Source organism: Ischnura elegans, chromosome 2, assembly GCF_921293095.1.
Source record: "Ischnura elegans chromosome 2, ioIscEleg1.1, whole genome shotgun sequence".
Lineage (NCBI taxonomy): Eukaryota > Metazoa > Arthropoda > Insecta > Odonata > Coenagrionidae > Ischnura > Ischnura elegans.
This window is the reverse complement of record NC_060247.1, coordinates 28,918,580-28,979,848: the sequence shown is the minus strand read 5'-3', so window position 1 is coordinate 28,979,848 and position 61,269 is coordinate 28,918,580. Positions and strand designations below refer to the sequence as shown.

Sequence of the window (61,269 nt, the reverse complement as noted above, 5' to 3'; positions counted from 1 at the left end):
GATAGTGGAAGCGTAAAGAATTAAAACCACTGCGGCTGCTCTGGCTACGGAAAAGGTAAACTTACACGCGCGTTTCAATGTAAGCTAGGAACCAAAATTTCATCAGGAATAAAAAGAATTATGAAATAACAAATGAAAATCTCCGTTAAATACTTCTTATTAAATGCGGCATAATTAATCGAAAATTAAAACTTCATTTGAAAAAAAAATCCAATAAAACTTATCTTCGTGTTTTAGGAACTTTGATGTGAGATAATATTTTCTTCGACAACGAAGTATCGTCAATTCGCCCAGTTCGAGCAATTGTATTCCTGAATTCGAGAAATTATTGTGAAGGAGGTGTAGAAGGGAGTGGAGAAGGTGTTAAGGAAGATGATAAATTTTATATGGCGAGATGAGAGGGAATCAAAAACGTTATCGCAGTCAATGAACATGTATAATCTCATACGTGAACATATATGTATAGTCACAATATCTGAGCGAGTGGTCTATTTTGAAACTCCCGCGCCGCGCCGAGTGAACGACAGTAATTAAACTTTAACAACAGTTCTTTACTCTTCTATAACTTCAAAAAGAGCAAAATTTTATCAGACCTTCATATCATCCGAAAAATAGTATCTCTATCGCCGATTTGTACTGGCAGCATTGCGTTATAAGCATCAATAACCAATTTGCCCCCAATTTTGTGAAGGTAGGCAATACTCGCGCGAGATTAAGTTCATTGTTTACGGAGCCGCTACAGCAGCTTCAGCTCTGTTATTGCGCGTGAACACCTGTTGCTACTGCCTGCGTATATCTATAGATGTAGGGATAAGGGGATTTCAGGGAACTTTTTGTGGGTTGTGGTGTTGACCACATCCTTTTCCTCTCCGATTAAATTCACGTATCTGTCTCGTCATAGGTGGCAGCAAAATGATAACGCTCATCTCAATTTTATTCTGTTGCTCTCTCTCTGCAGTACAAGTCGGAGGCATGGCTGGAAATCAAATATACTACGGTAGATTTCCAAATGAATTCTTCTTCGGCACGGCGACTGCGGCTTATCAAATAGAAGGAGCATGGAATGAAGATGGTATGTTGGCAAATACATATTCTCATTACTTCTGAATTTGGTTGTCGATAAAGGTTCTTCGTGCGTTCCGGCAGCTCTTGCGTTATTCTGGCCGAAACGGTGAAGAAGTACACAGATTGAATGAACTTAGTGGTTTCAGGGGCCATTTATCTTCCACATCGAACGGTATTAACATTTCCAGATGACAACTCACGTTTGTAGTTACTTCGTTGCAACTAGTGCACACAAATTGCCTTTGTTTATCTATTCGCATTTCGTATTTCCATTATTTACTAGTGATGGCACTTTCATTGATGTCACTAGTGTCCCTCCCGTGGCCAATGATCTCATTTGTATAGCGTCGGCGGTGAATTTGATACTTAATCGTGCTATCGTATTTCGTGGTAAAAATTTGACAGATGGTAAATTGCCCCAAACATAGATATGTCTGTTTATAACAGGTTCGTAGTTCTATTTACGACGCAGTTGAGTTTTCCTCTGTGTTATATTGTGATAGTTCAGGAATGTCAGAAAAACTAATCAACATTAAACGTAATAAATACTTGCTTAGACTGTGGTAATACAATAGATGCTGAGTATCTTATTACTTATCTGGAAGTAAAATCAACTGATTTTGGCGTTACTTGATGGAACGATGAAATGCTCACGGTGAAATAAAACCCAGTACTATTCCACAAACTTTTATTATTAGCTGTCAACTAGTTTCGACGTTTATACTGTCATTATGAAGACTAACAGTTAGTCTTGATAATGAAGGAAAAAAGTTGAAACTAGTTCACAGCTAATAATAAAAGGTTTGTGGAATAGTACTAAGTTTTGTTTCACCATGAATATCTGGAAGTAATTTCCACAATTCCTTCCCTAGAAAAAAAATAGTGAATTGATGTCAATAATTTTGTTGTCAACAGCTGTACATCAATTTGGTTTAGCTTCTCTGTATCTTTTTTGTTGTTACGTATAGAATTGATAGGATATATTATTATTAAACCAGCAACATTTGCTTTAACCATTGAAGCTTAATATTTTGAAGATACAGACCTCATCCATTGATATGTATCATATGATCTTGATTTTCCACTGTTGGCGGAGCACAACTTTTGATGACTGAGTCATTTTCGATGACATTTTGTAATTTAAATTACAAGTGGATAAATGATCTAATAATCTACATGAGATATTCTGTATTAAAAATATTATTGTAAAACTACCCAGGGGTGCAGCTTGGGCTAAGGCTAGTAGGGTTTCAGGGTAGGGTAGGGCTAGTAGGGTTTCAGGCGCAACTAATACTGGGAGGCCTGGGAATGTGTTATACCTACCAGGATAAGCGGGAGGTACAAGGGCCCTCCCCCAGAAAAATTTTCAGATGAATGGTTCAAAATGGTGAGTTTTACGGCCTTCTGAGGGATATTTTATTATTCCTATCACTATTCCTTCAGCAATATTAATCCAATTAAGTGAAACAGATTTAACTTAAAAATATCTCTGAGCCGTGGGGGGGGGAGGTTAATCCCCCAAATCCTCCCCCCTTGCTACACCACTGAATCAAGTATCTACAAACGATTCTCATTTTTGGGTTACTCTTACACCAGTTAAAATAACTTAAGTTTAGACAAAATGTTGGAATAGAACGTTTATTCGTGTCGATCACTTCCACTCTCCCAGCCTTTTTTGCTGTCCATTACTTGTATAAAGCTGCAGCTATGATATTTCAATTTTCAGGCATTAAGTACAGCTCATTGTCAGCATTAGCCTGTATCAAAAATTTGAAAATATAACCTCATTATCTCTGATGTAAAATTTTTATATTTGAGACACATTAAAATGCAGATCAGAAGTACACCCTTCATATTCTGAAAATTTCTACATGATTGGTATGTAAGTTTTAAAATAATTCACAGCTGTTACTTTTAATAAGTACTCTATCACATTTATAATAGCACCACTCCAGTGGTGCAAGGTCATGATCTTGTCGCTGGATATGGTCTATTGAGAGTATGTATGTTGAAAAACAAATTCTCTCTGATTTATGGTTTTTATAGCCAAAATCGTTGAGTGGAAATATTTCACTGACAGTGAGTGAATCAAAGTCTGAAAAATATCATAAATATTATTTTATTACATTTTAATTAATCTTGGAAAAAAATTAACAGTTAACATTTAAAGTTACCTCATGAAAAATTTCTTAAGTTCCTGGCTGAATAAAGTTAAAACTAAAAAATGAAATGTGAATGAAATTGACTTCTGTTGGTTTTAGGTTCTCATTAAGCAAGTTCCCACACAGCACAAAGTGAATAATATGCACATAATATTCAAATATTATGCGAATATTATGCCACCACAATGGTATAAAACGCGCATATTATGTACATAATATGTGCATATAAATGGTATAATGTCCTCATAAATTGCGGTATTATGCGCATAATATGCGGAATATATGCAGTGATGGAATGGCATAATATGCACATAATATTCAAATATTATGCGAATATTATGCCACCACAATGGAATAAAACGCGCATATTATGTACATAATATGTGCATATAAATGGTATAATGTCCTCATAAATTGCGGTATTATGCGCATAATATGCGGAATATATGCAGTGATGGAATGGCATAATATTTGCATATATACGGAATATATGCACCTTTTATGTACATAAAAGGTGCATATAAATGGTATAATGTCCTCATATATTCCGTATATATGCAAATATTATGCCATTCCATCAGTGCATATATTCCGCATATTATGCGCATATATCGCAATTTATGAGGACATTATACCATTTATATGCACATATTATGTACATAATATGCACAAGTTATACCATTGATGTGGCTATATATATGCACATATTATACTCATATATGCCATTTATATGCACCTTTTATGTACATATTATGCACAATTTATACCATGGATGTGGCCTAAAATATATGCGCATATTATGCCCATATATACCATTTATATGCTCCTTTTATGTACATATTATGCACGATTTATACCATTGATGTGGCTATATATATGCACATATTATACCCATATATATATGCACCTTTTATCTACATATTATGCACAATTTATACCATGGATGTGGCCTAAAAAATATATGCGCATATTATACCATTTATATGCTCCTTTTATGCACGATTTATACCATTGATGTGGCTAAATATACGCACATATTATACCCATATATACCATTAGTATGCACCTTTAGGTACATGTTATGCACATTTTATACCATATCTACGAACCTTTTATGCATATTTTATACCGTTGATGCGTGATAACATGCAGTTGCATAATATTCGAAAATTACATGAATAAAAATTGATTTCTGGAAACGAGGAGAAATTTAATGAATAGACACAGCATAGGTACATTGCACTAAAACAAGGCACAATCCTTCATCGTTGTATCACAAATATACAAATATTCAGTTAGGAGTCCTATATCATCGCAAATTTGGTTTAAATATCATGTGAATGACATCTAAAGACAAACATTCGCCCTTCCATAATCGTTACTCATGAAATTGCGATTAGAAAGTACAAAGTATGTCACACGAATTCACAATCACAACACTCGCGATGATTCCTTCCATGACATCCGCATGGTTGAACATCTACGGTCTTTTCTTAGCGAATGTATTAAAAATGGTCCAAAATGTGATTCCAAGCCACAAAGAGGTCTTCTAATCGCATAATTATCTCTGTGTTAGTCATAGAGTTGTGGCGAGCAATCACGCAAACGGTGTAAGCAAGCCGTTCTTGAAAATGCACTCCGAAACAATAAAGATAATATTGTCATTAATAATCACAAACTAAAATAATTATATGCATATATGATCAAGTACGTGATATCTTCAGGGCGAAAGTGCAGCTCACAACCTGGTTCAGTACTTAAGTGCCAAAACTTCGTCTTTCCTTGGAATAGCCTCCCTTCACTTTTCAAGCTGGGACTCTGACTGAAAAAGTACCGTCATAAGATATAAATTTAGGTAATTAAAAAAATTAATTAAAGTACTGGGAATAACACTCAAAATTAGGAGCTGATAATTTCAGATTTGCTTTCTACCCTATGACAAACGACAACGACTCACGTACGTGTACTTACTTTGATTTTAAATAAAGTCCTGTTCTTCATACCATGAAGCTTATTATTCCTTATCGTATATGCGTTACCAGAATAGTACTGTGACATAAAATAGTTCCGTAAACCCATCTTTTCCTCTTTAATATTAGATTTTTCAATAGACGTTCAATTCTCCCAACTACGGCAATATGGCTGCGGCAACAACTAACAACAATGAACAACAACACAACGGCTGACAACGGCCATGCACAACGGCAATATGGCTACCAAGCTGCGTACCTCGCCAGACCGGAATATACCGGTGTGTAAAATAAAAAAATAATAATAATTGTGGAGTATTCTGCGAACGATACGAAATTGTTAGTGATATATTAAAACATAAGTTTTCACATTTTTTGATACAGAGGATGTATGATCATCGATTTTTACGGATACAATCACAGTTTACGGCGGCATAATATTTAAATATAATGTGCATATTATTCGCATATTATGTGCATAATCGACGGAATATTATTTGCATATTATGCCTATCCATTTATGCAACTTTTATACTGAATAGGATTTTTGAGTTTGCTGGGTGGCCGTTAATTAATGATTCTTATAAGAATCATAATTAATGATAAAATGTTACTAACAACGAAATAATATACATACAATGTCAATATTATTAATAGTTTACGGCGGCATAATATTTAAATATAATGTGCATATTATTCGCATATTATGTGCATAATCGACGGAATATTATTTGCATATTATGCCTATCCATTTATGCAACTTTTATACTGAATAGGATTTTTGAGTTTGCTGGGTGGCTGTTGATTTATGATTCTTATATGAATCATAATTAACGATGGGATGTTACTAACAATGTAATAATATACATATTATGTCAATATTATAGTAATAGTTTACGGCGGCATAATATTTAAATATTATGTGCATATTATTCGCATAATATGTGCATAATCGACGGAATATTATTTGCATATTATACCTATCCATTTATGCAACTTTTATACGGTATAAATTTTGAGTGTGCTGTGTGGGTTACTATGGTAAAAGTAAATCATGTATTTACGAATGTGTTATGAAAGACTCGTGTCGATGCTTTATTTGTGGTTCTAGTTTCTCCTAGAATCAATGGATTCAGAATGCAAAACAGTGAACATTCTATGATGGTATCTGCACTTATCTTATCTCTCCAATTGGATGCTGAGTAAATGAGAACTTTATTGTCATTGCTTGCAATGGCATTCTGATATTTCAATGAGTAACACTTATGTATTATTAAAATATACCATACCAAAACCAAGGTAAATACAGAAATAATTTCTAAGAAACTGCATCATAGTAAGTGAATAAACAGCTTAAGTATTGTTGAATTATTTTGTATATCAGTCAATATGAAGTTTTTACGTCATTAGAGATGGAGTTTGGATATTTGTAGAATTGTAGGAGGAAGATAACCGCCAATGCAGTGTTCACAACCACAGTTGTTAGAAATATTTAGTTACCTAACTATTTATAAAATCATGGAGTATTAAGTCTTTCCATACAAATAATTTCTATAATTTATCTTTTGTGAAACACGTATGACCTAATAAGCCCTGATCAGCCTCCACCAAAAGTTTAATCTTATGCTGAATGAAGTTTTCTGTCATAATCATTTAAGGAATCATTGATGAGCCATGGGATTACCAAGTGATAGAAGCAAAAAAGTAAAGTGGCTGTATAGTATTGAAGAAGTTTTCTTTGAACCTGAGAAAAATTATATTACAATAAGACATGCAACTAAAATGAAAATTAAATTTCTTTTTAAAGCAAATAATAGTAACTGCACCTAACAAGGGACTGCTATAATCATGCGTGATTGATTCCCCTTTTCTATACTGCAATAATGTCGCAACGTAAATGACCATGGCTTGTCCCCCTCAATCAGTTATCATCCTGGGTGTGCCCTTGAACGCCATGATTAAAAGTTAAAAAGTCATTTATTTCAACAACTAATAATTAAGTTAAAAAAATAAATACCTATTCAGATATTGAAACCATTAATTATAATAAAATTTTCTCAAGCCCGATCTTTGCTCCATGACAGGTAAGGGTGAAAATATCTGGGATAGGTTTACCCATCAGACCCCTGAAAATATTGTAGATGGCACAAACGGTGACATAGCTGCAGATTCATATCATAAGTATCCAGAGGACATCAAAGCCCTCAAAGAGCTTGGGGTAAGTATCTATTGTTGTTTGCTTCACAAATGATGGAATGCTTTTTTCAATTTTGGAATGGACAATTTCATGGTCTTTTAGCAAGGACGTCTTGTTTGTGTTCGGAAAGGAACATAAGTGTTTGCAAGTTAACATGTAGTACCATGAGCCTTGGTATAATTGCTATTGATAACCTTGATAGCACAGTGGCCCGGAAATCTAAAGGTCCGTGGTTCAATTTTCAGTCCAGGGTAATTTTTTCTCTTGGCAATTCATGTACGTTAGGAATTAACATTTTGCTAACTCTTGCTTGAGGGTTGAGCTGTTACTATGTATTACCATGCACGGCGCACCCTCCTCTTAGACAAGCACATTGTATTTTGGGCTATGAATTCAGAAAATGTAAATTTAAAATAATCAGTATTGGGAATTGCATGTATCATTAGATGAAACAACAACTGCATTTAAATTATGATGATGGAACAGTATTCTACGGTTTTCAAGGTACCATGAACTTGCTTCTACAATTTGTGGCCATCAACCTCAGCAATTAACCTGCACCCTATGCGCATAAGATAAATGGTAGCTACTTCACCATCATATCCAAAGTATACTTCTTAGTTTTATAGTTGCCATATTGCTCCACAATTATCCATAAATAGGGACATGCAAAAGGTGGGGTTATTTTATAGCCAAAAGTGGTGTTATTTTTCTACAAAAGCGATGTTATTTTTCCCTGAAATCGGTGTTATTTTAACGGCAAAATAATTGATGTTGATTGAGAGCCATCCTTCCAGTGGCCCACCCATTTCCCTAAATTTAGGATATTATTGACCGGGAATAATTTAGGCAATAATATTCATGGAGTATTGACTGAATTCACCTATTATACATATTTTATCCTTTGCTAATCCATATATCTAGCTTACGTAGAGAGAAATTACTTTTAAATGTTTGTAATTTCAAATGAAATATTGCATTTGTGATCAAGTTGTCATCTTTTACATTTGTTCTCTTATCTGTTAACACAGTGCTATAGCAGGAAAGAAATCTTTCTCAGTCGATGTTTGCAGAAGGGATCCAAATTGCTTAAAGGCACTTAGATGCAAACGATATCTCAGACATTTAATTACATCCTCTGAACCCCGGGAATTTTGCTTTTGTAGTAATTTCTGTATTCTCCCAACCCCAGCATCAACTTCTCTGTCTCCATTGATTCCAGGCCATGAATGTTTTGTTTTTAAGTCAGGGTTCATGTCTGTAGAGGGAACTTCTAGGGGATCAAAAACTGAGATCTTTTCAAATACCTATTTTTCTGCTTAGGTCTTCTACCATAAGAGAACTAAGTTTGGTTGATGCCTTTTCAGCCATCTGCATAGGTATTGACTTTACAGCAGCTGCTTTAGAGGTTGTCATGCTTTGCAGATGTAATAAGTGGTTTTATCTAAAAAAGTACTCTTATGAATATTCTCGAGGCTCATTTTTAACTTCCTTAACCCTTTCAAAACGGCGAATTTCTCTCCTTAGCATGAATGTAGGACTGAGCTCCATGAGGTTCTTCGGTTCCCTCTGTATGGAGCATTTATGCTGGACATCTCTTAAGAAAGGTCTTGCGGATAATCACACACTCTCAACACCAACCTTTACTGATCCTTCCTAGTGGGCATTTCGCATTATCTTGGGCTCCGAGGGTAGTTGGTCTCCCTCCTTTCCCACTTTATAACCCTACCAGCGGCATTGGTTCGCTATCAACTCATGCTTTGTTTATGTGAATTAGCAATATGGATGATTGTTACTTGCACGTAAATTGCAGTCTTCCAATTGAATTCCTCGATTTATTCTGAGAATTTTAAAATTTTGAATGAAGCTCTACCGTCAGCATTAACCAATTTAATTCATTAACCAATTAAATTCATGATTTTATACTGAAATCGAGGTTTAAGTTAATATTTATGGTAGAATTTCGTTTAAAAATTGCAAACGCTGCCAAAAGGCAAAGAATTCAATTCTTAGTTTATATTTTTTGAGAAAGAACCATATATATTTATTTCGCAAACTAACTGAATTAACAATTGTATGACTGCGGTCCCTTGCCACAAAGAGATGAGGGTCTAGGTTCCTTAACCCTTTCAAAACGGCGAATTTCTCTCCTTAGCATGAATGTAGGACTGAGCTCCATGAGGTTCTTCGGTTCCCTCTGTATGGAGCATTTATGCTGGACATCTCTTAAGAAAGGTCTTGCGGATAATCACACACTCTCAACACCAACCTTTACTGATCAAGAAGGAATAAGAGATGAGGGTCTAGGTTCATGCTTCTGGATTTCGGAGGTTACAGATTTTGCCAGTTTTATGGTGCTGGCCTGTGTTGGGTTCCGAAACTAAGACTTAGCGAACCCACGAATGTCATATTAGGAGGAGAGCAAGGAAACGTATTTTCGGCATTGGGCCTGCGTAGGAAAATCTCAGACAAAAAATTTCGCCTTTCGTCTCCCGGGCCAAGAAACGTCCTCCCACATATTTTCGTCATTAGCAGCGAAAGGGTTAACTCTCTATCGAATGTGAGCATTTAGATAGCTTGAACCCTCCAGTAATTTTATTTAGTCAACCATCAGTTTCCATGGCATTTTGGCTTTGTAGACATCGTGAATGCGGTTTAGACATCCTCCGGACAAACAAGTCGCCTTTTTTCCTCGAGTGTGTTTCTTTGTGGAAATCATGAATTTTCTCCTATTCATGGGCGATTTTCACCAACTCACACGCGATTTTCTTCATTTTTTTCCTTCTGCTCTGCATGAAATTGTTTTTCGAGGCGTATATTTAAGCCGTAATTATTTCACGGCATTGGCCGCTCACCGACGCGACTAATTTCCGCGGGCCGCCGTTCCCGCCACAGCGCCGTGAAATCCAGAGAGTCGTCTTGTCGGAAAGTGGCCTGAATTTTACGGCGCTGTACCGGGAACGGCAGCCGGCGATAAGTCGTTTCGGCTGAAAGCTGCCACAATGTAGCTCCGTGTATATTTCACGGAATAGACGGCGCACAGCCACTTTTTGCCGCTTTCAGACTTTTGCTTTGCTCCGGCCGTCGTCAACGGCACGGCACTGTGCTTTCATTTAACCATTGGTCTCAATGCAAGTCTTCAAGCGAGTCGAATTGCGCAGTTGACGGCACGGCGTTGTTGACGATCAGCAAGGCAAGGTTCAATCCGGCCCAGCGGTGCGCCGTTTATGGCGTGAAATACACACCGTGCTACCTTGAGGCTACTTTCCAACGCGACGACTTTTCGACAGCCGCCGTTCACGGCACGGTTCCGTGAAATTCAGGCCACTTTCAAACGAGACATCTCTCTCACTTTCAAACGAGACATCTCTCGGCGCTGTGCCGTGAACGGCGGCCCATGGAAATTCTTCGCATCGGAAATCGGCCAATGCAATGAAAAAATTAAGGCTTAAATGTACGCCTCGAAAATCAATTTCGTGGGAGAAGCATGAGGAGAAGAAAAATATGGTGAAAATCGCGTCTGAGTTAGTGAAAATCGCCCATGAATTGGAGAAAATCGCAATTAACACGAAATTCGCGTATTCGCGGGAAAACCCCGGAAATCGCGTATTTCGCGGGAAAACCCCGGAATTCGCGTTAAAATTCGCGTTATCGCATTTGCGACTTTTGCATGTCCCTATCCATAAAGCATACCTACTCTTTAAACCCTGCTATACAAGGTTACATTTTTGATGCACATCTGTCACTAATTAACCTTCTCCAATTGCTCATTCATCCCCATCAGTCTTAGGCATCAAAAAATTTCTATTCATATATATATATCTCTCCCATTTACCAGTGCTTACACTTGCTTCTTCTTTTTGTTGCTCCATCATTGAAATCAATTCCAGTAATAAGTACAGATATCCAGTAATTAAGTACATTCAATTGCTAACTAGAGGCTGATCAATATACTGGGGGGAATGGGGAATACAACCAACTCTTTGTGGCAGACAATTTCTCAAGATAAAATCAAAATTTTTGGAGAGTACCACTTTGAAAAAGTATTTTTAAATTATTTAAAAATCTTTTTAATCGAAAAACTAGCCTAAACTACTGTTTTTGAGTCTTGAAAATCCAAAATTATCCGAACATCCCTTCAGCTGGGGGGGACCCAGAATCCCATTCGTTCCTACCTAGGTCGACATCACTGCAAAAACCACAGTCTCAATTATTCAGCCTGATTAAATCGAAACTAGAAACTTGAACATAGTGGAAAGGCTTCAAATTTGCAATAATAACGCTGTTGAGGTAGCAATTTAATGCTTCAACTGTTTCTATAAATAACTGCTGTTGTTTTTCTTCTGAGTTACTTAACTAAATAAAATGGAAATTAGGGATGGACGGATCCAGGATTTTTTTCGGATTCGGATCAGAACCTTAATTGATTATCAGAGCCGGATCTTTTGGATCGGATATTTTCGGATCCAAATGCATTTTCAAATTCCTGACCCTGAGATTTCCCCGATGATTATTCAATCTTTTGGAAAGAGTCACACTATGTGCCAGTCATATTTTGCCTTTTTCATTTTCCATGGCTGAAATTCTCCTATGTAACCTCTGCGAGAGCTTTTAAACAAAATGGTTCATGAGTAGGACAAGAATCACATGTGATGGCGCATTCGAAGAGAGAATCGGAACCCTTCCCATCCTTATGGGGCGTTGCATTCACTGAAGCTACCATTTAAAATTTCGGATCCAGGTCTGATGTCTTCCGCGACTTTGGATCGTATGTATCCGATGAAGGGCAATATCCGTGGATATTTGGATCTGAGTTATCCGATCCGACCATCCCTAATGGAAATCTCAATACATACTTGAATAGGTAGGAAGTCCTTTTTGATCCCAAAATCTACTCTTTGTGACTTCCACGATTTATTTAAATAATTATGACCAGTTTTGGCCATTAAGCCAAAACCGGTCTTATAATCTTGACAGCCGAAATTGATCATAATGTTTCAAATTAATTGTGGAAGTCAAAAAGTGTTATGATTGCAAATTCATCCTCATAGTGAGGGAATAGAGAATGGGAAGAGACATTATCCATTCATCGTGATTTTTACTGGAATATTTTCCTTTTTTTCCTGTTTCGTGCTTGTTTGTAGTGTGGAAGGGTAGGAAGGAGAGAAAGGGGGTGTTTTTGGCAGGAATGCTAAATGAGACACGATAGACTGATCCACACAAGGTTAACACAGCAATGTATGCTTGTATTTTTCATGCTATAAATAAAAAATGTGCCCTATGTTATTAATTAATTAACGTTTATAATTACGTGAAATATTGTAATATTTCCTTATAATTTATTCGAACATGAAGCATTTTGCTGTTGCATATGTATGTAATTACTGGATTACAAGAGATAGTTTCAAGAGCTCTTGGGTGATGTTGCTATCATTATTATGTAATAACTATTAATTTTTTCAGGTGAAGTTCTACCGCTTTTCAATATCCTGGAGCCGTATCCTTCCTAAAGGTGATGCTAGCCAAAAGAATCCTAAAGGAATTGAGTACTACAACACTCTCATCAATGAACTTATATCAAATGGAATTGAGCCAATGGTAATTATTATTGATATTATGTAAACTTTTCTATTTTATAGTCTAATTTAGAGAATATACATATACAAGTGTTTAAGAGTACCCAGTTACTTATCAGCTTCATGTTGCTGGCTTCATTATTGTTTTAAATTACTGGGTGCACCACTCACCCTCCACCACCAGGTTATGCAGCAGTTTATGTGCGGAAAAAGTGCATAGCAGATTGCTTTGTTCCTTATACAACAGAGAAATAGGTCCTTTTATAAAGGAATAAATATTTTTTTAGCATTAACCCTTTCGATACAAATGACAAAAATATGTGGCAGGACATTTCTTGACCGAAGAGACAAAAGGCAAATATTTTCATCGGAGATCTTCCTATGCTGACGAACAAATGCCAAAAATATACGTTTCCTGCTCTCCCCCTTTTATGACAGGCACGGGTTTGCGAAGTCTTCGTTTTGGAACCAATACAGCGGGACTTATGCTGTACTCTCCAAATCTGGCAGTAGGTACCCTGACCCCACGTCTTGTATTACCCCTCCTTGTGGTCTTACAATTGTTCATTATGTCAGTTTGCGTTATAAATATTTCTTCCTTTCTCAAAAAATATAAAGTAATAATTGTTTTCTTTGTCTTTTGAGCTGTGTTTACAATTTTTAAACGAAATTTTACCATAAATATTAACATATCTGTATTTCAGTATAAACATCAACATGGAAATTTTAGATGTGATAAAACTGTTAATATTGATGGCAGAGCTTTGTTCAAAATTTGGAAATTCTCATAATAAAACGAGGAGCTCAATTCGAAGTCTGCAATTTACATCCAAGCAACAATTATCCATATAGCTATTTGACCGCAAGCCAATGCCGCTGGTAGGGTGATAAACCCCAAAAGGATAGAGCCCAACTACCCTCGGAGACCGAGATAATGCAGAGTTTGAGCTAAGAAGGGTTGAAAAAGGTTTGTGCTGAGAATATGTGATAATCCGCAGTACCCTTCTTAACAAATGTCCTGAAAAAATGCTCTGTACCCACTGGGGACGGAAGAGTCTATTGGGGCTTAGTCCAGCAGTCATACTAAGGAGAGTACATACTCAACTGTCTCGAAAGTGTTAAATCTCTATATAAAACACATTTGGCAAGGCATGATAAAACAACTGGTGATTCAAAAAATATGATTAAATTCTTTCCCAGTATATATTATTTGCATGAAGTCTTTTTGGGATTTCCTCAGGTTTAAATCATTGTACAGGGATTAAATCACAGGATATGATGGGATAGTCCAATTAAACTCCGACTCCAACAACTTCTGGGACAAGTTTGCTGAGGAGGCCATTGAAATCAGGGGTAATAAGAATACTTTTTTTGGAGACAGGGCATAAACTTAGCAATGCATGGAATCCCATTTTAAAGAAAATAAAAAACATGATTGAAGCTCTCCTTTTTATCCAAATGACTTAGATCTTTCTGGACAATTAGGAATAATGTCATTGTTGTGACTTTTTTATTATTATATTTCAATGATCTTTTGTTCAGTAAAACTTATTAGTTCACCCTTGATGACGAAGGATATCTAATTACCTCAGCATCTTAATTCAATGTACAAAGCATTCACTCAATATCTACGTTCATGCCATCAATCTAAAATATTCTAGTTATTTTCCAAATTTATTTTTACCTTTGATTAGGGTGGGCTTAAGGTCTACACTTAGGGAGGGAACATTCATTATTTATGTGCCTATGTTGTATGCAATACCTTGCAGTGATAATGTATCTTAGGAGGTGATATGCATAAACAAGTGGCTTTTAGGCACTCATAAACTATTTAAAAATATTTTTTGCTAAGCTGGTGAAATTAAAACCAACGCTGAAGAGCCACCATAAAAATTATCATCTTTTCACTTTTTCCAGAAAATACATGGTGTGGCCAATGGCCACCCTCTCTAAATCATATAAATGGTAGATGCATTACTAGGGCAAAATATTGGTCTCATCATCAAAAAATTTTCTTGAGAAGTCGTGTTATATATATCACTGAACGGGGATTAAACCACAAGATAAAATGGGAAAGTACCAAATTAATCTGTCTTGCTCTGGGCCGTTAGCATCACACGCATCATGATTCACATTGTGCATGCATGATCCTAAATGACCAGCTGAACAAATGTAATTAACTGGCTCCTCAGGTGAAAATAAAAACCAAATACTTGATATAAGCAGTTTCATGTCAGAGATATTGAGAACAACTGCTTCAATGACAAAGTGTATGAAAGAGTGTGTCTGTTTGTACATATATACGACCAAAGATTGTGTCACCATTAGGTTGAATCAATGATGAGACAACAGAACATTCGATTTTCATTTTCTTTGATTAAATTATTTAAGTACGTTCATGAGAATATAAATTCATTAGCATGGCATTGGATCAAACTGTTGGTGTCCTGATAATCATCTAGAAGTGATTTAGGAGCTAAATTGTTGTAAGAAACTCCAACGAGTGGGCAATTAATGTCAAAAGCCAACTGACAAATTTCTTGCATATGTTTTCTTGATGATTAACAATGTGTGAACTCGGGGTCTTGTTCACCCTGCCGTTAAGGCATTTTGAGTGTTGTGTGAACTAGTAAAAATATATTGTATAGCAATCTCTTTAACACTAGGAGGACGCGAGTTTCACGCTACCTAGAAGGACGGCTAGGGGTCATTTGACCCCTAGAATGTATTTTGGAATAAAACGCCTAATTTTCAACCAATATTCAGTTTAAACGTATTAATTGTTGAATCAGTTCATTAAAAACACTATTTAACATTATTAAATATTATTTCCATCGTCAAAAGTTAATAACAATTATTTTAAAGAATCATGAATTAAACCGTATGTAGTAGTCGATTGTAAATCTAATAATGAAAATACATACACTCAATACAAAAGTTGTGTTACTGTTTAAACAATAGGGGTACTGGGTTTACAAAATTTGCATAAAAATTTTTAAAACTTATTACTTTGTTGTAAATCTCAGACAGACAGTATTTTTTCAGCGCTGTTTCCACAAAATATTTTTTTGCGCTGAATGCGTTCATTGGATGATTTATTCATCAGCATCTAAATCTACACATTAACCCGCAAGCCGCTCAAAAGCGTGTGGCAGGGGGTGTTAGGACACCAGCCATTTGCACATGAAAAGGAATTTGGAAAATGGAAAGGAAATTGGTGCAATGATTCAATTTGATGGTATTTGGCACCTTTTTCTTTTTTGTGCCCATGGAGATATGGCTGTTGGATTTGGAGACTTGTAAATAAATTGATTCATGCTATCCATCATATCTACTCCCGCTTTGTTTTTATTATGAAATAGGATGGTCTCTGGTATTCTTTTATTCGTTTCGGAAATAGTTTCGTCTGAGATCATGCTGCTGAGTGAAAGTACATTATTGTTCTAGTTTGCCTGATTCTACGTAAGAGTATGGCCTAAGGTATTTTTGAACACTCGCGTTGAATGGATTACATGGCTATTTTAGGGGTCATGGATATTTGTGCGTCACGCCTGTTTTTTTCAGATCGTCCATGCAAGAGAAGTTTTCCATTTTTTTATGACTTCCTGCCAGCTGGATGGATGGAAAATAATTGTTACAAGTTACATTTATTCCTGAATTTTTGTGTGTTACGGTCACTTTAGTAACTATTCATTTCCCCAACGCTTGATTTGATGGCCAATCATCATCTTTGCCACAATATGGAAATTCATTTAGGCTGCATTTTCATTTCACATCTGTCCAAACCCAGTACTCGATTCCAAATTTGTCCGGTTTATTTAGAATTTACCTCATAAAAGGACAGCTGCATTTTGTTAGATAGAGCTGTGCATTTGCTACCACGCCAAAGTCGCCATCGGATTCACTATCTTGGACTTCGTCACTTCCATCACACGCAGATGCTGATAGATTGGTCAGAATGTCCTTGAACTGATGTTTACGATTCACTTCCAGACTGATCATCAATATTCCCTAAGTACAGCTATTTGAATCGCGACGATTCTCTTCTCTTGATATATTTATCGACTTCTTACTTTCTTCCTCAACTTGCTGCTGATATGCATGCAAAAAAATCTACAAACGAAAGCGCATAATGGTAGAATCTTCTCTAGTTGCATTGGAGGTATAGAGAGCTGGAGAGCATTAGAAATTCATACTAAGGACAAAATTTTCAGAAGTAACGCTAATTGCCGTTCGAAAGGCAGGGACTCAACCGCCAACCGTATCCTGATTCGTATCTTCCAGGAACTTGCAGTAATGCTTCTTTTCCAACCTACGTTCCTCCGCTCTCTCAAAAAGAGACAGGATTTTTCCCCAGGACGCAGCGTGCAGTCAACCCGCACCAAACCCCGACGGGGTCTGGCGGCACTAATGCTGGACACACGGCAAAGGGGCTAAGTCAAGTGACAGTGCCATCAGGCCAGAAAAATGAATGTTATTCGTAAACCTGATGAGTCGATATTGAAAATAATGTCTCTAAGAGCTCTGAATCTTGGACGACGGAAAACAATTCTTGGGATACGTGACGATTTTCCGGTGTGGGTAATACAATAATCATTGAACAATAAATAAAAGAAAATTAAAATATCATAATAACATGAATTTACGAAAATCAAGGATTGAAAAGGTTTTATTTCCCTTTGCTGCCCAAAGAATATCGAAAGATTGTGCACAACAAGTCGCTATGCCTAGGTTTTCGAATACAGATAGGAGCCCTTGGGACGAAACTGGCATTGAACCGGGTACTTCCAGATTCAAAATGAAGCAAATCATCTACCATACTAGCCTCTTGCTGATTATATGATATACATGGCACTAAAGTGCCCACGGGCAAGAAAATAGCGCGAAAACCAGTTTTGGGTCAAATGACCCCTAGCCGTCCTTCTAGGTATAAAGCGTCATAAAAATTTAAAACAAAACATTATTGTTGAATTTTCATTAATTTATCAAAATATAGACCAAAATGAACAAAGTCAAAAAGTTTCAAAATTTAAAAAAATATTTTAATAAGAGAAAAATAAATTTGAATTCTGAAAATGGGTCAAATGACCCCTGCCGTCCTTCTAGTGTTAACTAACCATTAAGATTATATAATATATGTCATTCACTGAAAACAGGTATTTTAAGTGTAATAACACTGAAATCCAACAAGAAAACAAGTAGGGTGGGAATAAATGGCAAAATAAGGTTTATAGCGGCTGGTTTTGCACATGGGGAAATCCTGCTGGCCAAGTACTCCTCAGACATGGCATGGAAAATGTTAGAAAAAGGTCTTGAGCATTAATAGCATATTAATTGCCATTATGTCAAATTATGATGCTCATTTTAAATGTTGAAAATGTTATTATGTGTAACTATAGGTGATGGTGAAGTACATATAAAATTACGAAAAGGAATACACAGCTGCCAATTTTACGATCGGAAAGACTGTTAAGAACAACATTCCCCTTGTCTCTTCATATTACCATGCTACATTGAAAATTAAACTTAACCCTCTAATTTCAGGTGACTTTATTTCACTGGGACCTTCCTCAACCTCTTCAAGACATTGGTGGATGGGCTAATGAAGTTGTTGCATACCACTTTGCTGATTATGCTCGTGTGGCCTTCGCAGAATATGGAGATAGAGTATGGCTATTTTATTCATGGAGGCACAATATTCTGAAGTACTGTATGCATAATAACCTTTTACATTCATTGAGAAACTCTTTTAAATTACAAAAATGAATTATGTTATAACTAAGGCTGTGCGAGCAACTCCAAATTTGAGTTGAGTTGTAGCTCCTACTAGAATAATTTAGTCCCTTTGTGAAGCCATCAAGTAGAAATATACATGGGAAGTACAGACACTGTTAAGTGGCAAAATAAGTTCTCCAGGTAGGATCTGCAGTGTCTCCTTCGTGTGTGCTCCACATTTTATACAATAGATAAAAAGGCTAGGTGCCACACATCAAAATCCTGCGTTGGAAAAATGACTCATGATCAAAGTAGTCCAAGTAGAATTAAAATTTGATGCTTTTCTTGTGTACTTCTTCATGGAAGGCTACTCATGTTCTCCAGCAAGTGATTGGTCTGTATATAGCTGCCAGTGTTATGAAACTTGATGCGAATTCTACCCATTTGACCAATGCTATGTTAGCTAAACTCGCTTGTATTTTTAGTCAGTCTACTCTATTCTGATTGGCAGGGTAGCCCTCACCTATGTATTTGTTTTTCGTGTAAACCAAAGGGTTTTCATATTGACTGTATCAGTATTGTATAAATCAGTCAACCTCACTCACTTGACGTCAGCCACAAGGATGAAAATCAACGTGAGTTTCAAAAAGTAGGCAACTGTGACACCAATCACCTGGTGGGAAAACAGAAAAGCATTCCTTGAAGTTCTGGAATTCTTACTGCACATTTTCAGCCATAGGAATGAAGAAGCTGGCAATTAGGCAATCGTACTCTGCCTGTGTTCTTATAGATTCAGTTCACATCTATGGTGATGTCACTGTGTCGTAAGTAATCACTGTGCATCATAAAGTTCCTTGTATGATTTTCCACAAGAAATTGGTAATTTCTAGTCTTTATGATGACCTTATAATTTGTTTCAAAGAATCATATGTATTTTTAGGTCAAGTGGTGGTTGACCCTTAATGAACCATGGGTGCATGGAAACTTTGGGTATGGAGTGGGATCTTATGCACCTGGAGTGAAGTTAAATGGAATTGCCAACTACTTGGCTGGGCACACAATGCTCAAAGCCCATACTTTGGCTTACGAAGTGTACCAACAGGACTTTAAGGCATCACAGAAAGGTATTTTATTAATAATTATGCTGAAAAAGACTAAAAATTTTATGCCATATATAGAATGGTGTGTGTTGTTACAGGCAGTCTCCGACTCTCCCAAACAATACGTCCCTGAAAAAGTGTACTACAGTCAAATGTATGAAAGTTGAAACATTGAGTCCCATACTAATTAGGGATTACATTCCAAAAGAGCGAAATATAGATACTAAAACTTAATTTTTGGCAGATTTTATTCTCATTAACTAACACTTAATAATAAATTGATAAAATTCCTCACATTGCAGACAGGCCACCGAGAGTTGTCCGTTGACAGCTAGAAGGGGTAGGGGGCAAGGTTGCTAGGTATAATAATAATAATAATAATAATAATAATAATAAATTTATTTCACCATTGGCAAATTACACATCTGCAAGGCTAAAGTCAATATGAAGTTTACAAATAATTACATACAAACATACATACATGATTGAAAATTGCCAGGTTCTTGGGAATTCTCAAGATAATCATTTCACTATGATATATACAAACATTAGAAACAGAGCCGAGAGGGTTATATAATACTAACAGAAAGTATGGAAAAATATAGGCATTCAAGTTGCCATCTATAAAATTTCCTTATAACGCATCCTCCAGATATTCATTAATACTGTAGTAGCATTTTTCAGCTAGGAGGATTTTTATTCTCTTTTTAAATTTGGAAGGTGATTTGCTATTTTTTATTTCTTCGGGAATTTTATTATAAAGGATCGAGGCAGAGTGGTAGGGACCTTTTAGGCAGAGAGAGCTGGAATACTGGTTTGAATGGATGTTATTTCTAGAACGGGTGAGGTGATCATGGTAGGTAGAATTTTGAAGAAAATGGGAAGGGTTTGCTTTAACAAAACAGGCACATGTAAGGATGTACAAATAAAATGGAAACGCCCACATCACATGTAAACAAATGGGTTCCATGAAGAAAGCAGCCAGAAGGGACGAAGAGCGTGAAGGATCCAAAGGAAGTATCCTTTATTTTGGCGATTTGCAGAAAGGGCTTGTTTTGGTGGATCAGGCTTGTTTCAGTGCTTCATGTGCATGTGACAATGTTGTATGACTAGGCGAGGGTGTGAGGTGCATTTGGGGGACAGCGATTGGTTGCAAACCATGCTGGCACAGGGTTCTCTGTCCCTCCTTTTAAAGTGCCATCGGACAACTCTCGCCGGCTGGACTGTAAGTAATATCTTTTGAAGATAAGCTGAAAATATGAATAAAAGTTAATAAACAAGAATCCCGTTGAGTACTTAGTGAAACTTCCTCTCGGTATTTAAGTTGATATTCCACTTGTAATGTCCATAATAAATAAAAAAGACATATCAAGAAGCATAACAAAATACAATTGTTGAACCCTCACTCTTGATACCTTTAAATTTTTACACCGAAAGCCCTCGGTGGGTGACATCTTGTCACAACGTACTTATCTCAGTATTGAGTGTCTTTCGCATGTTAGTCAAAAAAGACAAAAGACATGCAGGATTCAGATGATATTTCGTGCAATATCATCGCAGAAGGTGTAAATGTTGCACATGAATTAAACAGCACTCAAACGGAAAAACACTATTAGAAAGAACCACTTTTATTTATTAATTTAATGGAAAGCTATGTGATGGCATCTTGTCAACTTTTTGAAAAATCTCACCATTGAAGGCTGAACTACAGCTTTCTTCTTCTCTTGACAAAGAAGCCTTTAGTAGGCAGGGTCTCTCTCAAAAAAATTACCTTGGTTAAAGTCAACACTACCCTCATTTGTAATTTCTGCATATACTGCCATATGATACAGTTAAATGTTGGGATGCGCAGTAAACATTGTGGGAATTTCAAAAAATTACTTACAGACAAATGTTTCATAGTCTGAATTTAGCATATGAAAGTCAAGTACAAGGTGTCAATTTGGAACGTTTGAAAGTGTGAATAGGATAGTTTCCTTCATCAAAGAAAACGAAAGGCATTGATTGCCATTGGTTACCCACCGTTAGTGCATTCATTATATACAAATTATTTGGTTATAGAAATTCCAGTTTAGACGAATGTTAATGGTCAATTTTAACCCTTTATAACCCAATGTTGCTTCTAAGCAATATCAAAAATGGTTAAACTTTCAGCTCTATTCAGGAAATATCTTAACTACTCATTATTATGTAGTGTAAATTTTAATGACGAAAAGGTTAGCTGCCACGATAATTATCATTGAGTGTAAAATTTTCAAGTTTTCAAAATGAAAAATCTTGAAATTTGATTTCTCCCAGAATCAGTTCTGGGTTATAAAGGGTTAACCTCATTTGAAAAGTGGCATCACCCATGCAATGCCACTCCACGTGACATCACTGGGACCTAGATTCTATATGAGTAGATAGGAGTTTTACTTCGTCTGAGATTACCAATGCATGGATGAGGCACAGAGCTCAGGGAAACGTCTCTTAATAATCACCTATTAAAATTGCCTATGGTTAGAAAGTTTCCTTTGTTTGATAGGGTATTAATAATCCGTATTTAAGTCAAGCGCTACCTGTTAGCAGGGTACTCTGCTACCTGCTAGCAGCCTGCATTGTAGCGGTGCTCATATCCTTGCCCAAAGGCCACCTCAAACGGTGGCAGTGGAAATCAGAGTGATGTCACGCTGACTTTTCTAAGCATTCATACTTAGCTATCGCATTTTTGTGTGCTTGAAAATTTTCACATTTTATTTAATCGCAAAAAATAGGTATCATCGCTTAAAAATCTAAAAGCGTGAAATGCGTACTCCAGGAGTAATAATCTTTCGATTTAGGCAATCAAAAAAATAATAGGAAGCCACCCTATTTTATGAAAGTCGAGTGTGCAAAAGTCAAGGACCGCCTGTATTGAAGATGAAGAGGCCAATGATTTACTTCAAATTACTGCCAAACTTAATCATAAATGGGCTTGGTTTCTGAATTTCAATCATTGGCATGGATTGGCTGCAACTTTGTGAAAATATGGGCTTTGTTTTAAACAGGCATATTATGAACGGAAAGGGGAAAATGGGATTAATTGAAGTCAGTCTCATGTACAGCAAGATTGTTATCAACAACGATAAGTGAAATTCACAAATTTTTTTGCAAAGCCAAAAAAAAATAAACAGATATTAAAGCCTTTTCTTTGCAGAGATTGGCATATTTTAAGTCAATTTCTAGTAATGTCTAATTTCTGTTAAAAATTACATATTTGCGCGAAGAATATTATGGCATGACAATTATTTATTCACAATCTTATGGAATGTAAATATTCTGTGCAATGAGTATGTAAACTTGCTGATATGCCATTTTTTCATCTCAGCTCAAGCTAACATTATTAAAATGTATAAATATGTAATTCGTTATATTTTAAAGTGAATGGGCAATTTATAACAGATTTTAACTAATGAATCACTTGTTATCTCCAGTAAATGTTCGAAAATATACACTTTTAAGTCTGAAAAACTGGAAATCTTCAATGCAAACGAAGCTGCTATTAAGAATGGCAGTGTAAAAGTTGGAAAAGATCTCTACAGGAAATATAGTCATGATAGTCTGACTTATGACACATTCTATGTCACAAATTTTGAACAATGACCAGTGTGTCAGTGCATAAATGTGCCCTCGTCCCTCCTATGAATATGTTGCAAAGTATATATATATATGTATATATACAATCATAATTACATATAATAGAAATTGAAACAAAGGGATAGAAACATAAATACAGGTCGATGACACTGTGGCGTGGAGATGGAATGAAGGCCGAAAACACATGGAATAAAGTTCACCTGAACCGGGAATTGAACCACGGACCTTCTGCTTTCAGGGCAGATGCTCAGACCACCGAGCTATCCAGGCTAATCTAATTTCCAGTGTTTTCGGCGGGGGTTTATACACCCAAATCCCCCTAGGTTTAGCCCCATGAGTTGGCCAAGAGATGGCTCTGGGCAGAGGTCCCGCCACGAACGAAGAATTCAATGCACACAGAAGAAGAAATGGAATTAAAGATGGTCACAATCACACACACAGTAGGATAGATATAGCATGTGCGTTTCGGGGAACGCTGTAGCTCTCTCCCTTTTCATAAAAAATATCCTGTTCCAGTATATAAACTCTCCCTTCTTTTCCGAGTACATATATACGTATCTGGACTTAGTCTTAAGAGTATTACATATACATGCCCTCTTGCTCTATCATAATTCTTGCATATGTCTTAATTTGTGCATACATATTGATACCTCAATGTAGCCAACAACTATGAGTTTTCTGCTTGAGGCTTTTGCAGCGGTGGGTTGCATCTCTCTCCATTGCTTTTCGGGTTAGCTGCGTTGGAATTGAGTTCTGATGACATTTCGTGGCTGGTCACATAAGTGTGAGTGACACACCTATGAGTTTCTTTCAGGTCAAATTCGACTCTCGAATGGTAGAAAAAATTATTGCACTGAACAAGAAAGAGTGAATAATTTTCAAGCTACAATTTCTCAGCATTCAGAATCACATTTTAATGTTAAGCAAATGTTTTTGTTTGCTTAGCTTAGCTTCCAGGTTGTCCTCCACATCGATTCATCTTCGTGCGATAGTTTTACTGGTTTCAGGTTTGAAGACACCTTCAAACCTGAAGATGCCTGCTGCAGTGCTGGAAAAACTGTCGTACGGAGATGAATCGTTGCAGAGGACAACTTAGAAGCCAAGCTGTGCTGGCTGAACCACCCCGCAGAAGCCTCCATCAACAAATGTTTGTGTTGATTTTTAAAATCAACTATGGGTTAATTTTTTCAGGGAAAGTGGGGATCACTCTCGACTCCTTCTGGATGGCTCCCAAAACAGGTTCAGGAGCTGACCAAGATGCTGCAAATCGAGCAATGCAATTTCAGGTGAAATTTCTTTGTGAAACCCGTCAACTATGTGGTAGACATTTATTTTGAAAAAATTTTAAGTCCTGTTATCATTAAGCCATTCTAGTCATAGGCAGATTTAGGGAGGGCACGTTCCCTCCCCCCCCCCCCCCCCCAAGGCCCTTGAAAATTAGAAAAGATTTTTATTACGGTTATTATGACGTTCCTTATATTTTGTGCAAAAATGAGGCCTCAATCATTTACCTAGTTTAATATTAATAACTTTCATATCAAAATTAAAGGGAATGTTTTCGACAGTAATTGTTGTGTTTTGTTTTTTATCTCAAATATGTATGAGAAGACTTGTCAGATCCTTGTGCCCTCCTCCCATGGGAACTGAGCCAATGGGGACCCATTGGCTCAGTTATATTTTTGTGAGTCTGTCCTTCCTAAAACTTTTGTGCAGCATTTTAAATAATAAAATCTATTTAATATTCCAAAAAAATAAACATAGATGTGATGGCCCTTCACTTTGCAGAGGTTATCAAATTGTAAGCAAGTTTCTATCTGCATACCAATGAGGAGAATATAAGGGAGGGGGCCAGGGCCCCTGAAAGTAAAAAAAAAGTAATTAATATGAATAAATATATATGTATGTATATAATATATATATATATGTAAACAGATTGCATGTGAGAAAATAGTGATACAAAGTTAATAGGTACCTTTTTTAAACAATAGCACTTTAAGAATGAACATATCAATATATCAATTATTTATTTTTATTTAGGTACTTTCTGAATTTAGCTACCAAAAACTAATGTATATAATGTTTATTGTGATTACTAATAGATTATTGGTATTGTCCCTCCCCCCAAAATATTACCTGTATTTGCCACTGATACCAATGGATTTGATTTTTGCTTCTATCTGCATTCATCCCTTATGGTTCTATAATAATATTTATATTGGCTTGTATATATGTTTTGGCTTTCTCCTCCTGGACGACAGATAATCAAAGCTCTATTATGCATTCATTCATTTTACTGAGTCTACATTTTTGCTGAATTAATAGCATTGAAGTCAATTGTAACCACTTTTTCCTAACTACCAGCTGGGATGGTTTGCTCATCCTATCTTCAGTAAGGAAGGTGATTATCCAGCCATTATGAAACAGAAGATAGCAGAGAGGAGTGAAAATGAAGGATATCCTAGGTCTCGACTCCCTACATTTTCACCAGAGTGGATTAATAGAATCAGAGGCAAGTACATCTCAACACTTTTAGTCCTTGGAACCAGGAATCATTATAATCTCTATGGTGAATCACTGATACATATGATAACTTTCTATTCTGTCTTATCACTATCACTACCATCATTTTATACAATATCTTACTGAAAAATGTTGAATTTATAAAACTAATCTTGCTATTTTACCAAAAAAAAAAACAAGTGAAAGAGTCTTGGGTTTTGAGATGAGGGGAAGAGGATCAGACGGTGGCCATTGACATTCTTTAATCATACCACCAATGTAAGTCAAGATAAATGATGTTTCTTCAGTGGAATTTAGAACCTTATGCACTCTACCAGGTGACACAAGAGCAGTATCCTGCTGGCAAGTCCAGAAAAAAAGTCTCTTAAAAAAATGTCTATGCTCAACGGCCACGCATTCATAAGGCTCAAGCCTCGGAAGTATGGTTGTGTATACACAAAGATGGTGTCATGTGATACATGCATGTTGGGTAGCATAAACGTCCTTTTCCTCCAAAGACAACAAAATGATCAGTTAATTACGAGATCACAAAGTTGATGTATCATTAGAGCAAGTTAGGCTAAGATTGAGGCCTATCCTTCCACCTTATATTTCTTTCTTTCTCTCATTAATTATTTCAATCGGAGTAGGTTTTTCACCAGTTGTTTGTGATAGAGTTTAAAAAATAAAGATATCAGTATTTTTCTGTTCTTCGATCGCTCGCCCACTTTTTGAAAAATCTTTGGCCTTAAACCATATGCAGATGAATTCATTAAATCACAAGCTCAAGCCAAACACTTCTCATCTACTCCTTGGCTTTGTGTATGGACCGTGAATAGTTTGTTGTTTTTCACACTCTTTTGAATGATTCCTTCCATCAATGAAAGTTTCCCACAGTTAGCATACGCTACAGAACTCAACTATCGTCAACAACTCATGAAAAGTGGTTGGGAACTTTTGCCTTTCATAAACGGGGAAGATTCTTGTACATTTAGAATTCTTTGTAACTTATTATTTGCCTTTATTCTCCAAACCTTTCAAATAAGTTGTTTGCCCAAGTGAATGATCCCATTGGCCTGTAGCTTCATCCTATCAATAGTATACTGTGGTGTGATTAAATCTCACAAATTAAGCCTGTCAGCAGGAGAGGGTCATTTCTGCAACTATTGCATTGTTATGTTTCAAGCACTAGGCTCTGTTTAGATCATATTGTGGCCTAATATGGTGGTAAGATTCTCAGAAACTCGGAGTAAATCAGGTTTTGGTGTCCCAATAAAGGGGAATTCCTGCTTTAATAAGTGGTTATTGGTCATGTTTATGGGTAGTTCCTCTGTAGCAGGGAATATATTTAGGAAATGATTATTAAAATTTGTTTTGAATGTGATTTTTGATTGAGAGAGGTCTTTTTTTGGATTAGGAGATCATTAATGAAGCTATAACTGTGATCGTTAATGGACCCAAAATGAAACAGTAAAGATGTTTCCAAGGAAGGAAGTACTGATTCACCTGCAATTGCATGAATTGTGTGAAAATTCCTCAGGAAAACTCCTTACTTTGACCAGGATTTTTGGGGGGTTTTGGTTTTGGGGAGCCCTCTATCCTCCTCCAAAGCATATTCCTAGTTACGCCACTGGCTTATGCTATAATTTACCTTTGTAAATGTGTACACGTAAGTTATGGATGAAGTAACATTATTTTACTAATTTAATTTTAGGTGCTTCAGATTTCCTTGGAATAAACCATTACACTACTTTTCAAGTGAGTGCTGGCTCAGGAAATTCCCCATTGTTCTTAGATGCAGAATTGGACCAATCCTATGATGACTCCTGGCCCAAAACCTCAGCTCCTTGGCTCAGGGTGAGTGTTCATTTGCTTAGGCACCTCATGCAGTGAAACTGATTAAGAGTTAAGCTGTCTTTGCATCAGGAAGCAGAAGAGTGTAGATTCCTAGACCTTCCCGGATCCAGGATTATGCCACTTAATCGAACATCCACAGATGAGTGGTTATTGGAAACGAACACTTAACCCCTCAATGTTATCATATGTATACCAAGTACATGCTATTTAGGTAATTTTCTTATGCCACCATCATGCTGACCAAGTACACTTCCTGAATTTTGGTGTCTTAAAATTTTTCTCCATCAGGTATTGCATTTTTGAATTAAAACTAATTACTCTATTTATGAAAAAATGTTTTCTCTTTCCAATAAAATATTCATAGGGATTTTTTTCTTCGTTTTTTTGTTTCCATGAAATAGGGTGGTTTCCTCTTATTTTATATTGCTTGAATTGAAAGATTATTACTCCTGGAGTACGTATTTCACGCATTTAGATTTTTAAATGACGATATCCATTTTTTGCAACTAAATGAAAAGTGAAAATTTTCAAGCACGGCTAAGTATGAATGCCGGGAAAACTCCGTGTGATGTCATTCTGGTTCTCACTTGCGTTTGAGCGCTGATATGATGCAGGATGCTAGCAGGTAGCAGAGTACCCTACTAGCAGATAGCGCTTGGCATAAATAAGGATTATTAATACCCTATCAAACAAAGAAAACTTTCTGACCTTAGCCAGTTTTAATTGGTGATTATTGAGACATGTTTCCCTGAGCTCTGTGCCTCATGCATGCATTGGTAATCTCAGACAATGTAAAACTCCTATCTACTCGTATAGAAACTAGGTCCCTGTGATGTCACGTGGAGTGGCATCGCATGGGTGCCAATCTGGCCTTTTTCAAATGAGGATAAAATTGACCATTGCCATTCATCTACACTGGGATTTCTAAAACCAAATAATCTGTATATTATGAATACACTAATGGTAGGTAACGAATCACAATCAATGCCTTTCGTTTTCTTTGATGAAGAAACTACCCTATTCTGTTTTAAGCCACTGAGTTGATGAATTTGGTCTTGATTGCACTTTCTTGAAAACTGTTGCCTGTCCTGCTAGTGAGATGTCAAGAAGGGTCAGATCCTTTAGATGAGTTTTGATATTTTTCCTTATTACTTTGTTGCCTTATTTTTGTATTTTCCTTGTATGTCATACGTTGCAGCCCTATGTGTGCCGTAATTCTCCTAGTGCGTACTTCCCGTGTGTGGTTATTTTTATAGTTGGGTATCCCTGTAATGGCTTCAACAAGTATAAAAATATGAACATTTCCATGTGAAGGTTTGATAATTGAAGAATTACTTGAATAATTGAAGAATTACTCGCCAGTGACTCAGATGTAAATGTAAGTTCGGAAAGTGATGGAGAAAATAATACCAATGAATGCTATGAGATTGACGCTCTGCAGCATAATATTTCCATGTAAATTTTTCAAATGACAAGACATAAGCACCTAGGTATATGAGATGATTTAGTATAAATAGAACACAGTCAAAGAAATGAGTGAAGTTATGAATTACAGTGCAACCTCGATATAACGACACCCTACGGTGCACTAATAAACACTCGCTATAGCGAATTGTCGCTTTACCGGAGGTGGAGCAAATAATAGCCAATATACCTGTTGCGAACAGGTATACAGGAACAGGAGTGGTGCGGCGACAGATAAACATCTATCCGATAAACGTAAGCATAAATCCAGACGAAAGGCGATGTTTTTTTGCATCACCAAATGTCCTTACTCAAATAATGACTAACTATTCAATCAATTTATAAGCGCCGCACTGAATAAAAATCATGCAAAGCATTGTTTCGTCAATCATTATATTTATCGAACGACAGTTTACCACATAAATTTGAGACTGTGCACTCCATTAACTTCATTTCTAACTGATCGCTAGCAATTACAGAGGTTAAGGAGTCTTGATGAAAGTCTTCCGGTGGTGAAACCCTCGCTATGGCGAGAGCCAACGCCAAAAGGGTCTCGTAAAAACAAATTTTTTAACACGCTTATTATAGGGTCAATTGACGGTGCATCGGCTATCTCTCGTAATAGCGAGGGTGTCGCTATAGCCCGTACTCGCTTTAACGAGGTTCCACTGTATCATAATAGCAATACAAATGATCATATCGAAATTTTCCAGTATTTAAACCTTTATCACTAAACTGTCAAATATCATGTAATTAATGATCGTAGTTTTTCCCGGCGAATCGAATGAATAAAATACGTCTATGAATACGTCTCGAAGACAAAAGGCTTAACTGAGACTATGGGCAGAACATCAGCCAAATATGGAGACCGCTGATAAATAAAATACAACGGTCGCGGTCACAATTCAGACTCCAAAACCCTTGAGCCAAATTTGAATCGGCTGGTCAGCAATGGGCCTCAACCGTCCGTTGGCTAGCTCGCTATAAATATCCGGCGTAGACCAAGCTCGGCATTCAGTCTCAGCCCTGAAGACGATGAGTGAGGTACTCATTGAAACGTTGGCCTCAAAAAGCCTGACCCGGTGCTTAACCCGAGAAGATTTTATTCATCATGTAATTATTTTTAAAAATGCATGGCATATTTGAGTCTTGCAGCTTAAACTAAATTAAGAAAAACTTTGAAAACTGAAAATGCATTTGATAAACACAGTGCAAACACAATGCATTTAGAGAACATGAAATATACATATAGCAATTAATATTTATTCAAATTTGTGGAAAAACTGTAATATAGTAATGCATTATTTAAGTAGTTTTACAAAATTTTAAATAATACTGATACCTAGTTTATCTTGAAAGTTAGGAATTATTCAATGGTAGCATGCCAAAAATTCGAAATCATTTAAATCTCATGCGGCTATTGGGATGGGATTTAATTTAATATCCATCATGCTTGAGGGGTTAAAACAGGATTACCCATACAAAAAAGTGAGCCATTGAGACACTTTAGTCTGGTTTTCAAGGGTATTATGGAAGGATTTTTATTTATTGCTAGAATTGAAGAAATAAATAAATACATTCTTTGTAAGTCATTGAGGTAGGCTAGTTGCAAAGGTAACCAGTCAAGATACATAGTGAGTTTATCAGGAGAAAACAGACGAATATAGATACATACATATCTCTCTAGATGTTCAGGAAAATAATTTTTTTTCAGCTCTATTGAAAAAATGTTTTTTTTTTCAAATTTTTGAACATTGAGGTTTTCTTCCCGGTTCCCATCTCCATGTGCTATTAACCCCTCCCCATCAGCACTCCTGTCTAACTGTTCACTATAAATAGTTGATACAATACCAAAATTGACATGGCACTAACACACCTCATCATGTCACGAAGATGGAAAATAAATTTCTGAAAACCATTCTTAAATCTGTACCTACTTCTATCGATAAAGTTTCAAATCAGAGGGTAATAAAACAGAAGTTAGTTTGGTGTTAGTTTAATTAAGAAAATGTCTAAGTGGCGGTAGTGATGAAAATCAGTGATGGAGGCAAAAAACCACCAACCTTCTATACTTAACTTGGTGATAGAAATGTTTTTCCCTGTAAGTAGACTTTAATTAAGAGTGAATTTTGAGGGAGATTAAAAGAGAAAAAAAATGGTTACCTCATGATATTCTTTAATAAATGAATTTACAAATAAATCTTTTTCAGTTTCAAAATTTATGACTCAACACATGTAAAGAATAACATTATTCACATTACTTTGCTGGCTTTTTTACCACTTCCAGGGCTTTGTTAGCAGTGAATCATTTTTATATTTTATGCAATTAGGTGGTGCCATGGGGATTGAGATCACTCCTTAATTGGATAAAAAAGGAATATGACAATCCTCCAGTCATTATCACTGAGAATGGCTGTGCTGATAGTGGAGGACTCAATGACACGCAGAGGGCCAACTACTACAGAGTAAGTTCCTTTGTTAGTCCTAAAATAAACTCCAATGCAATAATGTTGATCAATATACAAGGGATTCGGAATCACATGGTGTGTTTTTGGCTACTTATTTCACCATGCTCTCCATAGGGTTTTGATGGCATTAGGATTGGTCCTGTCACAATAATTTTTGTAGGAAATAATTGTGTAAAGTTGTGCAAGCTATTTTCATAGGGTTTTATTAAAGAAGTAAGTATTGAATGGAGCAACCAATTAAATTCCATCGTCGAGAAATCATATAGTTTTATTCATGTATAGGCAATGGATTAATTGTCATAGAATTTTGTCATAACATTACTTTCTCATGTAGATTTCAGTGAGGAAATGACCCACAAAAATCAAATTTTATAGAATATCAGGAGGAAAGGGCCGTATTTTAAGACGTTCCTAGAGGAACGACTCTTCCTGTGTGACGCGTTACTAGGGGGAAATCAACCTCCAAGCGTTTTTTAAACGTACCTCCTTCTTAGTAGAATCAACTCCATCTACAAGCTTACCGAATTTCTCCCTACTATTTTGAGCATGGATCAGACCACCCTTCTAAATTGTAGGAACTGTTTCAAGGCCTAATATGGCGGAATGCGTTGTTAACCTCCGGATTTTGTCATTTTTTTCCGGACACATTTTGCAGTATGCGATCAAAATTCCATAAAAATTACGCTTTTTTAACGTGATGATATTTATTTGTTTCATAATATATGCCTGTTATGAGGAAACGTATAAAAAGAACGAAAAAAGCGTCAAGTCTGTAAGTAAACAACCGTTGTTATGAAATGGATGCTGAATTTTCAAGGTATGTGTTGAAAGAGTCGTATATTTATGTTGGACGAATACACTTAAGGGATAGGTAGAATATCATTGAGTACTACTATTCAGAAAGGAATTTCTCCAGAGGTATCGCTTCACAATATGAACCGTAACAGACGTTATTTTACCCTCTGAATGGAGTGAACATTTAAGCAATCGTGTTCTGACGATTCCGTATATGTTAAAACTGCTAATTGCCTTTAGGTTTTATGCCTCCGGGTCATTCTAGGTATGTGGTATTTTTACGCAAGATTTATATTATCGCTTTGATTATGTAACACAGTATTAAATCTCGTTTGTGGCGATCTACCCGGAGTTGCTCAGGGGACGGTGTTGAGAATAATTAAGGTATGATTTCTCCTTAGTTTGGAAATTGTATGAATGAAAATTTTCCATTTGGAGGGGAAGTGTTATAAGGTATTGAGTTCAAAATATTTGGTAACCGTTACAGAGCATCAGTAATGACCTGGTGGCATTGATACCTCGTTACAAATGTAAACATAAGTTGCCAATTTCAGAGGAAAATACTGCTAGATGTAAGACATCTTTTTATGACAAAGGTTGATTTCCTAGAGTATACGTATTGGGTGGTATCGACTGCACCTATGTTCCGACTGTGAGTTCGGGGGGAGAGTTAAGCTTATTGTACGGAAACCGGAATAGATCATATGGTTTTCATTAAACGTAAAGGTATATAAATGTTTATTTACCAAGTTTATCACAACGTATCTTATGTTGAAATTGGCAGCTTCATCTCAAGGCATATTATGGTTAGAAAATATCAAGCTGAGGCAAACCGTGGTTGCTGAGTAATTCTACTTCTTAATAAATGGGATTCTGCTTATCCCTTTAGTGTATTTTTCTAACTGATACATAAAGCTCTTCCGAAACACACCTCCATTCTGTACTGTTCCATTGTAATGGGTCTTGTTTAGTCTTGAATAAAATTATATTATTCCAATGAAAATCCATATAGGTAGTTCCTTCATTTTCCTTTCCTGCCCAAGACTCCCACTTCCTTTGCATGTCCCTTACAATGTATAAATACAGTTAACAACATGAAGATAGGTAGAGTTATCTCTTGTCACGGGTACTTCATTCTCCTAATTTAATACCCTATCTCATTACGTTAGGCCCTTTCAAAGTACCCATTTCATATTTGTAGGGACATAAATACAATGGTATGCATAAATAATCATTAATAATGCATGGGTGATAATAATAATTATGCCAAAAAATTGGATTTTAGCAATGTAATTTCAAGAAATAAATAAAATTAAACAGTTCTATTTTAAAATTATAAATATTTGAACTAACCTTAGCAGAATCACTTTTAATTAAAAAATGGAGTGGTAATCAGCCAGATAATGAAACATGACTGTCTGATGGAAGGGCTGATAGAAGAAGGAATTACAGAGTAAGGTAATGGAAGGCCTACCCCTGTTATTCATATTCTGAATTGGCTATTAATATCTTACAACATGGAGCAAGTAATCAAGAATGTAAATAAGGAATTCTATGTCAGCAATGGAACACTAGTACATAGGAGAATCAAGTCCGCAGGCATACTCAATCAACCTTCATATTCAGTGACGATTGATATATGTGACTGATACTACTTAAAATATAAAATGGAATTTTTAAAAACTTTGATCCTTTAAAGGCAGTAATGCCTTGAGTAAGCAGTGAAATGACTAATTAGTGGAATTGTTCAAGCATACTACTTGATTAGTACCAAATTATTTTCACTCATGGGTGGTATGAATAAACGTCTTTTACAATTTTACATGAAAGCAACTATAAAATTGATAAAGCAGCAATGATTGACCTGGAGGCAGTAATAACTTACACGTTAACATAAATATTACTCACTTAATTTGCTAAACGAAAGTTTTTCCAACCATTAGTTCGTGTTACCTTCACCAACATGTTAAAATTATCCAAAAAATTGCTTCATTTTGAACCTCATACTGCACGTTTTATGTTGACCACTCACTGTATGAAAAGAATGCATACTACATTACATCTTGCCTTTACCTATGTCATCATTTTACCTGAAAAGATTGAAAGAAAGATATACATATATAGGGATTGGGAAATGCAGCTAAATAACATTATACAGGTTCAATTGAATTTAGCTTTATTAAATGAAAATTAAACACATTTACAAAAACAAGAGAAATTTACTAAGGAAGAACAAAGTTGTTGCCTGGCACTGAAATTAAAATCACAAAACACATTTCCGATAGCAAGAAGACGATGCAAAATCTAATGCAAAAAAGGCAAAATTGCTAGTTGGATGTGCAGAATTAGATGAGGAAGAGATGGGATATGGCTTATGAAAGGCAGGAGTAATGAAGGCGGGGAAAAGCCATGCAGGTGCAGAAGTTCTCATTCCAGTTACAGAGAGGGCACCATCACCACAGGAAATGGTTCAGGTTAAGGCATAGAAGCAGGCAGCAGAGTTATGGCATCTTTCATGACATCGAGGTATCCAGCAGCCCAGGAGAGAGAAGCAGGAGCAGGAGCTGACCAATGTCAAGGAAGAGGAGGAATTCATAGAGGAGTATCTGAAAGCTTGCAAAGAAGTGGCATATAAGCATATGATACATATAAACTCCATGCAATAATACAGGCATAATTAGGTCTCTCAAAGCATGCATTATACCTTAATATCCATATGCAAACACAATGATCATTCACATGCTTTTAATATCTTCATTTGTAATAATTCATTTCAGAGAGCATTGCATGGATTCAATTTTATCACACTGGGTTTCAAAATTGAAAGCCTCCATAAACTGAGCCTAAGGCTAGTACCAGTATTTTAAGTTTGAATTCCCATCACTAATTTGCCTATTCTGCAGAGGCTCAAACTGAAACGTGCATCAAACTTCTAACTACATTTATTTTGTTTTCATTATCCCTAAAATTAGGTAATTGCAATGAATATATTTTCCCTGAATAACCTTTGGCAGATAATCATTTGCTAATGACTTTAAAAACATCAAGATAATGGAGAATTTTAAAATGAAAGCACAAGCAACACCAAGCAAAATATATCATAACAAATCAAACATATCATAACAAATACCACACGCTTCAACTTCGCCTCCTCTGTTTGAAGCTGTATGCCTTGGATACACTTCTTAAATTCCTCCTCCATATGGATGATGTTTCCAGCAGCCTTGGCATTGGCAAGTTCCTGCTCCTTAATAGCACAAGCAATCTCCGCTTCCCTCTTCCGGATCCGCTGGATGGCATCCTACTTTTCATTGTAAGATGCCATGAGTCCCAGCCTAGCCTCCATCTCCTTCTCAATGGCCGCTTCCCTGATTAATTATGCCCTTTTTGTACTGCAAGAAGTCCCTGCAGATTGCATCCTCGGAGTTTATGCTTCCTCTCGATGGTGGTCATTTAACTCAGAGGAAAAATAAGAAAGTATAACGTTGATTAATGAAAATCATGTGACATAATTCCTGGAAATAACATCAAGTAACTCAACTTAACTTCAACCATGATGATTATATTGGATATGCAATGACATTTTATAAAGGTCACAGAAAAATAACCACACAATACACAAAGGCTAGTATGATGCAGGTCAATTTCTCTTTAACGAAGTTGTATTCCTTTAAGCACAATCATGGTACTGTACCTACGCTCTAACACAATCATGGTACTGTACACATTTTATATTTTTTGACTGACAGATGCAACATGATAATATTTTACTTGATAATAATCTCAGTGCAACACTAAGGAATTCCCTTTAATAATGATAGGAACATTCCCGTTTTTTTAATCAACTTGCCTGATATCTCAGAAATGTTGAGAGGAAGCAAACAATCCAAGGTCCCATCCCTACCCACCGGGGAAACGCTAGGGACCGCCAACGCATCAGAGTCCCCAGCATTCGCCGGAGAGTAGGAGACGGACGGCGAGGCTATTTCCATCTCTGGTGGCAAATCTTCCTTACTGGTGGGTGTCATTGGTCCGCCACCACTCTTCATCATCTCCTGCCTTTCATTCGCCAGCTCTTCCCGTTTCCTCATCTTGATATTATCGCAACTCTTCCTCAATTGCTTGGCGGTACGCTGTGAGATAGAAAAATTATCCGTTACATTGAGATTTACGACAAAATATATCACTGGACTTGTAACCAAACCAAAAATAAATATCCATCACTACAGCCACAATTGATAATGCTACACGTACACTACGTATATTCACGAATTTATTTACTTTGCCACTAAATAACAATTACAGCAACTCCGCCACCATTGCGGAGTCGTTTTAATTGTTACCCCTACCCCGCCGCTACAAGCCGAAACCAAAAGCTTCACAATAATAATTCCATTAACATTCCATTAACTTGGAATTATTGTTGTGAAGCTTTTGATTTCGGCGCAGGAAAATAAGATTTACTTGTATCGCATGGCGCGAATCACGTCTAATCTTGTATTGGAAATGAAGGGAAATACGTTTCGTGGAAAATCTCTGGCCGCGACATAATCACGAAGGTTTTTTGCAATCTACCACCAAAGTGCACTTTATGAGGATTTCAGCAAAGAATTTAAAAAAAAAGTTATAGCTTTTCACCGGTTTTTAAACCCCAAAACCAATGAACTAGCTACGAACCTAGAATGAGCTACGTCGATGTTACCAACAGACTTACACGAGTTATGTTAGATTTTTGTTGAAAATGAGCAAGTTGTCTCGCGAACTGCCGAGCATGGATAGTCGCAATCGCAGAATGGCTCTTCATGAAAATGTCTCCGAATGTATTGATAGTTTTAAAATTATGACTTTGATAAATAGTTAGCGATCAGTCAGCAACCATTTTTCATAATTAATTGTTCATTGAAACAAAAATCTTTTCAACTATCAGACAATGCATTTATCACCATCATACTTCCAAACAAACATACTTACCTTCCGAACAAATTCGTTCAAATTAAATTCGTCCTGCACATTCAACTAGGCTCTCGCCTTCTTCGCCTTCCATAATGCATCCGTCTTCTTGCTTTCCAACACCTCCAGACGCTAGTTATGACGCCAATCAACAACTTCGTCTCTTCCCTTGTAAGCCTGTCCATCTTGTTGTCCTCCAGTTTTATTAATAAAAGCGATCTTCTTTTTGTTGATGCGTTCTTGCCGCAATGAACTGTGGGCAGCAAACGTCACACAAAGCATGACGTGGATATGAGAATTTCAGCGATCAACTCAACACCCACTACTTCGAAGAGGAAGAGTTTGGTGTTGCTGTAGGAACGTTCTTGACTGCGAATAGTAGGTGGAGATACAACTCTTTCTCATCCCACTCCGGCGATAAGAGTATTGTTTAAAAATACGGCCCTTGCCTTCTTAACCCTTACGTGCTGGCACCTACAATTAGAAAGCGTCTTCCGTGCTACGAGTAGCATGAGAATATTTTAAACCTCTCTGTGCGGAGGTCTTCTTTAGGGTCCCTGGTATGTTCATCCCTCAGATTTGGGACCCGGCTCAATGGGGCACCCAAAACTACCCCGGCCGCTGGACTGCACCATTTAACCCCATCAGCTATCATAGCATGAATCCATTCATGATGAAACCAGTGTTTTTTTCTACCAAACATTATATTGTGTTTGATTTTCAATAATTTACTCTTCTTAAAGAATTACTAATATTTTTTAAGCATTGTGGAATTTTAAACAGATTTCTAGCATTAATAACTGCAAAATTAAAAATACAAGTCTGTTATTTAAAATGCTAAAATTTTGTTTTAAACTTGCTTATACACATAACAAAATGAATAATTCATTTCGAAGTATTAGAAAAGTTGTAGTATGCAACAAAATAAGTATGTATATTATTCTAAAATCTATTGACAAACTATGCACAGTTTTTCTAATTTAAATTGTAATGGCTAGAATGATCAGATTTTCTAATCGTTGGCGGCAATGTGTGTATTGTATGATCTTAGATTTTCCCGGCGTATCAGTTGCAGAAAAGTTTCTCGGGTTTTCCACCGGTTGATGTCGTCCATGTCTCCCGACGTTTCGATCTGCGACTTGCTGATCATCCTCAGGGGATCTTCCGAAAACCGGTGGAAAACCCGAGAAACTTTTCTGCAAATGTGTGTATTATTTGCTAGATACGGCTATGGCTTTATTATGCAGAATCCGTTAATTAATTACCATGTTGTATAATTCATTGTCTTGAGAATGGAATGTCGTGGAGTCAACTTAATGTAGTGAATAGTAAAAACTTTCTAATTCCACATGAATTCATCTTGTCATCATGTTTCATCATGTTATCTAATGGAACTGTGAGAAATTTTTTTTAAGAGGACCTAATTCTGTCTTGCAAATGCAACCCTCATCTGAGAGCTTTCAAAAGCTTTTTGCTTTTTAGAGCATCACTATTTGATGATGTTGCTGAGATTCCCATTGCTGTTTCCAAATATGTAGATCATTTTAGCAAGAATTTCACTCAGTTTTTGAACTTGTGGTCATTGGAAATGAGCAATTTTCTGTGCTTTTCACTTAGCATAATCAAAGTTTCTCATGAATCGGCATTTTGATATGGCAACTGGCAGCAAAAATCATTTGTGCCATAGGAGAGGAAGGATGGATGGAAACCCAGAATTGGCATTAGCCTGCTCTTAGCAAAAGGCAAAGGAGATCAAAGTTTTAATTGGATAATAGAAGGCAGTGCCCTTAACATAAGAATTCAAGCAGGATTAAATCAATATTTCAAAAATCTCCACAACCTAAATTTGAACCCTGGCCCACGGGGTGGGAAGATAATGCTTCAGCCACTACACCAACATGGTCACCATGTTGCTTGTAATCCTTTTTTTTCTTAGATAAAGTTATGTAGTTTCTTCTGGATCGATGAAAGCAACAAAATAAAACTGATAACTTGTTAATGTATTGGATAATAATGGGGTTCTTCATGCAGACCAAAAATCACTATTGACCTAAATAACAGGATATATGGAAGGAAAGGATGAGTTGTGACAAAAAAATCTTCCTCATTCAGCCATTCTCTTATGAGTTTAAAATAATGCAAAAACTTGCCACCTATTTTTCATGAGTTGGTGATGTCAGTAGAGATCTAGATCATTCACACATAAGGGAGAACCTATCATTGAGACAAGGAATTGCTCGCAAGAATGTACGCTACAATGAATCATGTGAGGGCTACATTCAAAATGGAGGAGTAGTTGAGAAGTGGTGACTGGCTTTGCGTGAGAAAGTCACTTATGAGCCAATGGGTCAATGCTATCAGTTATCAGTCATAAATAGCTTAAGGAGTATGCAAGGGATCAAAAAATGGAAAAAAATATTGGTCTTTTTATTTATAAAACTCTATCACAATTGAAAATAAAGAAATTGATGAATGGCTCCATTACATGTTAGGTTCCCTTAAGAATATTTTGGTAGGAAAAATGGTTGTGTATTGCTTACCTATCCACCCTCATATGAAAAATTCATTGTTTACGTAGTTATTGTAGAAGAATTTCTAGAGTCCCACTAAAAACAAATTTTGGCTCTCATTCCCTTTCATCTCATGTGTGATATATTGCAAGTTATCTGTATGATATAACTGTGGCTTGACCAATGTGATAGCTCGATCTTTTTTCTAACTTTTGCTCAATTTTTACTCGCTCTCATCATAATTCATTAAAAAATTTCCTTTTCAGAGCTATATAAATGAGATGCTGAAAGCTATCAATATGGATGGATGCAATGTTCATGGTTATATGGCATGGACCTTGATAGATGACATGGAATGGATTGATGGATACACGTAAGTCCCAGTGGCGGCTGGTGGTAATTTATCCAGGGTGTGCATTAGAGCAGATACAGGATGATTAATTTATATTTTGATTATTATAATCCATGAGCATTATATTTTGTCGTAATAGAATAGATAGCATGCAAGATATACCACTTTCATACTCCTTTCCTTATTCTTGCTTCTTCACAGCTGGGCCCTGATTTTATCACCGCTACTCAGTTTTTCTATAAACTGTGGATGATTCTTCTGTCATAGTAAAGAACTTCAATTTCTTTTAGGATTCCAAGCAATCTGTTCCAATCCACATTGTCAAATGCCTTCTCTAAGTCCACGAATGCAACGAACATTGGCTTGTTCTTTTCCATTCTCTTCTCTATGAGCAGTCTAAGGGCCAATATTGCTTCCCTTGTGCCTTTGTTTTTTTCTGAATCCAAATTGGTCCTCATCCAAATACTCTTCTGTTCTTCATTATATTCTTCTATAGATGATCCTTGTCAGTATCTTTGACGCATGTGTAGTTTGGCTTATGGTCCTAAAATCTTCTCAGTTCTCTGATCTTTTCCTCTTAGGTATAGGGATTATAATGTTCCTCTCGAAGTCCTTTGGTATCTCACCTGTTGAATAAATTTCACTAATGATTTTGTACAGCTGGTTCAACATCTTCTCTCCTGCATTTTTAACCCAAAAAGTCAGTGTATAGATCCGATTTCTTGAATGAATTCAAGCAGGGCAGATGATAAATTGTAAAAAAATACCTTGAGAATAATTTAAAAATTGCGATATGGTGTTGAAAAATGAATTTATACTCATTTTAGCATCCTAGTTAAGAAAAATATTGATATGTAAAGGTTGGAATTTTTCACCTTTTCAAAGCAATGGTGTGCCATCAATTTTATATTATGAATCAAAATCCTTGCTTCACAATATTACAATTTTATTTTATTTTTCACAAGAATATATATTTGTTTCTTCATCCTGTGATCCTTACATCATTTTAATTACTGATGAAGAAAAGGATATTCAATTTTTCAAATTCAGTTTTATAGGTTTTCACTACCTGGCACATAAACATGTGTGTTGTCTTTTTCAATTTTAGCTGAAATTGGTCCTAATTTTGCCATTATCATTATGACAAATGCATAAATAATGTTACTATGTGTGCGATGCAGTGGGGAGGTGAGAATTGGGTGACTTCATTGTGCTTTTACTGGGAAAAAAATTAAGGGGATGAAATGGCAAGTTGACAGAAGAGTTTTCTCTTCAACTAGACTTCAAACTAACTTTTGCAGTAATATCAATGGTGCAGCAAGTGTAGATGGCTAATTTTATCATAAAAAAGAACTATTTTAAAAGCGAAAAATGGTCATATTTTAAACATAGGTACCTACCTCAACTTGATTAAATAGGAATCAATTGTAAAAATATTATGTTTAAATATAGACAAATGATTAAATAAATGTATAAGGTAAGGTGGGGTAAGTGCGACCCCTAAATAGCATACATCAACTTTAACTAGCTTAGGAAAATTTTCTAGGATAGCTAAAAACAGGAGATTCAATGTCTAATATGTATGTGAATCACTGATAATGATAATTAGATTAAAAATCCTCTCTCTGTAAAGTGGTAATTTTTATAAATTTTTACTTACATTCTTGTAGAGGGATCGCACTTACCCCGTACATGGGGCAAGTGCGTCCCATGGCTGTTGTGCAATATATTTATACATTACGCGGCGCATGGGGTAAGTGCGATTTGCCCAGAAATTCAGCTGTACATTGCTTTTTAAAGTACCAAATTATGTTTAACCATTCTTGAGAAATCAACTTTTATCTTAGGTAATGTAAGTAGATTTTTTTCGCGTTTTTTGGTTAATTGTGGCACATTATGGAATTGTTGTTTAATGTGTTTTTTAATGATAGTAACAGTATTCAACTGTTACACATTAATTCAAAAGTGTATTTAAAATATCTAGTGTGCATAAAAGCCGAATAAATAAAAAAAATTTAAAAATTTATAAATCTTGCATATGACAACAAATCTGAATACAAACTAGATTGTAATGAAAAAAGAATTTCTTCTCTAATGTAATTTACGTTATTAATATAAAAAAGCAAAATGAAGAAAAACATATGGTCTTCAACCAATTGAACATTGAATATTTATTTGTTTATTTTAAGTTTTACCCCGAGAAAGATAGGCAAAACGTTAACTTTCCTTGACGGCCGACAGAGGGCTTCGGTAATATTTTTACAACATCTTCTCTGTGTCTGTGCCCATCTGGAAGGGTAAAGACGACGTCGCAGAATACTCCAACTACCGCCCTATCCGGCTTTTCTGCCACGCCATGAAAATATTCGAAAGAGTGATTGATGCTAGGCTCAGACACATTTTTCACATCACACCCAACCAATGTGGATTTGTAAAGGGGAGTGGCACAACAGACGCAATACACGCAGCTAGGCTGCTCTTGGAGAGGCACCGAGAAAAGAACAAGCCAGTGCATATGTCTTTCCTTGATCTGGAGAAGGCCTTCGATCGCGTGCCACACGACCTTATCTGGCATGCCCTCGGATCTCACGACGTCCCTGAAGTCTACGTGCCATTGGTGAAGCTTCTCTACACCAACGTCACCAGTGCGGTCCGTTGCCCATCAGGAATATCACCGCCTTTCCCAATCACTGTTGGCGTCCACCAAGGATCGGCCCTCTCTCCGCTCCTTTTCATCCTGTGCATGGACACACTCACGGCCTGTCTCCAAGAATCACATCCTTGGTCACTACTGTTCGCCGATGATGTCTTCCTTGCCAGCACCACCAGACCCGAATTACAGCAGCGAACTCAACTATGGAAGGTACGACTCGACAACTATGGGTTGCGATTAAACACCAAGAAGACTGAGTACATGGAGTACCTCAAACCGATGGCACGATAAGCATCGACGGCGAGGACCTTGAAAAGGTCGAGAAGTTGAAATATTTGGGCTCTGTCATCAGCAACGGTGGAAGCACAACCGCCTACACACGAGCTCGAATTAATGCAACATGGCTGAAATGGCGCCAAGTGACTCGCGTATTGTGCGACCGTCGAACGCCCGAACGGTTCAGGGCCAAAGTATACAAGACCGTAGTCCGCCCATTGGCCCTATATGGAGCAGAATGTTGGCCAGCCACAGAAAATCAAGAACAGGCCATGCAAGTCATGGAAACGTGGATGCTGCGATGGATCCTAGGCATCTCCCGCCTGGATCACATCAGGAATGAAGACATTCGGAAAAGAATGAGAGTTGCACCGATCACAGACAAGATGCGGGAGACTCAACTGCGGTGGTATGGGCATGTGGTGCGTAGTGATGAGAACTCCGTGGCCAAAACAGTAATGTAGCTGAGTATTGAAGGACGCCGACCACGAGGACGACCAAAGATGCGCTGGCTCGACAAAATTAAGGCGGACATGAAGACCATCAACGCCACGCCAGTAGACGCCCTGGATCGAGCCAAGTGGAGAAGACTTTGCAGAACAGCGGACCCTGCAATAGCGCGGGACAAACGCTAGGATGAAGAAGAAGAAGAGATCTTCCCTAGGTATTTCGCTGGAATCCTCATTTCGTGGACAGGTGAAACTTAATTCAGTTCCAAAAAATATCCTCAAAAAGAAAACCACGGCATCACCTTATTCATTAATCTCCAGAATTTTCCCTACATAGTGAGCAACTGACTTTTTGCTGCTGAATCTAGCCAGAATCCAATCTCCACTTTGAATGTTAGTTACCGAATTTGTTAAGCTTTTCGACTCATGCTATCTTCTTTCTGGCATTAATACAATGTCGTCTACATCCTCCTCGTCAAAAGACATGATATCCAATGCCCTATCATAATCAATCAACAAACTGAAGTAAGCTATCTTTATCAGATAAACCTTCAAAATAAAAGTTGATGAGAGGACTCTAATTAAAAGACCTAGTTTTATAAACTTCGGTGTTTTGCAACATTTATTTAAGAAAGTTTAACGCAAGAACTGCCTGACAGAAACTAAAAGTTTAACGCAAGAAATGTTAGTCAGAAACTAAAAATTCAATCCATACTTCAACCTCGTAGCCTGGGGGGTCGCACTTACCCCAGGCAACGGGGTCGCACTTGCCCCGGAAGGTAGGAATGGATGATTACGACGGGGAAAGTGCGACCCCCCATCTAAACTAAATATAACGACCCGAGTTCCTAAATTTAAAGTAAAGCAAGGAAAACCAATCCATGAAGAAGAGAAAACAAGATATAGTTCTTACCTAACACCTCCGATACGTTGATTCAGAGGGAACTGCGGTATAGCCTCTCCTCACAACCAACTAAGACTACGAGATGAACGGACGGTTATATTTCCTAAGCATGTGGAACGAGAAATTAAGGGATAAGTATTACAAAGTCGTTGGCTCTGGTTTCATTACTATGTGTAGAATATGTTGCACGACCGCCACCTACTTCGAGAACGGAAATACGATTTTCCTGAAGGGGGGTCGCACTTACCCCGCAGTCGCACTTACCCCACCTCACCTTATATACCGTTTTACATAGGTGGATTTAGGGGGTGGGCACGTGCCACCCAGATGCTTAAAAAAATAGACAAGGTTTTTAATACGGTTCGTTACGTTCGTATATTACGGAGCCTCAATCATTTAATTTAATATAAATAACTTTCACATCAAAATAAAGACAATATTTTCTACAGTAATTATTGTATTTTGTTTTTAATCTCATATATGGAATGATCTGTGAAACTCTTATCCTTCCCCCCAGAGACCCCTTCCCCCAGAGACACACCCCCAGAAATAATTCCTGTATCTACCCCTGCCCTTATAATAAACCACCTCTCAAAGATCACTCGATCAGTGGTTAAACCCATAGGTTGGTATGGATGGGTGAGGGTTAGAGCTCGCCTTAGACTTGGCCACAGGCATGTGATCATCACACATTTGAGTTCCTTTCCCTGGGTCACCTTGCATTTCGAGGATTTTGTTTAGCGGTGTCCGTAGGCTCAGCCGCAGCTGTACCATATGTCACATGGGTGGGCCAGATTATGCAATAAGTGCACCTAACCTTGAGATAAAGTGGATAAATATGAAGGACAAAATATAGTTTCGAACATTTATTTATTAACCTCACACAAATGGTGCCCTTTTCCTGGCATGCCTCACAACAAAAACAAATTATTCCTCAGGCTTTAACGCTTTTCGAGAGTGCATTCATTTCATGCTCATGAGAAAAATAGCAAAGTTGTTGATTATTATTTCAAAAATTAGTAAACGATAATATTAATAAAACTTCTTAATAGCAAACTTATGGTGTGCAGTGGCGAATACATAAAAAACACAAAAGATATCTTGAGCTACCTTTACTTTTGTCATTATAAAAACAAATCAAGTCACCAACAAAGTTAAAGAAAATTTTATTTTATTTGGTTACAGTAAGGCCTCGGCATACGAACAATATGCATTCCGAGACCATCTTCTTAAGTTGAAAAACAAATTTAAGGTATCGAAAAAAATGTGGTTATCCTGCACAACGCCACACTGCATAACCCTTGACTAGTTGCCACAGTTGACGATGGTGACGAACCGAGTGCCATGCGGCTGGAGCCGTAAAAATTTCGCTGTCTGCGGGAAGCAAGGAGGTTGTAAATATCTGATGGCACTGTTTCCGAGTTTTTGGCGTGGTTAAATTTCCGCCATCTTTGTTTGACAATTTTTGGACTCGGTCTCCGACTGATATTTTGAGGTGGCTACAGTGCTGTAGCTGGGCCGGTACGCCATAACCCCTAAAATCCACATTCGTTATAAGCGTACCGGTTGAACTACCTTTTTACAAATGCAAAAAATAGTCCTACTGTAAATTGTGCAATGGAAGTCAGAAAGAAAAATCAAAAATGATTATTTACTTGTTCAGAGTTCATTTACGTGGCACAACTTGGAAAGGGAGTTCGACATTTCAATCGCGGCCAGATGTATAATATATGTTCAGCTGTTGGCAATTTTTGGTGAGTACAGAATAAATTTTTTATTACAGCTACTTTGTTTAGACTGTGCCCAAAGGGCTTTAAGTCCTCTACGCCACACCGCACAGTGCACTGTGCTACTCAGAACTGTGCCGCACGTTTGAAAAATCGATCTTAATTTCGGCGTCGCTGGTGGTCGCAATTGTCCTTTTGGTATCATTCTCTATAGTTTTTGTTGTATATGTGGTGTAAATATCTCGAAATAACTCGGTGATCCTTTTTTAATACAATCGTACGTGAACACAAAATTACGACGAAAAACAGAGTCCGCCATTTTGTATCGTATCGGCCACAAAAAATATAACTGAGTCGTGAAAGTTGCCAAGAATTAACAATAATAAACCGCATAATAATATTGTAAATGTTTGTTTCGATTGAATTACAAAAAAGAAGGTGTGGCATTAGTTTTAACATGCTGAATTTCCAAAAAATTCAATGAGGGCAATTTTTGCGAAATTTGTGCAACTTTGAGGCCAAGTAATTTATTTAAAATTTACGTATGAAAAATGGGTTTCGTCAAAAAATGCACCAATGTATTGACAACAACTGTGCAAAGTTTCAATTCCTGCACTCAAAAAAATCGGTTTCGAGGTTTTGTCCAGCTTTTTTCGATTTCAGCCCACCGTGTACCGCGTCGAATAGGCTAACTCTAAAGGCGATAAATTTGAAATTTCGGACACGCTAGAATTTTTCGAACGCACGAATCTCTGAAATTTTGTAATCCGAATGTCCGTAAGTAGAGGACTTAATGTATTCAGATATACTAGAGAATGCCATCTTATACCGGGTGTTTCAAAATGAATATCGGGTGTTTCAAAATGATTATCGGGGTTTTAACGCTTTATAACATTTATTATACAGATTAACAACGGATAAACGATGCATCACATGAAAGAGCAACTAAAACAGTTTTGTTTGTTGGCAAAAATGCGCATGTGAATCAAAAGTGTTCGTCTCCATCCATTAGAGAGCGCTAATAGCAAATAGAAGTGGCGACTTGTGAACAGAGAACTTTGTATTTTACTGTTTGCAAAGAATTAGTTTTTATTGCGCGACATGTGTTCCGTGTTATATTCGTTTGTGATACTCTAGGTGATAATAACATCCTTTCCTACGTCACCAGCTGATTTTTGCGAATTAAGAAACAGGGCTGAAAAAGCTGCTGCAACAATTTTCGAGAGACACTAATCAACGTTTGGAAAGAACTCGCATATCAACATTACGTGTGTTGTGTGAGGAATGGTGCTCGCATTGAATATTTCTACGTTTATATGCAAAACTGTTCGAGTTGCTATTTCATTTTATGCATTATTTGTGGCTCTAAGTTTAGTGCATTAAATATTAGAAAGCGTTACAACCCCACTATTCATTTCGAAACACCCTGAATAAAAAAAGTAACAATTGTGGTTCTGCAATGTTTGGAAATGCGGGCGGACCCACAAGGGGGGGAGCGCCCCTCACGCCCCCCATTCGTACCCGCCACTGATGGTGTGTAATTTCAACTACTGCATCTCAAAAAAATAGCTTACGGATGCATCATATTTTAGAGGTGAGGGGAGGGAGGGAGCGAGGGGTTATCAGGGGCGGCAAACTGGTCTTGGCCCCCCTGAAAAACTCTACTAGTATTCTAAATTATCTTTAACTATTTTTACTCCACCTTTCAGTGCCTACCGCCCTTGGGTGAAGCAGATGAATTATAACTGTTCTCTTACGTATTAGGCGTAGATGCGAAATTTTTCGAAACACAGAATAATTCAATTAGGGTAATACATATATAATCCAAACTGTGCATTGCCTTAGTGAACGTCGAAAAATTTCGACCCAAACTCAATTTCCGCATTTTTTGTTTATTCTGCTCGGAGAGAAGGGAAACTTTCGTTGTGAAATATTCATTAGCTCATCAGTTTATCTTAATTTACATTTAACGCGTTAACTAATTCTAATAGCATTTTAAAAAGCGCTAAGAGTAACTTCAATGCAGAGTTAGTTTGAAGAAACATGCATAATCACTTCCTCCGTTCTGGGAAACAGCTGGTGTTCCGTCCATTTGCGATTGATGTCAATTTCAACAATTCCGCTCGAGGATATATTTTTGCTTTTCGCTTAAAATTATTTATATCTGCCAATTGACCTTCGTAAAATTTCAATGAAAGGATGATAATAGTTGAGAAAACTACCTACTAATCAAGCACCTAATTAAGAATCAAATCTAAATGCAAATCTTAATTGCAGGAGTGGGTTATTTCTTGATTATAATGAACAACTCTCTTATCCTTATATTTTTAATTTTACCAGAGCATCAAAATATCAAATGCTTTCCCTGCTCTCGCAAAGCTGCTGACTTACACGCCATATGATGAAAACTGTTGCCAACTGAGCTGGTCTGATCGAGGACGCAGAATCTTATAATATCACCACGTCATTTTGAATGCTTCCAACTTTTAAGTCAATACTTTTTTCATCGTTATTACAATAGCGTACAATTTTGATTTATAACATCATGATTTTATTAATTTTTCTTTCCTTTTTTTTATTTATTCCGCTTTTCCGTGAATGCAGGATCAGGTTTGGCCTGTATTCGGTGGATTTCGAAGATCCGGAACGTCCTAGAGCGGCCAAGGAATCTGCCAGGGTGTATGCGGAAATAGTGAAAAATAGAGGATTTCCCGAACCTCAACAGCAGCGCATTGAACTTTGACGATATTGAAGCCCTAAACTTGGATACTTGACATCGGTGATGGAAATAAAAAGTCTGAAGTCTGGTCTCACTTCTATGTTGACCTACCGCCCAATCTTCAATGATGTACCACAAATCTGTTACTTGAATGTTTTAGACGGAAAGATTCGTTCACTTTTATTTTTTTAAATTTCATTTTCCCCATGTACGCAAGCAAAATTTCACGCAAGTTGATCGACGCATACAGCTTTATATTTTCCTCTTCCTATGGCTTGAGATTCAATTTCTTGGGTAGCGACGGATTTTTTTAAACCTATTCTTATGTTTTATTTATTATTCCCATTATTTTCCAAATAATTGTTTTTACTAAGAAATTTTCAGCAATTTGTTCTGGCTTATTGCAGTATTGTACTTCTTTCCTTTACTTATTACTTATTCTTCACATTCCAATGTTTCATTTTCCCTACATTCTTCTTGACTTGACCTGAGTACTTTTATCAAATTCTTCCGTGGAGGTCCTTCTCGTCTAAATGACATAGGGCTTGGAAATTAGGATGATTTATCCCTTCAATGCTTCTTGGCCGCGGACAACTAGATAGCTCCTTGACCCCTGAGGTGTTTGAACATAACTTTCCGTAGTTCCCTCTGATATTGTAAGAGATGGTTGGCTATTTTTGAAATATTTTCTTTGAACTTTTGAAATTTTCTTTTTGGTAGTACGGAGAGTACCTACTATTAACATTCACTCGAAATTTAACCATACTATGGGACTTTAGGAAAGGAGGTGTTATTTTCATTTTTAGCCGAGTTAAACTACATTCTTGCCCATCGCTATTTAAGTTATGTATTCAAAGACATATTCAGGGTGTATTATTATTTTGCGCGATAAAGCAGTGATGATAACACTCACTTGCATTTCCTTGGGCAATAGACTAAATGCTATGCATTTATCGACAAATTTGGCTCTCTTTTATGAAAATATTGCATTATATCTACCTTTAACATAGCTCCTAGCTTTGTTCCGAAAGTATGCTTATTTTTGCACAATGTATTTTTTCCGTCTTTGAACTATAAATAAAATTTTATGAAGTGTTGGTCAAGGTTTTATTCAAAGTATCATCTTCCTGTACCTGCTTTACCCTCCGTCAGTCGCGTCACATTTTGGAACGCTATTTGTCAAGCGGCGTCTCACAGACACCATTTTGGAATGGTTAAACATAGTGCATTAAAGTAGAAGTAATGTTTTAACTACAATAAATCATTCATTGAGCACTTAATTTCATGAATGGACAACAAAAATATGCATAATAATTAGGAAGATATTTGTATTAATAAAAGACAATACTACTTATTTTTACGTTTCTTACAGTTTTTCTTTCATTGAAATTATATTAACCTTTTTTATTAGAACGGTAAATGCAAAAATATTTTTCACAGTTTAACAGTACGGATTTAGCTAATAGCCTCACAAACAACTTTGATTACAGGGGGGAATTATTGATTTTGGAGACATTTTACATTGACAGCGCGTTCTGTTGAACTAAAACCGAAATACCTCCTGTCAGATTGGAAAATCTATTATTCGATGCAACCACAAAATTGTTATGTGCTTATTTATGGTTGATGTTCTGCACCTACATCAATAAAATTAGCCACCATAAAGGTATGTAGCAGAAGGGAAAACGGTGTACTATACGCCATAGTTCACTCAAATTATGTGAGAACCGTAGTAAATTCTTCCCAATAACAGTTTTATTCTGATGTTAATTTGATGACAGTGAAAAAATCGTAGCAATAAGAATCATATCCAAAATTTAATGCTTTAACTAGCTGTTAGTTTAACTTATATTCGTATTTAAAAGCTTTGCGAAGAATATCACGAAGCTATTAGCATGTAACGTATTGTGATTCAAGTTGTCGCGTGGCGTCTTCCTGACTCCAAAAACAACAAAATATCAGAATTTATTTCCTTAAATGTGAAAAAACGTATAATCATATTGGTGATATTTCAGAATCATAAAATAATAATAGACAAGGAATATGTGTTTCCTAACTATAAAAATACGATATGGGCAAAGAAATGAAAATGGCCTTGCGTCTGATAGACGCCACGCGACCAACGGAGGGTTAAGAATTCCTATTTGCCATATTATCTCACGTATTATTAAGTCTCCTTTGTCGGCAGAACGAATAGAATCACCAAGTTTTTGTACCTCAAAATTAATCTTAACTCTGGTTGAAGTTGAACTCTGGTCTGGTTGGACTTTTCTTTTTCGTCAAATTCACCGCACGCCTTAAGGTTAAGGTTAAACCGAATTCGGTTCGTTTGATGGTAAATGTGGCCTCCGCGTGTGGAATTTCGGGAAAAAAATTACAAATACTAGGTACCTAAAAGATTGAAAATATATTGCCTTGTCCACGTAAATAACGTGATTTGACTTTCTTTAGAGCATTCATTTGCTAATCGTTCAAAAAAAGTATGTAAATATATCTCCATTTATTTTATTGTGATTATTAACGGTACAACGATTATTATTTTAGTTTTGCTTAAAATGACGTAATTACGTAATTATTTAAATAGTCTAGCAGTTTCGTAGATTTTTCCTGCCTACACTAGAGTTGCCGCTAGAAGCAGTGTACGAATTTTCAAAAGCACTTCTCAGAAATTTCAACGCGGAAAGTATTTTTTGCGTCAATACGATGAAGCACAACTTGAAGATAATATTTTGAACTTTGAATGAAAATGGCATGCTTTTGGTAATTCTAACCTTCCTCACTCGAGAATGTCCGGCTGCAGGAGCCCAAATTAACGCGAAACTAAGAAGTGATTTTGATTACTCCTTTAGAGGAACGATATACTCATACTTTCAGTGTTGTCAAGTAATCGCGTAAAAGTAATCGGATTACTTGTAACGATTACTTTTACGATTGTGAGATGAGAACTTTAAAAATAATTTTGTAATTGCCAACTGCCGGCGATAAGAACAACGCAAGCTTATCATTGTTGGTCGGCAATTGCTAGATTAAACGAGGGTGATAAACGACCTAGTCTCATAGCGGATGTTTTCAAAAAGGATGTGTTTGCTAAGATCTCGTGGCGCAAAACAATAACACCAGATGTCTCATTCAAAGACGACAGGTTGCACAATTTCCTATTGGCTTCAAGATTTTCGTCAAATAAAAGTAATCCACTATTACAATAAAATGCACGTATCACAGAGATTGAATGGTTGTATCCGAAGGTTTTGAACGGTATTCTCCGTTTCATCAGCAATTTCAGGAAGGTTCATAATGTGGGTACATTGCATGGGCGTACCCAGGGAGGGGCAGGAGGGGGCGGCTGGAAGCTAAAATAAATTTAGCTCCAAAAGAAATTTTTGAAAAAATTTACTTTTGATAAAATATGATATTAGCCTAAGACATGGAACTACAATTAAAATCATTATTTTTTTCAAGCAAATCAAAAACTGATTAAGCACTGTCATAATTTTCTTAAAATTTTTGTTTCATTAACCTTTTCTGTGCTAAAATGTTACTACTTGAAAGACCACGGTTTTCCCCCTACCCCCTAGTTTTGGTCCTCGGTACTCCCTTGGTACATTGTACTAATCATCCCGACATTTTAAATCGAAACTTCAAGCTTGTACAATGTACAGTCACTTTTAAAAGTCGGTCCACATACACGGCGCAGCCGTCTCCGTTATTCTCCGAAGTCGACCTTCGCGTATTGCTTACGCTTTCCTTGTCCACTGGGGATCGATTTGACTTGATTGGGTTGTGCAAATGGTGCAACTTGACTGCTTTAAACCTCTCTAAGAGCCACAAGCACGATTTCAGAGGTAGGAAGGCTGCGTGAGCCCTCCCTCCCCCACAGCCACACCATTACACCATCAAAGAACTCGGAAAAGAATTTAAGGATTTTTCTGGCGAGTAACCCATCGCGCAAGGAAGAGAGAGGAACATCTGGGCCGTGTGGTAAACTTATACAGCGCATATAGTACACATAAAATTTTCGGAGCATTTCCGGCGTAATACTCAATTTTTTTCCTCCACATTATCTGGTGAAAAATACGTAATTACATACGCCAATGTTAATATTGTTGTTTGCTTCACGGTTACCATTCATGCTTGCGTTCAACCGTGTCGTCAGCGAATGATTTCCAGTCATTTTGTAATGTTTATAAGTGAAATAGCAGTAACTCCCCAAGTTTAAGTTTATTCAGAATACAAGTGGTGCCTACATTTTGCACACCGCAACTTATTCCCATCCTATCATAGAAGATAAGAATTTTCTATTTACAGTATTTTAAATTTTTAACTGGAAAAAGCTACCGGTAAGGTAATTGTTCTATGAGAAAAGACAATGTTTGCATTATATTTCAAATGTGGAATCGTACAGCCTTGAAGTGCTTTTAAGATAAATAAATCTGGACACTGAAAGAAGCAGCAAGATATTTATGAGCATTGAGCAAAATGGCAGGCTTTTAGACTTCAATGCGCCGTAGGAAGTGTTGTCCTTTTTTTCGGAGGAATACTCATACATTAGAAACGGCTGGGGTCCGAACACCCCCTGCCGCACGCCTTTTTAGGCGGCTTTGCGGGGTATTAGGTAGATGTATATTTAGATTTGTATTGCACAGTGTTTTTTAAGAAAAATAATGCGAGCAACATCGACGTGGCGTTATGATTGTGATTCAGCCATTTAAATTGGTCATGGAAAAACATAATTTACCTGCCCTTCTGAAATGAAAAAGGAGAATATTTGATTATTATTACTTTTATTAAAGGTATACTGATAATATTGGATAGCATGGAAGATATTACGAATCACCCCGCCTGCACCCCTCCCAACTTGAACTTACCTCTTCAATTAACATTAACGTCCATTCGCATTAAGCCCTTTCATTCTATCCATAGCCTTCCTTTCATTCCTCCCCTCCCCCTTACCTCAAATTTATCCACTATGGATAGCTTTTATTCATTTCTTTTCCTCTCTTTCCATCTCAGCTTTACCGTTCTTTTTATACTCGTATCTCTGATGCCTTCATTCTTTTCTTGTCCCTCTTTCGTCGTCGTCTAAGTTTCCCCACTGTAAAGCATTACACCCCAATAAGTATTTGAAAGATAATAAATACAGTTTGCATTAATTGCGCAGAAATTTTCATCAGGTACCCAACACAGTATATTTTGATCGGACGAAAACTATACATGCGTAGTTTTGTGTTAGTAGGAGTATGATCAGTATCTGTTCATCTGTAAGACTGACTCAAGGTATTCATTACGTGAGTGTAAGCTCCATTGTTGCTTTGAATTCATTTAGAATAATGTGGAGGGCAATGACATGCATGATATCACCTGACGCCTATTACGACATTCTAATAAACAAGTCATGTAAGTAATGCTTCCGATATTTTTTTTTATTATTGAAATTATATTTATGATGACGATTAAGGCACTCGAACTTACGACGAACTTGGAGATGTGGGTTAATTACTTACTGATACTTAAAATATATTGAGCAATATCTAAATATTTGCTCACGGAAAAGCTAGTAACGACTGGAATAAATATCAAAGCATAGTAAACATAATAATTTAGCGCATACTTGTATTTTTGATTTCTCGTGTGATGACGCACGTAGAAAACTGTAGGATATACCAATAAAATGCTTAGGAATAATGAATGCGCCTATTAGAGTGTCTAAAATACTTAAAAACAGAGCAATATGCATTAATAGTGTTTGGTAATATTCTGCTAAAAGCATAATCGAGAAGATTATTTTTGGGCAACTTTTAGAATACTCTTTCAGACGTAAATTCCGATTTTCGTTTCTTCCTTATAAGAGCGTTGCGACGCAGATACATATCGGTATTTTTTAGTACAAGCCAGATTACTTAGACTATCTATCTCAGAATACTATCAGGGTGAGAATCGCGTGACTGAGAACTTATGCTTCGCCTTGTGTTCTGGCATCGGGAGTCGGGGAGGTCGCGAAAAATTTTGGAATAGCGAAGAATGCCTCGGTAGGTCTTCCGCGAACAGTGAGAGTGAGTCGAACTGGCCCTTTCAGGGCACAGAAGGCAAAGGCAATACCCGAAGTTCGAACCCAGCGGATATCGCAGTTGCTCGCGCTGGCCGTGGGGACCGACTTTTGAAAGTGACTGTACATGGTGGGAAGACTCCATATTAGCAAAAAAGACTCTTCGTTACTTCCACAGTTTATTTAAAATTACGACCGGTTTTGGCTGTTACGCCATTATCATGTACATAAATGCATTTGAAGCTCATTACGAGATTTTAAACTGCAATTCTTGAAATCCTTCTACTCCTCGGCCTGTTATGGTGAGAAACCAATTCACTAAGACCGAGTGAAATTTAATGACTTTTTCATTGAATACAACAATAACCTTGGAAAGGGAGATTGGACTTGAACATTATTATTACTTGAATTATAATATTTAATCCAAATTCAAAGAAAGTGTCCAAATTTACCAATAATTATTTATAAGTCATCCTCGTGAAATTACCATGACTCTCAAATTTTTATTCACATTTGAAAACTCATGAAGTATTATAAATTGTATTAAAATCTCATTGTATTGGTCAAAAAACGTTCATGGATACACAGCCGATCAAAATCAAATCAATTGGTAGTTTAATTGAGTAAAAATAAAGTATAATTAAGAAATTAATTACCAAAAATACAAATATTACTCATAAATGATAAAATACGTCCTATACATTCAATGTACGATCAACTTATATTAGAATTGGGGGTTAATGCGACGAAAAAGATATTGGCCGCGATATTTTTTGTCTGGATCATGTAAGCTACCCATAAAGCTGGCCAAAATCGTTCCACTCTGCGTAAAAAGCACTCAACGACGAAGTGCGCAAGATTTATGGCACTCTCAAGAGCTATCTCAGTGCGGGGGATGCCGTTATCGTGAAACTGCGAGCCCGAACCGCCTCGGAGACTAATTGTAAGTCGTGACCAAAGCATCGCGATAAATTTATAACCATCGTATCACCCAAGAGCAAAGGTGAAACGGGGTTCTTATATGCTTTCTGGAACAATTCCTCGGAATACAATCCTCTACTCTCGGCCAGCCATGGAAAAATGTGTGAAATGATTCGTCTAAACAGCAGGAGGAAGTTCTGCTAGAGCAGTAGATGCTCTATTGGGAGACAGAATCATCAGCGTCCTTCAGTAGGATGAAGAGGAAGCTAAGGAGTAAGGCATCCCAAGCTTTTAAACATTGAAAAAGAAAAAATCTTTTAAATTGCGTGAATAATAATGGGTTACTACTGGCTGCAAGTGAATGTCTTCGTTGGAATAAGCTTTTAAACGCAAATTTAAATGGGAAAAAATCACCGGAAACCGTTTTCGGGTTGATTAAGAAAATGGGCGAAGTAAAGAATTTATTTTGGGGGGCCAGAAATCCTGCCGGGGGTTAAGGGCCTATGGAACACCCTCCAGTGGAACGGGTTTCGTACTTTTCGGACAAATTTTCATTGAATTTGGCCCCTCCCCTTGGCCCCCAAAATTCCGCCAATGGCTGAGGCAGCCTTCAAGGGGGAAGGGATTATGAGCTTACCTGCGAATAATTTCTCTCACCCTGACTCACCCGCAACATTTCGTGAAGAGAAATGAAATACCGTTCCACAGTTCAACTTTCGTTTCCGTTTTGGTCAAAATAAAAATGTATTCTTCACTAGTATACTTCAAATGCGATATTTAGATAAATTCGCCCAAAAATTACTACAAAAACGAACATCTCGAAAAAAAGTTAATGTTTGTATACATGAATCCCCGGAAATAAATGCTTGTAACTCGCCATTTTTTATGTGCTTAAAAAGATAATATATGTTAAGTAAAATACTACTAAAATATAATAAATAATTGGCTTTGTATCACTTTACAAATAGAGAGTAAAATTTCCAGTAATTGCAAAATCACCGATAAAGTGGCATTTTCACGCCGCTCTTTCGGAAGATACGCTTTGGAATAATTATTAATTATAATAAACGAATGGAAATTTTTTCTGCAATAAAAAAAATTTACCCAATCTTTCAGTGAGGGCATTAGGAACATTACAATGGGGACGAAGCTACCGAGCCAAATCACGCTGGCAATAGCCATTAAGCTCTTTTTCATTACTGCTGGGGGTGGTAAAAATGGCCATGGTTGAGCGGGGACCAGCAGATCACTTGACATGGAATAACCCACATTACACTCCATGCCTTGAAATGGTTCCTCACTCTTTCATTGGCAGTTTTCTCTTCCCAATAAGAAGGCCATTTTCTACATCTCCGCGTAGGTGCTTCATCCAAGCTTATCTAGCATTCCTCGCTTTGCGACAAATCTCGTTCCTTATTCGTGCGTAGCAAAACTGATCTTGTTCAGTTTTAGCATTCTTGTAAGACTCATCGCTCTAGCCATATCGGCCGTATTTTGTCGTTTTTTGCAACGAACATTTCGTCTATCATTATTTGAAAAAAATCTTTACCGCGGAAGAAATCCAGCAGAAACTCTCCGCTGAAATCGGAATGTAAAAAGCTTCTACATAAAGGTATTTTGCAACTGGGATAGTATAAAAATAACTCATTTCAATGAAAATTCTGATCTGATGTAATAAATCAGAAATTCATTTACCACTGGGGCTTTTCTCCAAACAAGCGTCTAAGTAATGGTGAAATAACGAAAGCCAGGTGACATTTAATTATTCACACATTGAAATAATAATCGTTACGAGGATAGCAGAAAGAAAAGTACGCCCTCTAAGCTCGTGTCAATATATCACCCTTTCCGGTATCTTGTCAGACCACACACTCATAATTCACTCTTCGGAAGAATAATAACAAGTTTCTTACAAGGCCAGGGATTTATGACTCGTCATTAGTATTCCCGTCTCCCTCACTTGACAATGAATACATGAGATCGCCTATTTACCAAGGACAGCGCAGAATATGGTGTACGTATAATGCTCATGTTACTGTCGATAAAGTATGTCTCAATCATAATTACATTTACCTCATTTTTTTAGACCAATCTTCGATTTTTGGTCATAAAAACCTGTTTTAAACGTTATTCCTCGTCGTTAACAATCCAAGGTCACTGGAAACTAAGGTCGACCACATCCCCTTGTAGCGATGCGGTTGGTCGCCATCTATGTTGGAGATAGCAGCGGATGTTAGCTCTCATCACTTCACAAACTAGTTTACTTTGAAATTATTTAGTCATTAAAACTAGAACTGCGGGATTTTTCGTACACCTACTTTAAATAAAGCGGGACCAGCCACGGTGATAACTTTACGGTGTCACCCGCAATGCACAAACTGCGAAAACTCTACAGAGGAAAAAAAAATCATTCGTCTCAACCGGGATATATTCGTAAATAGGTATGCCATTATAAGCAGCAGAGTAAAATTTGTCGTCTGCTTATTCTTCTTACATCTTCATCAAGTTTTTGGCTGCTTAATGTATGAATCGTTGCATTTAGGGTTTAGGGCTCCATATGCCTTATTTTTCCACACTTGACAGGCAATTCGCATTACTCAAATCTACTGGAATTACTATTTTTTCTTATGAATTTTTTTTGCGGCGTTTCGATTTGCTCTTTGCCTTCAGCCACGCAAATTGAGACTGCTAATCAGTGACGTCTTCGCAAAATTAGCAGTGCTGGAACGCACTTTCTTTAACTTTTTTAAAGAAGTCAAATATAACTCTGTGTTTTTTTATTGCAAGTTATTATTTACATTTTATTACAAAATTTGTTTTGAATACGAAAATTTTGTGTCAACAAAATGGATAAAATTGGTATTTGGCTATTATGTATTTTGTTAACCAGTGCCGGAACGGCGTTCCGGCGCGGTCCGGCACCATGACACGACTGCTTATAATTGAGGTAGTAAGCACTACTACGCCGCCACGTGGAAGTTGTGAATCATTAGCAATGTCTGGTAAGCCTACCAAACATATTTCCAGAACAAATGACACCTCTTCCCTCCCAACTGTGCGACTTCCGTCAGGGGCGCAGCTAGGAATTAAGACTTGGGGGGTTTTAGGCGCAACTAATACTTGGGGGCCCCGGGGTATGGAATACCCACCAGGGTAAGTGGGAGGTGCGGGGGCCCTCCGCCAGAAATTTTTTAAGATAAATGGTTCAAATTGGTGAGTTTTACGGCCTTCTGAGGGGTATTTTAGTAATCCTTACACTATTCTATGAGTAATAGCATTAATCCAATCAAGTAAAATAGATTTAACTCAAAAATTCCCCTGAGCTGTGGGGGGTGGGGTTTATCCCCAAAACCCTTCCCTCGCTGCGCCACTGATTGTCGCTATCCTAGACGTGAAAAACAACTTGTTTCCTTGCATGCCGATACAGATGTCAAACTAAGATAAAAAGTAACCAAAGTGGACCGCCTCACTTTCCATGAAAATTTCAAAACCCCAAACAGCAAGTTCAAAAAGAAATTGTGAAAAATAATTGCGTGAAAATGATAAGGGACCATTTTGACCTCTATCGCGGTTCTAGTGTTGAAAAAGCAGGTATATATCCGAAGTTATTGCCTGGCTGTATTTTTTGACGAATATCAAACGACGATCCCGCATTTCCTCATCCCAAAAACTCTAATTCGAAGCGTTATAGCGAATATATGTACTTACTTGTTTCAATTCATATGTTGTGCTTGCTTCAATTCAAATGTTGTGCTTGCTTCAATTTAAATGTTGTGCTTGCTTCAATTCAAATGTTTATACGTCAACATGACCCTATGCAAATGATGGTAGCCAAAAAACAGGTTGTCCTTAATGGCTACCTAAGGTTACTCCGTTTTATGTATTAATTCTATTCTGTACTTTTATTTTTTGGAGTAATAAACAATTATTATTATTATTTATTATTATTATCATCGACATCGCTACGCCGCCATTAAGTCCTTTTTTCCAACCAACTAAACATTGTTTGTTCCGACAAGTGCCATGAAGAAGAGCTCTCAAAGCGACCGATAGTACGATGAAGACACAGGTGCATTCGGGAGGAGTAACCGCTAGTCCCCGATGCGCATTGGAGCCGGCCACTACGCGAACTTCCCTGACTGCGTGCACGATTCGGTAGGGCATCCAAGTTTTGGCTTTTAAAGATCATAGTAACACGTCCCTAGAACAAAGGATTAATTCATCAGCAACGATTGCTAGGGCAAGAATAGGCCTCAAAGAATGTTCCTCAAAAAACTCCGCCCTCGTAGCGAATGCGTTGAGGGCCGTGGCTAATACTGTTGTGCTCTGGGACCCCCCAACTCCCGACTGCGTGCGAAGAAGGTGGTATGGTGGCATCAAATAGAATCAAATGCACACGTGCTGCGATAATTTCAACTAAGATCGAGTATTTTAATTCGTCATCAATACGATCTTTTCAAGATGGACGCCGTGCGCAACAATTTTCAAAGCTCTTTTTCCGGCAGCCCTCCGTTACGTTCAAAATTCGTTTGTGGGAAATGTCTAGATTTTTGTTAACGATAAGTGGTTAATTCGTGGGTGAAAAGTAAAAGTCATATCACTAATTGTGACTTTTTGCCGTTTGGAATGCCGAAATGCGGTTTTAGTTGCGGTGGTCTAGTGGAGTAAACATGCTGCTGAGACAGTAAAGGTTGCTCGATCGATTCCCCGTCGTAGGAAACTTTATGTTTACATTTTATAGTGATAGGATGCCTTCGAATAGGTCACCCGTTGCCGGAGTTGAAAACGCCGGTGAATGCGAGGCTCTCGGAGACCGCATTATCGCGTTGGAGACGATGGTGCGGGAACTTCGGGCCCAGTTTGAAAGGGTGGCTGATACCGCTGAGGGGAATGGTCCGAGGGGTGGTTCTTCGAAAGGTCGCCGTGCCACAGGGGCTGCACGGGTTCGCCCGATTGCAAATAGCGGCTGGTCGATCGAGAGCCTTCCTCGAGGTCCATCTCTCGATGACGGGGTCACGTCACCCCGTAAATCTGAGTTTTGGAGGGTCGTGTCTCGGAGGGACGGTGGTAGTGTCACTCTAAGACGGGGTTTGGGGGATGCTGAGGCAAATCCCGTCCCCGTCTCGAACAGGTACCAGTTGCTGTCGGATGGAAACTCCGAGGTGCCTGACGTGCCTACTCCTGCCCCGAAACCGGCACCTAGGAAGGGGCGTCAGAGTAGGAAGGGGGGGATCATAGTGTTAGGGAGTAGCAATGTCCGTCGTGTGATGGTCCCGTTACGG

General features: G+C 37.2%; 1 protein-coding gene, 1 long non-coding RNA gene and 1 other non-coding gene across 6 annotated transcripts; 1 reads left to right on the top strand and 2 right to left on the bottom strand.

Moving 5' to 3' along the window:
• Positions 1 to 713: 713 nt before the first annotated feature.
• Positions 714 to 50,120, top strand: LOC124153503 (myrosinase 1). 3 transcript variants are annotated; one of them, XM_046526706.1, is made up of 12 exons: positions 714 to 835; positions 959 to 1,072; positions 7,282 to 7,415; positions 12,858 to 12,992; positions 18,515 to 18,637; positions 19,626 to 19,809; positions 24,592 to 24,686; positions 25,762 to 25,909; positions 27,614 to 27,756; positions 31,551 to 31,685; positions 40,210 to 40,316; positions 48,909 to 50,120. In XM_046526706.1, the coding sequence occupies exons 2-12, from the start codon at positions 973 to 975 to the stop codon at positions 49,045 to 49,047; spliced, it is 1,443 nt and encodes a 480-aa protein (XP_046382662.1). In that variant the 5' UTR covers positions 714 to 835; positions 959 to 972; the 3' UTR covers positions 49,048 to 50,120. The 3 variants fall into 3 exon arrangements, with proteins under 3 accessions (XP_046382662.1, XP_046382661.1, XP_046382663.1); XM_046526707.1 differs by having other exon boundaries at positions 730 to 804; XM_046526705.1 differs by having other exon boundaries at positions 727 to 1,072.
• Positions 23,598 to 23,670, bottom strand: Trnas-uga. The gene has a single exon. It is a non-coding gene; the product is annotated as a tRNA-Ser (tRNA).
• Positions 34,643 to 37,872, bottom strand: LOC124153504. 2 transcript variants are annotated; one of them, XR_006863670.1, is made up of 4 exons: positions 37,455 to 37,872; positions 36,208 to 36,616; positions 35,614 to 36,177; positions 34,643 to 35,096 (listed from the first exon to the last, which is right to left on the bottom strand). It is a non-coding gene; the product is annotated as an uncharacterized LOC124153504 (long non-coding RNA). The 2 variants fall into 2 exon arrangements; XR_006863669.1 differs by lacking the exon at positions 37,455 to 37,872 and having other exon boundaries at positions 36,208 to 37,306.
• Positions 50,121 to 61,269: the final 11,149 nt, after the last annotated feature.

Coding starts and splice junctions, on each gene's coding strand:
- LOC124153503 (XM_046526705.1), top strand. CDS start 913: ATGATAACGCTCATCTCAATTTTATTCTGTTGCTCTCTCTCTGCAGTA. Junction 1,073..7,281: donor AGGAGCATGGAATGAAGATG/GTATGTTGGCAA, acceptor GCTCCATGACAG/GTAAGGGTGAAAATATCTGG. Junction 12,993..18,514: donor CAAATGGAATTGAGCCAATG/GTAATTATTATT, acceptor CTCTAATTTCAG/GTGACTTTATTTCACTGGGA.